The 72,089-nt window shown below is 40.4% G+C and overlaps 1 long non-coding RNA gene across 1 annotated transcript; it reads right to left on the bottom strand.

Moving 5' to 3' along the window:
- Positions 1-24,957: 24,957 nt before the first annotated feature.
- Positions 24,958-53,594, bottom strand: LOC140646868 (uncharacterized). The gene is made up of 3 exons (XR_012040590.1): positions 53,341-53,594; positions 27,871-28,011; positions 24,958-25,559 (listed from the first exon to the last, which is right to left on the bottom strand). It is a non-coding gene; the product is annotated as an uncharacterized lncRNA (long non-coding RNA).
- Between the last annotated feature and the right edge of the window lie 18,495 nt (positions 53,595-72,089).

Genomic DNA, 72,089 nt, shown 5'->3' with positions numbered 1-72,089 from the left:
GAAGCTTAAGTAATTTAACATGAACCAATGGAAGACAAAAGAATTACTTCACTCATAGCAAGGTCACGAGGTTCCGCTTGCTGCTCTTCCACCCACATTTCCTTTCTTTCTTCTTGTAAAAAAAATTAAGCCAGAGAGATGCAATTTTAATCCATTTATTTACTGACAATACAACAGAAAGCTCGTTCCTTTTTTTGGAAAGAAAGCATTAATGGGACGTTTACAGGAAATCACAATGAGCTTGGAATCTTTTGCGGAATCAAATCAGAGTTCATACAACAAATATCACGCGTATTTTGTTGTTTCTAAACATCAATTGGCCGTATAAAAAGTGTAATAGAAAAATTAAAAATTTGTGATTACAATGACACAGAGCGCGTGCCAACAGCTCTGTGGATGGCTTTTTATCTCATTCCCTTAGTGAAAACAGTTAACTAGGCACTGGTGAGATATTCTGTAACTGCGCAACAAAAAGCTGGCACAACTGCCAAGTGTGGCATGCCAGATGTGTGAATACATTCTGGAGAGCAGTATCAGCAGCTCCAACAGAAAGCCATAGCCATTAATCTAGAGACCTCTGGGAGTTCAGGATCGTGCTGTAAAACCTAGACCCTGCCAAGACTGCATCAGATAAAGCCATCAATGCATTGTAAAAAAGACACAAAACCTATTTCATGGGCTGCACTGATCAAGCAATTACAATCATTGACTACATTAAGCAAAGAAACAGCGGGGTGCCCTATAAAATTGACTGCCAACTTGAATAATCAATAGACTCCATGTAGAGTAAATTAAATAACTGAAAAACTATTTGGAAAAGCTGAAGTTAAAAAGCCAGTCTGTAATCCCTCATCCATGGAAAAACAATCCTGCATCCAAAAGATTCTTTAGCTTGCTTTCATTCTTGTCACTGGGAACTACAGTAACAGTAAACTAAGATGTTCTTTAACTATCTCATTCACTAGTTAATAACTGTTCATTTAACCCGGGCATTCATAATCAATGCATGCATTAGTATCATACCTCCCAGTCTGCCAGGCTTCAAACACGGGCCTAAATTGCAGGGCTAATACTCAGAACAAGGGAACCCAGAGAAATTGTATGTACGCTGGGAGACTTAAAATGATACAGAGTGCTTTCCCTAATACAAGGCATATTCAATTTGGCCTGACTCTCCTGATTATTTCCAACATAAACTATTTATAAAAATAGCCATAATTTTGCAATTGATAGTAGAATGGCTTGGAAATGTTACAACAGAGTATTTTTTTCAACAAAAGATGCTGATTCATCAGAAACAAAGGTTATGGAAACAGAATGCCGTTGACTAAACAGCTTTTTTAGTCCAACGCAGGAGGGCGGTTGACAGAGAGCTTCCCCCTCTCTCCCCCCTGCAAACGCGTGCAGGTGGAGATAACGTGCTCCCCCCCAGAGCTGCCCATCAAGGCGGTGGCTGGAGCCTGTGCTGGTCTTACAGCACTCCTCCAGAAGAGAAATCCGAACCCAAGTGCTGAGCAAGGACTACCACCCTGCCACCGATTTTGTCTCTTCTGGACCTCAGGTGCTTTTCCGAGAAATATTAGTAGCTTTTAGGTTTTGAATGTAAAGAAGCCTAACAGTTTCTAGTTTGTTTTTTCACAACTTTTTAAAATTTGGAGGGGTTTTAGGGTATGCCTAAATGGCTGTAGAGGAGTGGACTGTACTGGTGCTGTGGAGCAATCGATGTATATCAGCAGTCCACCTGCAAATTGCTACAGCTGGGTAGGAGCTGTCTTTTACTGATTGCATTGCAGTATGTCAATGGGGCTCATCCAGACACTGTTTTGGATGGGGGCCATCAGCTGTAGGACCATGAGTGTTTCTTTCAAGGCTGATACTTTCATTGTAACATTAGGACAGCGAAGAGCATATTGCAAAAGCATATCCAAGTTATTGTGTCCTAACAGGTACTGTTCACATTATTAGGGCTTCCAGGGCACATATGCCATAGTTCTTTGTTTGCAGTAAGATGAGCCAGCTATTGGCACTGGAAGATTATCAGTGTCTAAGAGTGCTCATTACTTTGTGCCTCATTACCAAGTGGAATACCAACCTGAGCAAAAGCAGAATGTCAGATTTTAACTCCTGTCCCAACTGGCTTAAGTACCATTTCACATGGCCACAGGTTTGTGCATATTACCTGAACTTGCTTCAACACTTGACAGGAAATGCGCTGTGGCAAAGACATAACCCAGAAGAACAGTTCAACAGTATTAAATTGCTCCATATTTCAAGAAGGAAGGGACACCTGTAGAAACCTCAGTTAATGGCAAATATTCTGATTTTATATTCAAGAGAAAATGTTTTGGTTTTTTTTAATTCCTGTAGTAACAACAATAAGAAGTCCCCCTTTTGAAAAAAGGCACTTTTTGATGCCTATGCAGATTTTCTCAGTTTTCATTCTCTTGTTTTGAAAGAAAAGTCCCTTTTTGCAGTGAAAATATATTCTTTCTTGGAAAAAAAAAGCCTTCTGTTTTCATTCTACCACACTAGGAAATATCAAAGGCAAAGCTGCAACATATTTTGCTTTTCAGAGAATCTGGAGAAATGTGATTTAGCAGTTTTTCCAGTGGTGCAAATATTTTTTACTCACCTCACACTAACATGTTTTTTTTTGTGTGTGGATAAATTAACACGTAAGCAAGGGTGTTAGGCTCTGTACCTACAGTAATAGCATGAATTGGGTTCTTCACTCACAAATGTTTTCTTATTTTTTTAGCTGAAGCATAATGTAGAATTTTGGATTCATTCAGTCTGGTCTGCAGATTAAAGGAAAACAGATGAAGAATTGAAATTAACTCCTCACTATACACAGCTTTTCCATTGTGTTGAATATATTCAGTACAAATTCAGAATAAATATTGGAGCAGTCATCATTACTAAAAAGGTTTTTATAAATTAAAGCATCTGGGAAATCTGTAGGACATTAATTCGTCGGTATTTTGGGGAGTTTTGTACAAGCATTTTTCTTTCTTGGTACACAATAAATAAGTTGTCAATAAACAGTCTGAAATAACAGTACTCTCTTTCTCACCTGTTCAAAAAAATGGGGACAAAACCTCTGAAAATGTGCATTACAAGCAAACTCACAGTAACTGCATGTCGAAGAAAGAGAAATATGATGAACTAAAAATGATTATGTGTCACAATAAAATTTTCCAATTTGTCTGCTGATTAGATGGTAATGCTGCCCATAAAAGCGAGGGTGGGAGGGGGGAAGCACTGCAGAGAACCTGATAAAACATCCTACTGAAACCTATTGTATTTATTACTTATTAGATTCTGAACTCAAATAGATCTTGATTGTTGAGAGCTTGGGTATTTAAAAGCCTTAAGATCATCAATTACATTACTCATAATTTCCACATCTGCCTGTTCCCTAGCAATTCAGAAAGAGAGAGATGGCTGTTATAAGAGTCTTTCTGCAACTTGATTACTATGAGTCTCTGTTACAATGTGCACTTGAAATGCCTTTAAGGGTTTGAACTTAACTGTAATTTGCAGCTTTATGGAACTCCTACATGGATCGCTTTTTGGTGATAGTGAAAATCAAATGAGTGGAGATGGTCCAAATTACCTGGAAGAAAAGCAGGTCCTTATCCACTCAAAGGAATCCCTACAAGCCTGCCAAAAGCACAATAAACCCACTCTTCTTTCCTGCGTCATCTGGAAAGTGAATATGTATTTCAAATTAAGCAGAAACCCTGATTAGCTCTGTTATTATGAAGCTAAACAGCAAGAAGACTGTTTGCAGAAGGCATTTGCAGGCTGCAGGGAATGTTTCTTCCCTATTGTGCCACTCTTTTCAAAATGAATACTTTTTTAACAAAACCCTTTCTTTTTTCAAAGCACTGACATCCTGATCCTGTTTCCCATTAAAGCCAATGGAGAGCTACCCATTATCTCTTACGGGAGTTGGATCACACTAATGGAGTGTACTTATTCACAAGCATCCATACCCATGCCGCTTGAAGACAGTACAAGGTGTTCTTACACTGAGATCAACCTGACTCTAGTAACAGAAATATGCTCTTCAGGAACTATACGGGCTGCTCCTTTGGTATTACTTGAGTGCTACCTTTATTTGAACTCAGTCTTGTAAAGGGTGGGATTTCAAAGGAAATGGAGACACTTAACAAGTTGCAGCATAGGATGGAGGCCTGTATGAAAAGCCCCACTGAAATCAATGGGAGTATCTATAAGGCAATATTAAATGCAAGTATCAGAACTCAGAATTATGTGGGTATCATGTACTGTGCTGTAGAAAGAGGCTGGCATGTGCAAAACGGATGAATCAAATAAAGCATTGTCATAGAAATAATGTGGAGGTACTCTTAGAGATTGCAGAGAAATAAATACATAAATAAAAGCATTTCCAGAAATTACTCTTGCAAAGGACAAGTGTAGAATATGCAGCTTCCTTAGATGCCAGTGTTTCAGCATAACTTCTTCTGGGTGGGCTGTTTCTCCTTAGGTTGAAATATCTCAGTATTTCTCACAGAGAGAAAAATGTTCTCGCTGCCGCTTCACTGAATGTCACTTTTGTGAAGTCCATAGAACTTTAGTAAATATAATTTGCTTGTCATTTACTTCAATTGATTATAGAAATTGCATCCATTACTAACACCTGATGTGATGTTCAGGAGAGAGGGAAGTCTTGTTTTAAAGTTTCCCTCCCTGTATCTGTCCTTCATTAAAAAGACCCTTGAGAAGTTCCATACAAAAGGCTAAATGTCAGAGTTAAGCCTCCAAACATCAGGACTCAGGCAACTTGGAAGCTGAAATGGGTTTCCCAAGGAAGAAAGGATGAAAGAAAGCTCAGGGGAAGGAAGGGTGAAGGAAAGCACAGGTACAATAAAGGAAGTTATAAAGTCACGAAGACAGTGTATAAAGGTGATGGAAGGGGCCACGAGGAGGAAGATGACAAGGAAATGCACGCATTGCTAAACCAATAGAAGATGTGTCCAGGAGGAATAGCAGTTCTTAAGAAACTTTATCACCGTCCTTTGATAAATGCAAGAAAAATGCTGGGGCAAAAAGAAGGATAACTATCAGCTTCTATTTTGAATAACCATTTGAAAACCTACTTTGTAAAATCCTGCAAACCAGTATGTTGATGACATGAAGACAAGCTCTGACTTACGACTGTTTCATCCAAGGCACCTGCAGGAAAGAAAAACACGGAGATGTCGATTCCCTCTAGGTCGTAGGACAGATTCTGCTTTCACCTCATTGCACTAGACACATTTATGATTTACACTGGTGAATATGAAAGGAGAGGGAAGCTTTCTTCCTGGAGAAATGTGACTGCTCAAACAGAATGCAGCACTGCTCATCCTGCCCTACAGCAGAGGAAGGTTTTGTGGTGCTTGCTTCCTCTGAAAGACTTCCTTGGAAATCCAAAGAACCCTTTCCTCAGAATATGTTTTGGTTTTAATAACTTGGGGCTTAATTATATTTCCTTATACTTGTACAGGAAGACTGAGCCCCCCAATTTTCATATGGTAGGAAAAGCCAGCATTTTGTATCTTTCAATGTCATCATTGTTATTGCTTTTTTGGTCATCTACATGAGTGTGGTGAGTATAACAAGATTTCTACGTCTCAATGATTTCACCTTGATCTGTATATGTAAATGGATAAAACAGTTACCATTAAAAATACCAGTACAACAATTGAGATTTTCTCAGGCAAAGCATAGCTAATGGCAAATGCTTTCTACTGAATACACCACTGCTACATCACTTTTATGGACTTTTCCAAGGGCTATTTATATTCTGCCTCTTCATTTGCACAGCTCTTGCTACAGACTTAGATATCAATTTTCTGGGAAGCTTAAAAGCATGGAAACATGGGTTTCCCTTCTAACAATAGAAATTTTGGGAAGATGGAAAATAGCAACACTGAATTGTTCACTGAAACTAAGTAATATTTTCTCATGTAACTTAGCACATAAAACACATTATTAAATGCACTTACTAAGTAAGTATGAAATTAATAACAGTATATAGACAAAAATACTTTGGATTAGAGATGAGGCTGTACTACACATTAATGGGGTTAACCATGTGTTTTATTTACATTACAAAATGGGGGAAATCTTAAAATTTTGAAAATGGAAAGAATTAATATTTTTCTCCTACAAACAAAAACTGAAATATATGTAAGCAGACACTTAGAATGGGACTTATCTTACTTCATCTCAGTCACCTAAATGCTAAGACACAAATTTAGGTTAATCATCCAGAGTCTCTTTGTACTTTAGAGACAGAAAGAGATACCATCAGAAGCTCATCACCTTATGCCCAAAACTCATCTCAGATGAATGGAATGAATCACCCTCTGGAGGTGCTTATTCTTTCCATCAACCACTACAAATGCCCTGGACCACACACCTAATTTTGAAATGCCTGAAGTTAGGTGCAGTTCTTGCTGCACAGACGGGACTCGCACTCCTCATTCTACAGAAAAAAACTTTGAAATAAGCATGATCATCCCTATATGTAGTCAAGATAATACAGTTCAGTGTAATCAACACAGGATTAAGGACTAACAATAAATATGGCCCATAATGCACAGATCCACACAGAATTAGACATTTGAATAGCCCACTATGTTGTGGGAGAACATTTTGAAGAATTAAAATACAGTAATAATTATATCATTTCAAACTTTAAGTTTTATCTTCTCACTCTAAGAGAAGACACCACATTAAAATTTTCTTTTATTTTTTGGATGTTCCTATTGGTGTATTAAAACTTAGGTTTTCTTCTAGTGTGATTTTTGTTGTGCTCCTAAAATGTATGGAAGGTTGTTTTCCTGATCTTTTTCATGAACTCATCTCTTCCCAGATTCTTTATTACTTATACCAAATTTTAATAGTTCTGTCTATTCTTGTGTGCTTTATATAATTTTTTTGTTGTGATTCCTCAACAAGCAGGACAAAAACTTCCCAGTCACTCAGTTTACATATCATAAAGCCTTTTGGACTGCAGACAATATGTAGACACATACAGGCCATAAGACTTCCTTAAATTAACTCTGATTTGAATGAAAATATATCTTTTGCACTAGTATAACATTTTTCTTACAGATCCACAAATCACTTTTGCAACAGCATTGCGTAGTGACACCCAGACTCTGATTTCATACCATGATCTCTTCTTCTCCTTATGGTCTTTCTCAGAGAAACAGCTTCCTATGGCAGAGTTCACTGTCATGGAAATATTGGCCACTTGCTTTGTTCTTATGGTGTTACATTTGATTGCTCTTACATGCTTATGTTATGCTGAAGTCAAATACAATGCTATGTCAAGAGTGTTCTTGACTCCTCTTTTCCCAGTCATTTGGCAACCTAACAGTTCCAGTAGTAAAAAGTTTAAATTTGTTTCCAGGTCATAAATAAAAATGTTAAGTACATTAGGGGCAAGAAATGGTTCCCATGAAACTTGCCAAACATTGATTGAATTTTGAGATGGCATTTTCAAATATATGGCAACAAATCAAAGATATTCAAATATATTACAGTTACATATGAAGATGCTATATTCGACTGTGAATCTCTCATATTCACAGATTGTTATCCTGGACTAGACCTGATTTCTCTTAATATCTCTCAACACAGACCTTTTCTGTTAGAAGGATACTGCCTGCACTGCAGATCAACAGAGAAAGTCAAGATTGGTGGCCTTTGCAAATGTTTTCTAAGAGTAGTGATAACACTCTGCAGAGTGGTGATGAAAAAATTTAGGACATATCTCCAAAGGTATGTGCAGCAACCAAAATAGTTCTGCACAGGCCAAGTCTTCCTGGATAGGTACAGTTGCTGTACCCAGTTGCACCAGTTGCATGATGCTATAGCCTGGGTTATCTGATCTGTTTCTCAGCTGGTGTGGCTGTATGACTTCTGCACTTGAATTGACTTGTCCAATGAGCTTCAAAAATACCAACATCAGGACTGTCCTCTCCTGCACTTATCACCAAGCCCTAAAAGAGAAATCAGACAAACCGTGAAACTTTTCACAAAAAAAAGTAAACTATGAAGCCTATACCAGTGATCTTCATGGTTTTAAAGCCAACTGAAATGGAAGAGAGGTATAAATATCGAAGATTTACTGTAGGGAATACTGGCTTCTCTTGGACTGTCGGTATGCAGAAGTAGTACCAGCAGTGCTGAAATTAAAATGCTAAGCACGGTGCTCCCTCATTTGAAGCTGAAACAATGTCAGAGAGATCTGAAAAACAGGAAGTCTAATTAGTGTGATAGCCCTGAAAAAGTTCTTGAGAAAGTGACTGATACCGGTCTGGACAATAAAATAAAATCACAGCTACACAAGGAAATATAAAAGATTTCAATCAGACATGTATGTTACTGTATGCTGAAGATGCATGCCTTGAAAATTCAAAATATAGTGTCTGATATAAACATGCATGGCAGACAAACTTTTGCTAATTTTATGGATATAGGCAAATTGATTGCTCAATTAAAAATAACCAACAGGCACATAACCTAGAAGAAAATAACCTATATGAAAGTGTGTGATACAATGTACAAGGAACTGTCCAAATGCATATTATGGGGAGATACAAAGCTGCTCTTTGGAGCTAGGCTGCTGAATAAATGGATGTCAGCATGGGCTGTTACGTAATCAGTATGTTATATTTTCTATCTGCCATACTGACCAAATAAATTAATCTGTCTGATGAATCTGGTCTAAATTGATTCAGTGACTAAAAGAAACAGAGTCAGTTAGGGGCCCTGGGAGCAGTTGGTAGGACAGACTTTGGACCAATTCACATTCATGTCCAGGTAAATGCCTGAAGATGGATTAATGCAATACTGACAGCAGTCAGTGGGATAGACAGAGCCTAGAAGAAAGAAACAAATAACATGAGGAAAAACACCCTGGTTTTTTTCATTCACCCTCTTCAGCCTCATTTTCAACCAGCTGCATGATAGAGTCATTATCACACTCCATCTATGATCAAAGGGTGGGTTTTAAACCTATGATTGCTTGAGAAACTTTGTTCACAATCCATAGCTTCTGTAAAGATATCAGCTTCTTGCCCTCCAAATCTCTTGAGTGACAGTCCTGAGAGATGCTGAGTAAACTCCATTGAACTGAAGCACAGTGGAGGCCATGCCAAGCCCCTCCGCACCTGGACCACAGCTTCTATCGTTCAGGAATGTGCTATATCCATATATGTTTACAGTTGTTTAAACATCATTGATCCTAAAAGGGAAGAGCATTTTGCAGAGGAAAAGATGCCCCAACATCTGAAGCTTTGTCAAAACTTGGGAAAAAAAGTATTAATATATTCACCTCTATGCAGAGCTTGGTATTCAACTAAAATCATATTTCTGAGTAAATAACCCAGGCCTGTTATGCTAAGACATTCAAAGCAAAGACAAGGCACAGTACCATTCCAGTAACTATGAAAATGCTACTGATAGCTACTATTTTATAGCTTTTCCCACTGTCATAGAAATGAATATAACCAGTGGAAAGTAAGTTAATTTGCAGAAAGCCTTATGTATTATTTTGCTGAGTAAAAGAAACACCAGATCTGTTTCTTGTTTAGGAAAGTCAGCTATGCTACACGAGCATACGCCGCTCTGTCACCAGCCTCGTGGGTCACGGTTCTAATAGGACTAAGCTACAGACCTCATAAAATCAAGTGTAAACAACTTCTTTCAGTACCATCTAAATCTTATGTTGAGATCAAGTAGCCAGATTAAGTGTTCGCTAAGGTCTTGTGGTCAAAATATTAATTGAAATTTCAAGGATATCTTTTTTAAAAAAGGAAGAGAATTAAACCAAGGACTAGATACTTACACAGCAACACTCAAAAGCGTATCAATGTAAAGAAACATTAAAGAAGAATTTTTAATTGATAGGCACATAATCACAGTTCTCTGAAAGAAATCAGTGCACCCAGCATGAAACATATGAGTTTTACAAACATCATTTCAATTTTTTTTATTACCTATGAGCGTTAGGATATACTTCCTTGACTCTATAATAATTGCTTGCAGTTAATTACAAATGAAACAGAAGTGCTGGTAATATTAGACTTGCACCCTGCATAAAGCTAGAAATTACTGCTATTACTCTTATTTGCTGAGAATATTGGGTCATAGATGCTAATTAGCAGTTCACAGCCCCCTACAGGAAAAAACTCATTATTATGAAAATCTGTCTTGGTAGCCAAAGCTACCACTCATGTCACTGTGAACGTTTTTGTCAGAGCAATTATAAGGTATGACAAAACTTAAGATTTACTTTTGTATGAAGAAAATTCTGAAGGTTAAAAATACAACATGCTAATCTAAAAATTAATTGCCATATCAAGAAAGAGATCCTGAACTATTTTGTCTTAGTAAAACCTGACTGTATATTGGGTAGAATGACAGCAAATTTTTATTAAGTGTGCACACAAACACCATTTCTTTCAAAAATATATAAAATGCAAGAAAAGCCTCTCCACAGCCAAGTAAAAAAACAAAGTAAAAGGAGGCATAAGCAGCTAACGGAAATGAAAGTTGCAAGGTCATACACCTAGAGCAAGGAACATGATTTATTATTCATCAGTAATTTTGGGGGAACATTTCATTTTCCTGTAAACAAGGACCTGATTCAGGAAAAAAAAAAGTAAAGCCTTGTTTACCCAAGTTTTCTGTAGAGTTTATTTGACAAATATGAAGCAGAAAACAGTGCTTTTGTGTGATTTATTAAACCTCTCTCTCCATAGCACATGCAACCAACTTTTTATGCTTGAGGGAAAGGAGACAGTGAATAAAAGAATGGCTAATTGTAATGCCAGGCTGAATTCTGCTTGTTTACTGAGAAAGAAAAATGTAAATGCCATGTCAGGATGAACCAGTGGTTTAGGAGTGGTTCTAAGTCACATAAGGGTGCAGGGGCACTCATCGCTCCTGATTTCATCCATGTGAAGCCAGGCAGTTAGTCTAAAATGCTTGTCTGGATGCCCCATGTTGGCCAAAATGGGGGAGATATACCAGCCCAGAGTGACTTCTTACCAGCCTGTCTCAAATGGCTACAGAGTGACCCTAAAACACGAGTGCAGGCTACAAGTCGAGCTTTCCACAGCTTCAGGTGGGAGAAAAAGGATGTAAACTGTAAACAACCTAAAGATACAAATCCATCCAAAGTCAGATATATTCTGCTTATTGTTACACTGAGTACAGCAAAATGATGAAGGAAAAGCAGGAATTTGAATGACACATAAATGCTGTTCTAAGATGGGGGGGAGGCCCATATGAATTGTGCTGTGTTTTAAGGAAAAATGGTTTCTGAAAATCATACTTTACCTTCTCTACATTAGGCTGAACTTTGCTTTTGGTAAAGCTAACTGGATTTCCATCCGTATAAAGGAGAATGGGACTTGACTACTAATGCAACCACACTGTTCACCTGCTAATGAAAATGAGTTTTCCTTTCATCAGAGGGGTTTACATTAGTTAAAATTAAACAGAACAAAGCATTATTTGAACACCTATAATAACACCCAGAAAAAAAAAAATCCTATCTTAAAACTGGGAAATGAAACTAGTCATGCAATATGCTGTTAGAGAATTTGTTATCCATATGCTGGCACCTTGCTAATCCCCTGAAACTCTGGTATGAAACCTGGAACTGTGAATAAACAACCCAATTCCAGCTTACCCATACATTGCAGGCCTTGTTTCAAAAATGGGAGATCTGTGTGAGCAAACAGAGAAGGGGCTTGGTGCATTTAGGAATGCATAAAAGAGTATACAAGGACTTCATTATAAAGAGGTATATATGTTTTTGCAGAGATTTAAGAAAATATAACTACCTTATGGCAGGTCTCTTGCCCTGGCCACCCAAAGCTGCTCTGCTCCACAGGGTACCCTGTTCTACCAGCGTACTTTAGCTACCACCTTCTGGACACGCACTTGATGCTATTGCTTAGATAATGCAGCATGGCAATGAATTAACAAGATGAATTGCAAGGTGTAGTTTAGCAGGCCTCTGGGAAACAATTAAACTCTGGAGACAAGTGGATTTTTTACATTGCTATACCATAGAGGACCAATCTTGTAAATCTTTACTCATACAATTAGCCTTCATTCAGTTGAGTGGGAATTTTGCAAAATTAGGTCCTAAATTATTACTAGCAGTGTTTTTTTCTGACAGCCAAGGTCAAATGTGACTCCAATCCAGGCAATGCAAAACCAAGGTATAGTTATAACCAGCAGTCACAACACTGAGTGCATGATAGTGTGTTGATCATGGCACCTCAAAATGAGAAAGTAGTGGTGGAAATGGGTACATCTGGGCTAACACTGAAGTGGAGATCATCCACTACTGACCCCACCACTTCTGCATCTTTATCATATCCTGTGTGTATTCAGCTGCCTTATGCAAAGACAGGCTTTTTCAGGAATCATTTGGGCAGGCTCAAGGTTGGGGCTGGGCCGTTGCTAACAGTGGAAAGTTTGGCGGAGATCATCAGTGGCCCACCTTAGCTGTCCATGTAGACATAGACTGTGCGCTCTGAAGCACAGCTTTACATGTCCCCTCCTCTTGCACCGGAGGAGGAGTATGAGTGTAACACCTGACTGTGTTTACAGCACACCATTCTTTATGCTTTGCATCCAGATAATGCCCTTGGTTGGCCAGCTGAAGTGGGTGAAGTTAAGAAAGTGTCTGTTTTCTCCTGCGAGCTACCAGTGTCACAGCTTGATTCCAGAAACATGAACATTTATTCTACATTAAAATAGGAAAAATTACACTACTTAATATTGTATCATGACAAAGTATAATCTAACAGTGCATGATGTGACACTGTAACACAAATAGAAGCCAAATATTGTCCCTTTATAAATATAACCCCAAAATTCTATAATAAAATCAATACTGATATGTATTGTTATTACTACAATAACAAACAAATAAGAATTGCTTTCAGATCTCTGGGCTAGGCCTCCTGTATATTATTCAAAGCATATCTCTGCTGAATCCTTGAAGACATTCAGCTAAGAAACAGTTCTACTCATTGTAAAGTAGAGCTATTAACACACTTCTTGCTTTCACCTGTAAATCTCTTTATAAAGATATGTACATGTCATTATCACCATTTTATACATCCCATAGCTAAAATCAAATTACATTAGTATGCATGAGAACATTTCTCTGCTAGTGCATGCAATATGGTTCTAATACATTGGAGACTAGAGCTCTGCTGATTTACCTCCCCCAAATTTCTTACAGATTCGTCAATATTAGAGTTCTTAACCCAAGTTAATTGATTTTCGTGTAACTTATGTTAGCTAATAAATCTGTGAAGTCTAGTGTAGGCACTTCACGAATGCTAGTTGCTCCATGAATTCATGTCATATTTCTGTGTAATTGTCTCAGAGCTTCCCTTTGTTCTGGGATACACAGAATGGGTCATAGTCAAGGCTCTATGGATTTTTGGAGCTAAAGAACTTTAAAAGTCACTTGGAGAGAAGGAAATAAGGGCTTTGTTTTCATTGTTTCTGTGTATTTGTGTGCATGATTACAACAGATACATATGAAAGCCTTGAAAATTTTCCTAAGCCAAAACACATCCTTAACAAACCAAGGAAGGGGGGGGGGGTTGCCTGTTTTAAAGGGGTTTAATGTTAAAAATCCAGGTCTTGTCTACCCTGGAGGACAGCATGTCAGCTGCAGAACTAGTCAGATAGTTACATCCCAAGAGAATGAAGAAATCTGAGCAACTCTGAAAACAGATGTTTTTAGCTATATTCTCTAGATTCTTTACTTTTCTTAACACCCATTTAACTCCAGTAACAAATGAACACTGATGAGAAATGATGTCTTTGTTAAAGATTCAATACCCCTTGAAAGCTCCAAATAAGCATCTGAAATTCCCCAAGAAAGTTCTTCCACAAACAAAAGGTTAATTACATTTTACTGGGTATCTCCGGGTGAAGGCTATTTTTCTGCCGTGCAATTACAATAAGAGTAAATTGAAGGTTTTCAAGATTTCAGGGGTTTGATTGATGCGTTCATTAATTCACCTTTTCAAACTGAGGAAGAATCAAGTTTTAAATATTTTATTAATCATTTGCATTTTTCTCGAGGTCATTTTTCTATTGTTACTTTGTCTGATTGACTGGTACCTGATGAGATTGAGATACCAAAGTTCTTTTTTGTCCTGATTTTCTAAACAAAAGAAGTTTGTGTATTCACACAGTTGGAATGAATTTATTCTTGCTTGTAACTATTGAACTATTTGGCCATTCTCAACCAAACTGGACAGAGTTGTAAGTGTTTCAAACAAGTTATGTTCCAACAGCTTCCAGGAAATTAGGTGGCCAGGTAGGAAAGGGACACCCTATTTATATCCCACTGCAGGAGAGGCTGCAGGAAGAGCTTTCTCTTTTTCACACAGAGAATTCACACCGAGTTCACACAGAAAACACAGACAAGGCATTGCCAAAAGTGGCTCCTGATTAGACACCAGAGACCGCACTGAGGGATGCACACCTGTAGGAAACTGAGCTCTGCTAGCTCTGACACACATCAACCTGTTTCTTCTGGGAAAAAAACCTCGTTACATGGGCAATGACATTGCAGTTCATATGCTCATCAGCTGGCAGAGCTCAGACTTATTTAAAAGTTACTTCCCCTCAGATAACAACAACCATGCAACACCACACCCACCTTAGACTTCCCACCCAGCAACTCTGGCCTGGATAAAAGAATATTAGCTGGTGCTTGTCCAGTATGTGAAGTTCCCACATGGGAACCCATGCATACAGGTGGAATTCTCACTTAGACACGGAATAATGCCTTACTATCTCATCTGCCACAGCTGGAGGTTTAGTTTGAGGTCAGGGTCTCACATGGGCACTCACCATAGCCTGATGACAGTCTTCAGGTTAACATAGCGTTATGGTGATCTCACAGTTCCCCCTCCAGTCTCAACTTCTGACTGTTACAAAGCAAACAGAAAGAATTCATTTACTCTCCAGGCAAGGTCCAGCTTTGATATATTCATGCAAGAATTTGCTTCTGATGCCTGTGTCTACAGAGAGAAATGTGTCTGCCTCATTCAACCACTGAAAAGCCAGTCAAACCACAGGTCCTCACTTTCCAAACATCTAGCAATTGTCTATATGTCTAGAGGATGAAGGATGCTTGTGTGCAGGTAGCTGCAAGGGGCAGCCTAGAAGGAGAGGTGACTGCCCAGGAATGGTGCAGGTGATCAGTTTGAGCAAAGGAACAGAAATAAGGGATGATAGTGTTCAGGACTATTACAGCAGTACCAATATCTTCAGGAATCAGAGCCCTGATGTTCTGGGAATGGTACAAACTTACAGGAAGAAAAATCTCCACCCTCATTCATCTTCATTTAAATGCAAAAGACAATATTTAGGTAACAGTCACGACACCCTCCTGTTCTGCACCAATTTATTGACTCCCTTAGTTGGGTGGCCCAGCAATGCCTGGCATTTGTCTGGAGCATCTTCAATGCTGGACCTGGAAACCCTCATCTGAGGAGATCCCAGAGGGGACTCTTCTCCGATCACTCAGGATACATTTTCTCCCATTTTCTAAGCAAGTGGCTTGGAGGAGGTCCCATGCTCATGCCAGTCCCTGAACAGCTTACTAAGTCTCAGGAGGAGAAGATGCCGGTAAAAATCATGCCAGAGGCTCTGATTGAGGGAAATGCTTAAATGTGTGCTTTCAGTAATACAGGGAAAACTAATGTACAGTGACATCCTGTCCTGCGTGGCAAGAACGTAGTCCAGCTGTGGAGGATCTCTGTGAGGGAAGAGATGTGTTTCCTAAAGAGATCTTCTTTTTATTGACCAAAAGCTGAGAATTCAGGGGAAGAGGAAAGGGAAAAGGGGGAGAGGAGCTACTGGCTCTCCCTTTGAAGATGTTAATAAGATCGTGTTTTGATGTTGCACTTTGAAATAAGAGGACTCCCTTTTTCATTCTAAAAATGTGCCATAAAAATGACACCACTATTTATTGCAAAGCATTAACAAATGTCTATTTATGTCTATTATTTAACTAGTGAAAATATTAGCTATCTACCACTCTCTCAGTGGTGTTTTGCTGAAATTGAAATCTATGACTGTCCTTTACCAGCTTAAGCCCACACGCTTCACTTTCCTAAGGATCATGGAAAAAAAGAAAGGCACCAGTGTAAAATACTTTATCAGATGCTGACCTTCTGGCGGGAAGTCAGAACCATCTTGTGGGAAAATGAATAACTCCTAGCTCTCAGTCTCGTTTTTCCTGATGTTGTACATAGCCTTGTCCTACCTCCATGTTCTTGCTAAGCTTTTATTTCATGCAGGACTTGCAGAGGATATCAGGCGTCCATTACATTTATTCCCTTACGTTTTTACAGATACATATATAAACATACATACATAAACCCCCAAATCTAATAATTAGTTCTCCTTATGGCAACATGAGCACTTGTTCCAACTCAGTCTGCTGAAATCATTAAAAAAGTCTCTCTGCCAAGTGAAGCCATGTTTAGTCAAAAACTTTTCCCAATATATCTAAAACAAAACATACACAAAAAGTACTTAAGCCTGAACAAAGTCTCCAACCGCTAAAAGACAAGAACCATCCAGAAGAAAACAAGTCTTGGATTGTATTTTATCACAATGTATCATTTTTCTCCTCAGTGTATGAAAGTCTCATCAGAGACTCAAATCAGATTTATAGGTTTCCCACAACTGTATAAGCAAGTAAGTAGCACTAAAGCAGACTCTGTCTAGCTCAGGACAGCAATTACATTGCAACTGTAGAGGAATAGGAACTTAGCACAAAGTCATTATCAGACATATATTACAAATTCAATATGTGTTGCACATAAAATATGTATGATTTCTCCTTACTGTATATCATGGACCAAAATATAATGTGTTTCTGAGGCAAGAACGAGTTTAAAATGAAATATTTTATTGAAAAAACACACAATTTTCCTGATACAGGTAAGTGGAATTTAAAACTGAAAATGTTTCACAACCATCCATTAAAGCATACTTTGAAATATTCTTAGAATCCAGATTTCCTGCCAGGGAAATGAAGTAGAGTTAAATACCCTAAGCAGGAAGCTTGCCTGATAGACACTATTTACCACTAGAAATTTTTATGACATGAAAAGATGATACTTTGCAAGGTAAACACTCACAACCTCAAGTCTGGAAGAGTGCAGTCAGCATGCAAAAAGCTGCCAGTATGCTATTTTTTTTGCATGAAAGAAAGCGTCTGTTAGGGAGAGGATGATGGGAGTGAAAAGTGCACAGTCTTGGAAAAGTTTGATCAATATTTTGTGATTGTGGGGGGGGTTTTGTTTTTACTAAAATGAAATTTTTTGGAGGGCTGATGTGTTTTTGTTGTGCTTCTACTCTGGCAGGAACCACAAGGGTATGGGAGGGCGGAGGGCAGTTATTCCAGCTGTGTATAGGATTAGTGCATGCCTACCTCATGCTATGCCTTCGGGCAGTGCCAGGGCAGGAATCACACTGGAAGCTGGGCTGGACAGTGGGCTGCAGGGAGCAGACAGAGCTGTCAGTGAGCACAGGGTAATGCCTCAGCTGCTGCATTTTATCCTGAGGGCTGCACTGGCACTCAGTGTAAACAGCTTCGAGTGCTGCAAAGGGAGATCTGTGCCTCTCATAAGGTTGGAACACAAAATCTAAGCCAGTCCCTCTTACAGAGAAGTTGCCATAGGAAAAAATCTTACCCCAAAGGCAGGCACAAATACGGTCTGAAAGATACTTCCTATGAGAGGGCTCTACAGTACTTCTCTGTAGTGCAGGAAAAGTATGCAGAAAAAAAGAACCAGGAACTAGTCAAAGTAGAAATAGGAATAATTGAAGTGGCCACAGGTGAACTGCAGAAACTAGGAATACAAAAATACTTTTTCTTACTTTTCAGTAAGAAAAGTAAGCCCCTTGCAGTCTTAGAGCTGTGCTCTCCCAGCCCACAGGGCAGGTGCATTCCTGGGGTCACCTGTGAGTCTGGGACCCCCCAGTGCTCTTTTAGACATGTAAGCACCAAGCCGCCTGCCCGTCCCTTCTTGGAGCGAACTCCTCCCTGATGGAGCCATAACTCCGGAGCACATTTGCCCTCTATGGGTTTGGGAAAGCCTTCAAGTATCATATTTTGTGAAATGCGTCACTCTGCTTTATCAAGACTTGTGCCTGCCTACATAAGGAATAATGCTGCCTAAGTGCGGAGTAAGTTAATTATGCACAGAATAATTAATAGTAATTTACTCAGTACATCTATATACTTACTTGCAGAAATAGGAATTACACTTGAAGTGCTCCCGTTGGTTTGAGAGAGAGCCTGCTGTAACCAGTGCTCTTCCCTTCCCAGGCTGTCAATCCAGGGAAGCTTTGATCAGAGGAATTTTGTCAAATTGAAAAAACATGGTCACTGGGCAGTATTTGCCTTCATTGATTTGTAGGTGAAGATTTATGAGTCAATTGTGTTTTAATAATAAACACATAGGTTTACGTTACTTGACAGAAGTCAGGCCGGCTGTGCATTGCAGAGAGCCCAGCAGTGTTTTCTTGGCAGCATGCTGAGAAAAAGTCTTCCCCGGTAGAACGAGGAAAAGCTACAGTCGTTTCTCTTACCATCGCCAGTTTAAAAGTTAACAGTTCATGGCTCTGAACACTTGTTAACCCACTCTCCAAACCGTATTCAGGAAACCTTGACAGATTGCTGTTGTTGAGGGCCTTTGCAGGAATTATCAAACCCGTCAGTATGGCCATTATTAACATAACAATATGAAGAGGAGAACAGAGAAGAATCTGAGTTATAGCACTGATGTGAGGCTGGGCAAGAGCATGTTCCCACTTGTATAGCTCTCACAAGGAGCAGCAATCCTATCATGTTGTCATGAAGATTGGGATATGTAGGTGAAAAAAGCCAAGATACAAATTTGAGTAAATATTTTCCATAAGAACAGATTCCCCCCACTCCCTTCTTTGGAAATACATATAAGGGCAGAAGTGAATGTACTCCCATTTACAGTGTTGGCTGAGTGATTTTCTCTGCAGATCCACCTTAAATCCTTTCTTTTTTTTTTTTTTTTTATTCCCTTAAAGCTGCACATCCCAGCTGGCATGTCCCAATCCTATAAATGTCTCAATATAATACACCATCATTGTCTGATGTATGGGCTTCCATTTGGTGCACCATGTCCAAAGAATATTTCTTCATGCTCGAATGACTCATCTATGAGGAGATTAATCTCTCTGGGGAAGAAATCGGTGTCTCTCCTACAGAACCAAGTTGCTATGCACATATTAGCTGCCGATCTCACTTGTGTTTTTAATATTCAGGGTACAGCTTCTATCTGCCACAAAAATCCTTTCATCTTTCCCCAACTTGGTGTCATTCTCCAGCCCCACTTGCAAAGCAGAAGAGAACATTTAAAATTAATCTGTAAAATAGTACAGTGATATAACACACTCAATGATACCACCCATTTTTAACTGGTAAGCCTGTTTGCCGTTCTTTCTAGGTGCCAGGTAGTCTTACCCTTTTCTTTAGCCTGCAGCTCTTAGCAAGAGGATACAAACAGCTGGCTTCGCTAAGTGAAGAGGGCATTTGTTTTGATTTAGATCACCTCCCCAGATTCTCAAAGAGACGAGGGTTAAGCCTATACCATTTTGATTGCTGGGAAGGCAATATTTAACAGGCAGCTTCTGTCTTGAAGTGAAATGAAAGCGCAACATGCACGTATCACTTGATGTACATTATCACTTTCTTGTTGGCTAGGAAATAAAACTTATGTTCCAAATGTTTTCATCAACATGAAAACTTCTTGTGAGCTTTCATATTCCTCCTGTTTGTTTCAAACTCCACTTTCACATCCAGTGAGCAATGGTAGAAAACAATAAGGACAGTAGCATTATAAGTAAATTTGCAGATACATTAATTCACACTGTAAACTGCAATTTAAAAGATCAGGCAGAGCGTTTCCCCAAAAAGGAGACCTTATCTAAGTAATTGCGTTTAAAGTCACAGATTTAGTTTTATGCAGCTTTGTCTTTTATTGAAACCTATCAAAAACCTGAGGCTGTCGCAGCCAGTGCCAGTAAGTAATCTAGAGCTATTAATTAGTACACCCATGTTTTTTCCACAACAAACATTTTAATTTGTCCTTTAAACAGTGTTCATGATATTAGCCCTTTGCTCCTGTTTTATTTTTGTCTGTGTGATATACATTACACATGAGAGAGTCCTACGTCCATATGTCCACAAATTGCAGTGGACATATGGCAGCATACAGAAAAGCGGTCTTTTACATTTTGCATACAGAAGCCTTTGCAACTATTATCATGGAGGCATTACAGCATCCCTTTATGTCATGTTGCTATTTAGTCAAGTTTGTGTCATGTATTTGAACCTTCTCAGCTGGCTTGATTTATTTTAATTGTAGGCATCGGGTTAGTCTATTTGTAACAAGCACGGTGCGGAAATTGCCCTAGTAATAATTCCTGCAACAAATGTCATTTATTTAGTTGATTATGAAGAAATGTTGGTTATACTTGCAGAAGAGAACAATAAAATGTTTTAATTTTAGGCATGTATTGAATACTATTTGTCATTAGTTCTCTCTCTAGTGAAAGGATATATGGGCAAAGAACTGCCAAAGACAATGGAAAAAACAGCCCACAGGAAGGATTTATGTTTCATTTTGAATTCCAGAAAGTGGTCTTATCTCATGAAAAATCTATCAAAAAAATTATCACGTAAATCAGTTAAAAAAGCAGGTTGATTTGAAATAGCCAAGCTTTTCAATACAAACCGCTGGCTTTTTGTGCAAACAAGGCGTATTTTAAGAGGGGATATATGAAGATGCTCACTTTCAGGCATTCGGATTAAAAAAATCTCACGGAGAGTGAGTGAACTGTTCCTTCCCAGCCAGCTCAAAGCAGCCAGCACTGTTTTCAATATCACTAATACACGCTGATGGGCCAAGCTCAGAAGTGATACTTGGATGGGTGTGGGAGTTACTGGATGTACATCCACATGGGCAGTGCTGCTAGGGAACTTCCTACACAACCCCTATCGTCTCATTCTCAACATTTTCCATGCTTTTTTAATAAGCAATTTTGTTCTGAAAATATTCTGAGGAAAAGCCAGCCATAAAGAAGAGAGCCAGGAGAAGAGGTTATAACTGCATTGGACACATTTTGTACCGCGATATGCTCTAAGAGCAGGATTCAGCTCAATTCACTCCAGCTGTCTAAAGGCACAGGCCATCTACTCCAGTCCACTTAGTGGGCTCTCTTTCAGGCACCTTCAGAGGTCTCATCCATTTTAAGGAATGAATTACTGCTGGAGGTGTCTATATCTCTCCCATGCCTAGGGAAAGAGTGTAAATAGGAGCCAGATTATGTACCTACAAGGCTAACACCGTCATTTTATTTGTCTGATATTAGGCAAGAGGAACTGCACTCTCAGGTTAAAGTTTCTCCCCAGGAAACATACTGCAGAAGACAATGAAGCCTCTCATTTGCAGTAAAGCTTTACATGAGTCCTTTTATCTGATGTTTTAAGGACCATAGGCCATACTGCCTTTTCCATCCCACTCAAATAGGTGCTCATCTATGGGACATGCCACGGGCACAGCTGGGAACAGGCTCCGTGCTGTTCCACCACGTACCGACTGCCAGCGGTTCCCAGAGCTGGCGCCAGCTGACAGCGCTCGGGGTTCATCGTACCCCGCATTGGCTCTCCCACTCTCTGCCTGACATAATTTATGCAGTACAAAATTGAGCATGGAGAGGGAAAGGGAACAGATCCATTGGGCACAAAATAAGCAAAGTCAGGCAGAAAATCTGCTCCTGTCAGTCTAATCCTGCTTCTTCTGACATCATGGCAGAGCTCTTACAGATGTTGGCAAGAGTGGACCCTTCTCTTGTTATTATAATGATTACTGTCAGGTGCAAAAAGAAATCTGCAGTCTTATAAATAACAGGAAAGCAATATCGGGGCTCATTCAGCACCAATCATTTCTCTGTAAGTACTTATTTGGACATACGCAGCTGGGGGAGAAAAAGCCAAAGGGCAAACTGCTAGTTCAGTTGTCCTGAGCAAAGCTCAGTCGTTTTGCTGTTTCTGGTGCAGAGCAAAAGGAGTAACATCACTGCACACCTCCCATTACTCCTGTGCCAAGCTGGCATAGGGGGAAAGATCTGAGAGGCTTAATAGTGCTAGAGCCCTGTGCAGACAGACAGACTGACGACAGCTGTGCGCCTCCCACATTGCGGCTACCTACTTGTAGAAGGTATAACCAATCTGGTTTCCTAAGGCTAAGCAATAAAGGTTCTGAATATCAAGGTTAAGTAATAAATACAAAGTAAAGGGAAAGTATTCCCTCAATTCTTGAATAAAACATTCCAAGAAAGTGCAGCACTAATGGATCTGAAAAAATAAGCACAATGTAGCAATGTAGCAGTCTCCTCAAGTGCAAGGAACGTCAGGCACACTGACTGGTTTAAATTTTATGCAGTTTCACCCCACACATTTCAGATGAGAGCGGTAACATACCCTTTGGTTCTCTGTTTCCTTGCATGCAGCAGGTACAAGGGGCTGCTCTTTTCCTTGTATCCATTAAACACCTTCCAAGCAGACGACAAGGACAGTTGCCAGCTAAACTAAGCGTGGATTAAAACTACTTTTCATGTGCCCAGTTACAATAGTTACCTGGCAACAAGTACTCCTTTTCTTTCTCTCCCCAAACCAGTAGTGTAGGCAAAAATGTGAGTACTAAATTAATTTCCAAATTAAGTGTAAAACTCCTGCTAGTATGAACTTCTTGCCTGGGATGGCGAGTGCGGCTCCCCTGACTCCAGCCAGTTCCACAAGGACTGTACTGTCCCCAAAGGGTGTTCATTGCTTCTCCCAGGCTAGAGGTCTATGGTATGGGAGTAAAGAGCATGACAGCTAGAAGGCAGAGGGATAAGTGATCAGGAACAAACCTGAGGTCCTGTTAGCTTAGAGAACTAGTTCAACACTTGTAGTCCTCACCAGACTGATCCCAGCATGTAACTGTCTTTTGTCTCTCTTCTTCCTAATAGATTGGACTTTATCTTGGTGGAATGAGAACTTACAGGCCCATTATACAAGAAAAGCACACAGCTCCACTCATGCTATCCAAACGATGGGCAGGCTCCCCAGTGAGGCCGTAGCTCTGTTGGGTCTGACGTGACAACACACCTAGCTGGGGATCTGTCCCAGAGCACCTCCTTGGTTTCACTGGTCAATCCTCATGCTTTAATTGAGAGAGATTTGAGGTTTGTTTATTTTTTTAAAGCTGGTATGATTTTAGCTGCCTGCTTCTAAAATCTGAGAAAAACCGCAGTGCAAAACAACCACTGCCTCCCCATGCTTGCTTACAACAGCAAAAAGGACTCTAAGGCTGAGGTCTGACTAAGTCTGATGTACCTACTCTAAAAAAATAACTAAAAATGAGAAAATCCTTCCTGTAGCAGACTGAGCACAGCCTAGATGCCAGAAGGATCCTTAATGCTTTGGGAGTATGGGACAAAACAGGCTGTCTTATCTGCTGTCACATCATAAAAGTGAATTTGTACACGGTTGTAGGTACAGACATACAAATACAAACAGCAACAACCCTGAGGTCCAAGCTTATTCCTTTTTTCCCACAAGCCCACAGCTCCCATTTCAAGTCCCAAATGCCTTGGATCAGGAGCCTGATTTTGTCGCACCTGTACAGATGAGGAGCGAGGCAGCCAAGGGGGACGCAGCCGGAAGGAGGGTTAAAGGCTTGCCCATCACAGGGTGCGTGCTCAGCAGAAGGCAAACCCCTATTCCCCACTGACAGGGGTTTAGATGATCCTTCACGAACTCCAGCTTGGTCCAGTGAATGCTTTCCTTACCCAGGTCTGTACATGTACCCTGCCCCTTTTTGAATCAATTCATTATTGAAATTACCGAAGCTTTCAGTTTGCATTCCCTTTTCTCCCCACTGCACATCAGCAGAACACTCCTTACCTTGGTCCCCTACAGGAATTCCAGTTCCTGCAGAGTTTTGTATGTCATCTTCTCGTCTTCTGCTGCCCCCTCTTGCTTTTCCACCCACCCTCCTCAGCGAGTTTCCCTTCCCTGCTGCTACCCTCAGCTGGCGGGCAGGCACTGATGGGGCGCGTGGACAACCCCACTGCACACAGCAAGCGAGAGCAGGCTGGCCATAGGCCTCCGCAAGCCGGTTCTCATCCCTACCCCGACCCCCAGACACTGCTCAACACCCTGAAGCCCAAACACCTCCAGCATGGCAAGGCAAGCAGGGCAGTGTTTCCCCTGCTCCACAGAGGGTGCGTGGGGGAAAGGCATCCTGCTTCTCTCCCGCAGTATAATCAGAGGGCAGCGACCCCACAGCTGCAAACTATAACCTTTTAGAAAGTGTTTAATGCAGTCTTTATGGCAGCCATTATTTTTACAGTGCTTTCACTTTGAGAAAGAAAACAGAGCAAATGTTTACAACCGCTTAACTAAATAAGCTCAACAGGTGAGGTGCGGTGCTCACCTGGGCCAGCCTGGCCCACCTGGCAGTCCACAACCCTCAATGGCTGGAAATCAAGGGGGGGGTGGAAACGGACCTTCACTCGGAAAGGAAAAAGTTTCTTCCCCTGCTTCAGTTTTTGTTTGTTTCTTTAAGTAACAGACTGTTTCAGAAAAATAAACACACAGAAGGGCTCAGGGCAAAGATACATTTTGTATACAGCTTTAATGAAAACATGTTTTTCTTGTTAACACCTTGTTATATCCTAAAATCACAATACAGAAAAAACTGTGAATAAGGCTGTGTGCATAGACATCTCAGATTTTTAATGAAATTCACAAACCAACATAGCTTCCCCCACATGCTCGCCGCTACTACGGCATCAGCAGCTCTCGGTGTGCGTGAACCTGGCTGAGCGCTACCTGTGTGCTCTCCCTGCACGCAGCGCGCTGCAAGGACTGCTCAAGTACGGCTCTGTAGCACTAAACTCTTCTCACTGGGCTGAAAAGTGCACAGAAATGAGCTATAACTGTCAAAGCCACAGGCCGAGAGTATTATTTTTCATTAGAGATCACTTTTGCAGTCTAACAGACAGTCTGCTTTCGTACAAGCCAAAAGCATCAGTCCATAGACTGGCTAAAATATTAGAGGCATTACTCTGCACAGCCTCTCAGAGTTTGGGGTGGATTTTTGCTTCACTGCATAATGATTAATACACTGGCAAACAAACACTATCAGAAGCTTTTATCTGAGCAGCTTCATAAGGCCCTTCAGGACTCGACATAGCATGTTCCATCCAGGAGATAATATTTCCATTTCAAAAGACTTCAGCAGCTTCTTTCCAACAAAATTTCGTAATTTAATTCCCTGCTGAACGACGTCGGCTGAAGCCGCTGGGTTGCAGAAGTTAGACGGGATTCAGAAGACAACTGCCGCCACAGAGCTGGAGAGGAAATGCAGTTTCTGGAGGGAAAAAAAAAAAAAAAGTGTCACTTTTCTCTGATAATGACCCCAAAGTGACTCTGTTCCCTGGTAATGATCCAGAGCCCCACGTTTCTGCGATCTGCTGGGCCACCATGAAAGAGCAGCACATTGCTGTAATGAGTGACGGCAGTCAGAGAAAGGATCTTGGGACAATGCTGACTCTGGAAAGCAGGCGCTGGTTGTTTGGTGGGTAATGAAACCCTACTTGTAATGAGGAGACAAGAAAAGATGGTACTGTAAATTGCCAGTGTTTGAACTCTGAAACTCAGTGGGAGGGAAAAGAGAAGCAGTTTTTGTGAAATACCTTGTTCTCGGGAGTTTCAGAGAAAAATCCATGCTTTGGGGCACCTGAATGCTCACTCAGATCAACTCTTAAAGAAGAAGCTTGAATTCCCTCATCTATTTAGTGGCAAGAGGGGGCCTTAAAGCAGGATTTAGACCCACTTTATACCACATTATTAATATCAAGAAGCCATAAAAGACCTTTAGTGTTATTGCAAATCGGACTTTGAATCCCAACAGAGTACAAAAACTGAAGTTGAACTAGAATATCAAACCCAGACTTTGGCAAAGTTCAGAAACGAATCTCCCTTTAAAACTATTACTCAGTTTAGAAAATAGATCAGTCATCTGATATGTGAGCTGCAATTCCCATTAGCTTTGGGGAAATTCTTCTATTGATCTGGACTCCTAGCACAACTTAACTTCTGCATAATAATTACTGCCCTTGGAACATCATTACTTTACTATTTGTAAGGACAAAAGAAAACTACTGCAGATTTTATAGGAATAAAGTGTTTTGTTTCTCAAAAGGATACAGGTCTATCAAACCTGAGAGAGAATAGCCTCTGATGCAGATGGATAGGTACTATGTACCCACTCACTCCCTCTACTTCTTCAGTGCAGATACAGTAGCATTATTTTTAGCATAGCAGGTGTAGAAAAGGGTGGTTTTGAAAGAAAGAAAACAAGAAAACAAAAATAATGAATTATTTATGCAAGTTAAATCAAAATATGCTCCATATAAATGTTTAATCAGGTTTTCACCAACTTCTCTCCATATGCTCTGCTTTGCTCAACAGCAGATTTCTAATGGAATCACTAAATATATTTTAATAGCTCTGTACATAGTATTATGCAATTCAACTTCTGCCTATAGAGTTTTTTCATTCAAAGCTGCTACAGTAAGATAAACAATAAAGTCGCTTAGAGTTAATATTTAAAGAAAAGAATTAGTAAAAACTATTGAGGCATTTTCCTTCTACAGCCTATTTGTCACAGGCAAGTGTCACAGGAGGTGACAGTCATGCAATATATACGAGTACAATCATTGTGCCAATGCACATTGGGGCAGATGAAGGTCTGTGTCACATTTGAGAAATACAAGTCACATTGGTCTGACAACTTGCAGGGACAGCCAAAAGAGAGGTCACTCTGGCTCTTACATTAGGACTCCAGAAGGCACCAAAAGCCTCCACTGCTCTTTTTCCATCTTTCAAAAGCATTCAAATGAAATCAAAGCCAGTTTGTGGCTTATTACACCTGGTTCACTCAGTTAGCAGCTTTTACCCCACACAGCCATCTTTTTAAGAGTGCCTGAGAACTAAAAGCCAGTATCCTGGGTGGGCTGTCAATCGCCACTAGCAATAGCAGCTCCCCAACCAAAGCAAAACACCTACAGAACTCTTCTTCCTTTTCCAGCACACCAAAAGGCTGACACGCAAGCACTCACTCCCCCTTTCCAGAACATAAGCAATTCAATACCCTCAGCTTTCCCTCAGCACTAGCCACTCTGTTTCTTGTCTTCCTTTTTATAAAAAGCAGCTGGTCCCTGCAGATTAACAGAGCCCAGCTGCATCTGGTCTCCAGCCACTTAACCCCTTCTGAGCTGGTTCCTCATCCCTGCAAAAGAAAACAGGATTGTCAGCTTTCCAGGAGCCTCCTGAGGCTTGCAATAGGAGCATCCCTACCAGCAAAGACAGTATAGGTTTTAAACTGGGGAGAAAAGCTTGCCACGGTCTGAAAAGATTTTTATTTCGTGTAGTAAGCCTAACTCTTTATAGAGCTTAGAGACAAGGATGTGAGAGAATTAAGCAGACTTGGAAACAATAATGTCATACACAAATGCAGTAAGGATTTATGGACTTTATTTTATAACTTGTTGAGTTTGATGTGGAATGATCTCTGCTCTGTGACTACCTTAATTATTTTGTAAAACACTCTACTGTTATACTGTCGTTCTTTAAGCATGCTGTGTAGCGGTTAAAATGTATTTAGACAGATTGCGCACCTGTATGAAATTCTTCCAGGCTTTCCAGAGGCGACCAGAGTCCATATTCACAAGGGTTTATTCTTGGGGCTCGTGAAATCCTCAGAAACTTGAGGTCAATATTATATAGGTATTTGTGACGGCTGCAGCATTTAGTACCTGCTGGAGAAAATCACAAACATTAAACACTAGTAGTTTTGTCGAAAATATCTATGTATGAATTTAGCTATGCTTGCAGTAAGAATATCTTTAAAAATTCTACATTGGATATTTTTTTCACCAATATAAAGTTCTGAACAATCATTTGAAATTAGGAGTAAAGGTGTTTGACTAAAATGTATTTGCAGAGAGGGCTTCCCTCTTTAGAAATAAAGTGGTTTTTTGATATCTCTAAATGCAGAACAACCATCGATAGCTTAGGAATATGAAAAAAGGATAATGGAATTGAAAGAATAAAGGCCCATGAACTTAGGAATTTACTGGGATTATAGATCCAGTAACCTGTTGTCTCCCAGTCCTTCAGGTTGGTTTCAATTGATGGAGTTATTTCTCCAACACTGCAGCTTTCAGCTCCTGCTCCCACCAAAGAATTTCCTCTTTGGAAGGCTGTTGTACCCTTTCCTGGCAATTCTGGTGTGAGACAGCAATCTGCTTAATATCAGTTTTATTGTCTTCCACGTGAGCCATCTAAAGGACACTCAGGACTCGCGTAACTGCAACTAGAGCTGTTCTCCAGCTCCCTGAATAGGCACCCAGACAAGCTTGGATGCCGCCACTCATCTTTCCAGACATTATGTAGTTCGGCTTTCACTGTGATGGAAACACTTGCTGCGTCTGCGTCTCCTCTCTCCAGCCCTGGGAGGAACTGAGGCTGTCCAAAAGAAAGAAGCAGCCGCTCACAGCTTAGCCCAGCCATTAAGACTTTCTGAAAACTCAAAAGGTGTAGAGCAATAACCCATCACTCTACCCCACCTCAAGCGCATCTGGTGGGCTTTCCTGTCTTTGGCCACATTTTAGCAGCTCCTTTTATGGGACCCCAGCGGGTTGGCTTGTATCCTCTGGACCAGAAGGTTTCTCCTAACCTCATCTGAGCCAATATTTTTTCCACATGAGAGTCATGAAGTTCATTGCTTCATGATGTGCTTCTGACCCTGGGAAGCCCCAGAGCACCAAGAGGTGGAGACAGCTGTTAGTCTAGCAGAAACTGCCAGGTTTGCGAAGACCTTGCGATGGACCCAGAACATCAGTAGAAGTAAAGGGCCCTGGGGGAAGAGCAGACCTTACCTCAAGTCAGACCGAAAGGAGAGCAAAGGGGGAAGCAGGGAGGAAGAAGAGTTAAAGTGAGAAGAGAACAGCTAAAAAGTCTAACTCTGAGCCAAGGAGATCAGCCGGAGAGCTGCTTGTTTGTGCAGGGTGATAGCTGAGCTGAATTAAGGCTGGACTGAAGCAAATGTGAGGCAGGAGAGTATGGAAGGATCTAGTCAGGTTGGGAGGGAAAGGGGTTGAATACAGACATGTATGAAGTGAGAAGGTAGTACAGAACATGAAGTTTAGAAACTAAGACGAATATTCTTAGAAATGGAGTATTAATTGTTATTTTGAGTCCTCTCCTTCCTGTGGTGCTTATAACTGCACTAGCAGATTAATATACAGTCTTGCCCTGAGTGCAGAGTGTGTATGCTTTGCATAAAACAGGCTGGGGTTTTGTTAGGGAGAGGGGGAGAATCGAGTATGAAAGGCCTCAGAAATTCCCATCTGAATGATCTACTTTTGTTTCTGAGCAGAAAACAAATATAATCCAGAGTCACTGCAGTGTCCATCCACGATGCCCTGCAAATCAATGGATGCAAATGAGGAGCTGGTTAAAACCAGGGTGTTTTTAGTGGCCGAGACCCCGTCACTCACTGCAAAACCTAAAACGAAACTGCCCACCACTTCCTACACCCGCTAAGCAATCCCCTCCTGGTCTCCCTTCATTTTTCATCCTGTAATATTCAGATCAAAGCATTCTTGCCATACCGTCCCTTTTCAGAGTATAATGTAAAAAGGTTAATAGTGGAAGGTCACCGGGCTCTGTCTCTCACCACCTTGTCTGCTGCCATGCCTGGTAAGAGCACACGTTGCAGCTGGCGCGGGGCCGGGGCGCAGCCTCCCGCTCGCCCGGCGAGCAGATGCGCCGGGCTCGGTGCCGCCATCGGGGTGCACCTGTTGGCTTGCCACCATCTGCTAGCCAAAATGGTAAAAAGCCACACCCAGCGCCGGCCGGCTGGGGAGAGCTTAATCTCTTCCCCACAGGCTTCAAAACGGCGGCCACGGCACAGGCCACACAAAGGGGCGTCCGCACAAAGGCGCAAACCGGCTCGGCTCGGCCTCGGGGGGCACCTAATCTCCAGCCATGGCGGGGGGCTGCGGCTTGTGCTGACAAGAAAGGGCTCTTTAAATAAATCTAGAGAGCTATTACCTGACAAGAAAGCGTCGTATAAACTGCCCTTTTTTTTTTAAGAAAGAAAGGTATTAGGTTAACATGGATACTAATATTAAGTAAATTAAGCCGCGGTGGTATTTTTGAAGACTGTTTAGCAATGTGGAAGCGTTGTAAAGACGCCAGTGCCGGTCCTCGCTAATGGGGATGCCTTGTAAGCTGCATAGCTCGAACGCTTGCTTTGGAAACTGGAGACTCAGTTCAGCACATGCCACAGCCGTTTCCTATAAAGAATTACCCAACCTGCTGGTGTGAGCCCCAGCAGCCAGTGTCAGCACTCTCCAAAAAATACACGCTATGTGAAACCTGTCATCAAAGCACATAAAAATGCCTTTATTATCAAATTTATAAGAAAGCAAGAAATACATGAAACACAGGCAGGATTTATGCAAAAAATAAAGGTTAGTTCAGAAACTTCCCATTCCAATCTCTAAGTTAACCACAAGGAAATACTGCAGAAACTGGGACGTATAATTGCATGACCTATTCAGGCTCTGTTGTAGTGTTCATTTTTGACATATTTTCCAGCATTCAGTTTAACAGTGAGGCAATAAGACGGACGCAAAGACAGCCTGCTAACACTGAATCTCGTCTTGAGCCCTTCTTATGAAGCACCCTCAGTTTCATCAGGCTGCAGTAGCAGCAGCCTCGACACCTCCCTATTAAACGTACAAAGTCATCACCTACTCTCCGGTAGGTTACCGCCCAGTTTCACGCTAATCTAGGACTTAATTCTGTAATAGCACAAACCCGCCGATCTTTCCCGCCGCTAACACATCGGCTCATGCTGTGCTGGACCAGGACCATGGGCCCAAGTCTGCACGGGTGATGCTGGAAACTGGGGGCAAGGCTGGTTTTCACCCAGTCTCTGTGCTTGCAGGCAGTATGAAAGCAGGATCCCTGTCTCTGAGACTCTGAGCACAGCTACTTCGTCACATCAGCACCCTGTACTGTTTGCTTGCTTTTTTTGTCCACCTGTGCATTTATGCCCGAGGGCTACATGGGAAGCTCTCTGAGACAGAGACTCATCTTTGTTATGGGTCACTGCGCTACAATGGGACTCCAATTATTTTTTTTTTTGTCTTCCTCATCAGGTACCTCAATAAAAATATAGCAAATAAAATAATGACAATATTTTCAGAGCTGCTCATCACCCTTAGGCTCTGAAGCTGGGAGAATTATTTTGGTATGGAATATTTTTTCAAGGAAAATACTGGAAGTTTCTTAATTTGAAATATTTTAATTTAGAATCGATAAAGCAGTGGAGAATGGAGTAATGATCTTACATCCGGAGGGATTAGGACTTTTCTATCTCTAAATTTGCAGAAGCTATCTGAAGGCAAACATTGAATAGAAATGTATTAAATTACTGTGAGCAATCAAAATTTTTTAAGAAAGTTAAATATTAAAATATATAAATAAATTACAAGTTTTCCCTTTAAAATATGCACGAGGTAATTCAGAGCAAATGTTAGAACAAGTCCGTATGCTAAATTAGTTGCAAGGTACTCGTGGCTACTTTTCCATTTACGCTAATGATGAGAAATGTAAAAGGCCAGCTTCATAATTCAGACTGTTCATTTCAAGAGATTCCAAGAACACTTATGCTAGATGTGTCTGTCTAGCTAATCAGACAGTTTCTTCTCTCCTTTTAAGACCAAAACATAATTACAGAACCTGTAGTTCCAATCTTTTCATTTCCCCCACCCTGCACTAAAATATATTTCAATGTAAGGAACGCTGGAAGATGACAGAGTTGAATTAACACCCTTAAACTAAGCATATTGCATTCTCTTAAATCAATGGTTTCACTTCTGCCCTCAAGCAATATGTGATTTGTAAATTTGAGACATGCTACCTTTAGGCAGTAGGCAATCTCTTTAAAAACACTAAAGTAGGCAACATATGGTGGCACTGTGCAATATGAAATTGTTCTAAAGATACAAGTTTCCAGCCTCAGTGGTACAAGCCCAATTTTAAATAAAACATAGTATCATATGGCTCCTGCTTAAACACTGCAGTAAAAAAACCTGGCTATATGGTCATCCTCTAAACAACAGAGGGAACAGTTTACACACGTACACTTGGAAACCCACTGTCTATAAACATGCAGTCACCCACTACCTTTCAATACATGTAAATACTGAAATATGACAGCTTGCGTATTTGCAGACCCTTGTAAGCTCATGGATTTCTCTCTTTTTATTTTTATTTTTGGTTTAATCACAGAAACACAACCATGGGTATTTTTTGTTGTCAACGCATATGTGTATCTCATAAACCACACATTCTATGTTCACATTTTTCTACTGCTGAGACCAGCTGGGTCACATTAGTCATGTCAAAGCATGTCAAGGACTATAACATGTAATTCAGTCCAATGTTACGGTGAAGGTGAATCTGTTCCATTACCCACGCAGAGAGGGGATAGTGGTATTTTAGCTTGAGGACATGACTTTTTACTTAAGTTTGCTCTTATTGTCGAAGGCACTTATAAATTCCCAAAGCATAACATAACTTTTTATCCATTGGTCACAAGGATAGGAAAGAGATTAGAGGAGGAAAATATGTTTTAATATTAGTCATCAATGATCTGATCTGGTAGCTTAACAATTGATTTGAGAAAGCATAGGACTGGACTTGGAAAAGAGAAATTATTACTGTGCTGGTATGTACACAGCTAGAGCCCAATTTCTATTCCTGGTTTTGGTGTTACAAAAACTGTACAATTAATTTGGTCTGTAATTTAACGTTGCATATTTTGTACTTCACTGTTCTTGTCTGGAAAATGGAGAACTCTTCCTCATGAATAATTTTCTTGTAAAACATGGGTAAAGAAGGTTACATGAAGGATTTGTATGCTTCTGTCTTTGCTCTGTAGCCGTTGTGTATTCTCCTTCCCACAGGTGGACCTCAATAGGAGGAGCCTGAATGTTCTGCCCACTGACAGCTCTAATCAGTCATTAATTATAAAGGCATCTTGCCTTGATCAGGTTGTCTCTTAGGCTCAGACTCCTACAGTGATTTTATATAGTGGTCGGTGGTAGCGGAGGCAGCTGGACTGCATGTTGGTAAGAAAGCGATGAAAGAGTCACTGGGAGCCTGGATTTCTTCTGTATAGGAATCTTACAAGTTGTATGCTGCGCTATCAACGGTGCCAAATTCATCAGTTGTCCTCAGCCATAGACACTGGAAAGGAAAGTAGTGCTATGCTCCTTTGGGAAGCATGGAATTGGATTAACCAAGACCGCTTAGTGGATGCATCAGCTTATTCCTGTGGCAAACATATTCTTTACAGACAGATGACCTCTAGGCTAGTCCTTTGAAACTGGATATTTAAAGGTGTTTAGACATCTAATACTCATTGACTTCAATGAATTTGGACACATCCCTTTAAAATTCTGACTCTTATTCATGTTACTATAAAAGGGTTAGGGCATGGCTTGTCCAGGGCATGTTCAGTCCCCATCCCCACTTGATCATCTTCCTCAGGGATTCAGCAATGAAAAATCATGGATAAGAACAATGAAAAGTCACAGATTACCTGGAAATGTTTTGTTAATTCTAGGAGGTTTTCTTTTTTTTCTGGTGAAAAGCTTCTGAATCCCGCCCTGTTGGGTATTTTCAGCAACCCCAAGACATCAGAACATCACTGCGTGTTGGCATGCATCTTCTGCTGCAGTGAGGGCCTCCTGGGGCAGGCCAGTGACATGGTGCCCTCATCTTGTCTAGACCGTGGTGCCACTTAGGGTAATTAGCTAGGGCAATTACATCAGTTCTGTGGTTGGCATGTGACCTGGCAGTAAAATAAATATATTATTTAAACTTCTTTTCTCGGGCATCATCTACATTCAAGTCACCTTCAGACATGCCTTGATGAGTACAGCAACCCCTTTCTTTGTAGATTCTAAGTCAAGCGCAAAAAGCAAAACTATCTTTTCTGTCATAGGCTTACATGTGGGTCTCTCCAATGTGCCTCTTCCCTATTTTGAAAATTTGCACAAGGTTTATTTGAGTTAGTGTGCTCTATAATGGCTAATCTTATTACAAGCATTCTTAACCAGGATTTTTCATCTGCTGCTTCCACCTACTTTTGCATCTCACTTGTTGTTTAAGTATATTGTGTAATTATTGTATCTGTGACTTCTAACTAAATTTTTGGAAAGACAGATGGGCTTCTCCTTTTGCACAGCTAGGTATAGCTGTGCTGAAGTGTAATGAGTTGGGAGCTTTTGCAAGAGATATTGATCTTGCTCCCACTTTTATTTTACTTGTTATGGCACTAATTGTCTCAGGGTTGTTTGCATGATAAACAGAAGAATGAGATTACACATGTGGACTACAGTCAAAGTAATGATGCCAGGTAAATATTTTGTCACTACTATTAATAATGGCAATTATGGAGTCCCCTTCACTTCAGCAGAAATAAACACATGTAAGTCCTTACAAAAGACACATTGCAACTTGAAAAATTCAAGACCCAGAGCAAGTTAGACCTCATATTGTAGATGAGTCAGGAAACAGCAACGTGATATGACTTTTCTCCATGGTTTTGTAACAACATGAAAATGCTTCTGTTCATGGGATGTATTAAAAAGTTGTATGGTTTGACAAATAGCCAAATACAAGGTAATTAAAGGAGCAGCTCTACGATCCTTACTTAAACCGGATAGTTTCTTACTTTACTTTGACTTCTGATTTTTCTTTCCAAATAATGTCTTTTTATAGCCGCTGGTAACATAACAATGCTCAATGATAAAAGAGAGTCAAGTTTCAGTTTTAGCTTACAGAGCCCTTTTTGCAAGAGTTGAAATCCAAAAGGAATTTTTGCTAACTTACAAAGCTTGGAGTGCAACTAGCTTCATTTTTCAATTAATTAGTGATTCACCCCACACAGCCAATCTAGTATTTGGGTACATATCTTTGGAAAAGTTCCCAAAAGCAGCACACAGTTACCACGGTTACACCCACAAGTGTATGAAGTCTACCTGGAAATGACCAACCACATGTTTAGCTGGTCACCTGCACACACAAATGCTGTGACCTGTGAATACAATGCATTATAATGATGTACAAAAACTATATTTGCTGTGAATAAAATTAGATGAAAGAATTGCATGCAGGGTTGCAAAAACCCTGGCAATATTGTCAGACAGAGGACACTGTGAGAGTTCTCCTCCTGCTCCTGCCCCCTTCTGCTCCCACCCATAGAAACCAGGAAGAACTAGATAGCTATTGGATTGTGTAGCAAGTTAAGTGAGGTGTTTGATTAGATTCTCAAAACTTCGGAGCAGATTGGCCTGCGCTTACATTTTCACAACAGGATCGGGTAATATTTGTGGTATTTCTTGGCAGTGGCTAAGAATTGGGTGAAATGTGACAGTTTTGATTAAATTTTATCAGAGCTCTGGGACTGTTCAAATGGGAAAATCAAAGAAAAGTGAAATATTTTTAATATTGCAATAGATACATATAAAATTTGTATGTCCTTTTATGCAGAAGTGGCTTTGACAGAAATACTTTTCAGTACAGAAAATGTTCCTATTCCTGTAGAGAACTGCCCCAAACCTCCAAGGTAAGCATGTCTCTATGTGGAGAATACACTGCAAAGAATAGGTGGTAGATTTGGTAAGTGTCTCTTTTTTGTCTCTGCCTAACACAAACAGGATCCCACATGTGAGCTTTATTTCAGACCTCTCATAAATACAAAGCAGAGGAAATGTTCTCATAAACCCCTGCAAAGAGAAGCCATCAAACTTCACCTCCGAGTTGTAAAACAGTATCATATGCTTCAGGTACTATGATGTATTCCTACTTGCAAATGTCCTTGTGCTGTCTGGATTTCATAAATCAGATCTCAGAACAATAGAAAATTGACATAGAAGGAGCCTGATAAACTGTCCAGTTCACCTCATTTCCACTGCCGCATGTTTTCAGCTGTTTTGTCAGCCCTTGTTTCAAATGGGCCAAGTGGTGAGGCTTCCATAATATCCCTTACAATTTTATTCCACTGTTTAATACATCTCATTGTCTGGGAATTTCTTCTTTTTGTACAGCTTGAAGTTCCTCTGCCTTGATTTCAGCCAATCGTTTCTCGCAATATCCCCTCTGTACCAGGCATAAATATTTAATCTTTCACTTGAGGTTTGGATCGTTTCAACAACAGTCAAAAGGAATTGAGCATTTGCATGGATAACAGAAATATCTGGAATCATTATAGCTAAGGGCAATGTGGACTTTGGAAAGGAGGTAAAACCCTTGTTTGAGAGTTTTGACCACCCTTTTGCTACCAGAAATTATAAAGGGTTCTTCCTGAGTGCAGACTGGGTCTTGTCTGACTGCTCTGATGTTCTCCAGCTCTCCCTGTTCCCAGCACCTGCTACGGGCCACCCCTGAGATGGAGTGCTTGGAGTATTCTATGATTTCGGGGTCCACAAGGACTTCAAAGCCTGCTCCTGTCTGATAATTCCCACATTCTTATGACAGAGAAATGGGAATTTCACAGCAATGGGAAACATAAATCCTGTGAGTTTTTCAGTGATCACCAGTAACTCTTAACTGTTGTGCCTGGATTCACAGGGAAGAAAAGAGGGAAAAGCTTTTAAAGGCCATTCTATCTTTATTTAATCATTTACCCTACTTAGACACATGAATATTTACTACTATTCATGTCTGTTCTTAGAGGTCTGCACCAACATCATAACTTCAATCTAGAGTCAGCTGAAGCCAGAAGCTTCACGTGTGCTTGCTCACTACTCTGAGCACTAGGAACTTGTGGTGTCTTACCACACTTGAAATTCTTCCCCACTCTCCACAGTCCCTAATAATATCCTGGACATGTACCTTCATCTATATTCATGAGAGTGCAGATGCAGCCAAATTAGTGGCAGCAAAGCACATTTTATACTGTAGAAAATACAATCTGTCTTCTTTTTGATTTTTTTATAAAAAAAAAGTTTTATTTAAAAAAAAATCAGACAGTAAGATTTAAATTCAGCACCACCCGTTGCAAGAGTCTGTTTAAAAATGCACAGCTGGCTTGATGATGAGTGACAAATCAAAAGTCAGAGTGAAACTTCCCAATCATCTGAGCCCTTGCCACCCGATTAGCAGAAGAAAAACAGGGCAGATGGAGGGAGACGCAGCAGTTCGGAGGGAACAGATGGCCACTACGAACTTGATATATGAAATTAATAACACTTTCTCAAATACAATTAGTAGCAGGAATACATTACCTGAATTTTCATAACTGTGAGCAAGCTGACATTAAATGAGGTTTTTCAGATTAACAGTCAATATAGCGTTGATATTTGGAGAGAAATAAAAAATTATATGGAAAGTAATAAGGACCTTTCTGCTTTTTGTGCTATAACTGATTATGAGTGCCCAGCTGTACAAAGCCTGCATGATTCTATAGTTTGAAACTCCCCAGATATGTGCTTTTATGATTAACTCATTTATTTCTTAAACCAAAGACAGGCGCCATGAGGTTTCACACAGATTCTGACTGTGTCATGAGAATCTGTATTACGCTGAAGGCTTCTTCCGTCCTTACAGCCAAAGGCTTATATCAATCTGGAATATAATTTTCAGAAATGAAGACTGGTTTTGGAAATCTAAACTGAGATGTCTTAATATGTCCTGACTTCCTGTGTTTCAACACCTTTTGAAAATCAGGTCCATTTAATTTGTCTTTAATTGGGCATCCAAAATAATTAGCCTGCTTTGAGAATGCTGATTCCTGCTTTTATAGATATTCTGTACAGAGGGGACAGGATTCAGAACAAGAACAAGGAAAAATATGTAATACATTTCAAAGCCCGGCTCATGGCTTGGGAAGAAACAACATTACAACACTGCGCATAAGCCCGCTCAGTGGATGGCACTGACATACTCTGCCTGGGTGGGTGGATGACAGGGATCTTGCTTGGTTCCCTACAAGCCCTGGCATAGCTAGAAGGATGATTTAGTACGTGTTTCTTTAATCACATCTACTGCCACTTTTTCATAAACCAGCGGTGGCAGAATCAGCTGAGAGGTCATTTTGTCAGCTAAGAAGAAAGTGTTACAAAGAGAATGAATAAAAACAAATACTGACACTCTCCTAAGGCAACAGAAGTAAAAATTATTGTCTTCAAGCTAAAATTGGCCTTTCCAGAGTGTGTGCATACATGTGCATACATACACCAAAGAAAGCATTTTCTTTTTCTTCATGAGCAATTTTTTATTGCAGTGCAAGAACTGTGATTGGAGAACCTTAAATTTGGGGTTGGATCCTGCTGTCATTCATATTCGTTTATCAAGCTGAAGTTCAGATGTATAAAACGGACATTTTGGAAAAGCTAAGATGGGATTGGAAGCGCAAGAGTTATGTAGAAACATTTTCCTGAGATGGTCTGAAATAAACAATGTCATTTTTGGTCTACAGCAATTAAACAGTTTGTTCTGCATAGAACTCTCTTGAAAGGCCTAAGGGAACCTTTTAAACCTTTGCTACCTGATACCTGGGATGATAAAGAAATGTAGTTGAGTTTCTTCCTTTCAATGCCACACAATAGTCACTTTTTTCTCCCTTTCCTCTCTGTTGTGTTATTTTCTTTATTGTCGTTTCCCCAGCCATAGCCGACAGATGCAAATGTAATTTGTTTATGAATCACAGCACATATTTATGTGAATATACCATATGAATATGCTTGCAGTATGATTTCAGCTGGGTGAATACTGCAAAAGATGATTTGCAAACACTGCTATGAATAAAGGGCATGATACAAAGCTCATTGCGATCCATGGGATGACTCCCGTTGGCTTCCAGAAGTCTGGCTTAAGCTCTAAGCCAAGACTTTCCATTCAAAGGAATTCTTGCTCTCCGGTTGTCTGTTGTTCATGAGTGTTTATCCAGGCAGAGCTTTGTACATGCAAATACTGGGGAGAAGTTTCTACTTGGGGTAATGCACATTCCTGCACAAATACATGAATTTTTTTCTATGACTACATATGGTCATATGGAAGTGTTATCAACACAAGAATCTATGAGTAATTGTTATTAATAACGGATACAACAATGAACTATGGAGTCATGGACACATGCATTTTATCTAGTTCTTCAAACAAAGATTTTTCTGTCCCAAACAGAGCTGTCAGTCCAAGATTAGGAGGCAGCAGAGCTGCATCTATAGCAAACAGGTAGAGCCTGGCCTCATGCTCCCTGAAGTCAACAGCACATTTCCCACTGACTTCAACAAAGGCAGGATCAAGACCGTTCTCAGCACTGTAACTTAAAAAAAATGTTGAAAATAGAAATGAACTTGGGGTTTAGGTTTAAGAGTTTTTAAGTATTTCCTGATTCCTTTAAATTTCAGTTCTGCAAGGTGTCTTTTCAATGGACGTTGAACTCATAGGACCTTACAGAATTGGGCCACTGCCAAAGGGCATAGCTGTTAATCAGTCTTGTATTCATGGACAACATCTATTGTCTTTACTCAGATAAGCACGATTTGGCCAGAAGTACCATTTCTCACACCAGACACACAACAATATGATTAGCATCAAACTCTAATGAACAGTAATGAGAAAAAGTGTTCCAACAACAGAATGAAAATGCTTTTTAGTGCAAATGTTAAAGCATCTCTTTTCAGATTCTCACTGCCAACGTTTAAGTTGCAGAATTTGGTAATGTTTATTCTCCAACTCTGGAAACTCCTTACAACTGCCTTCAGCCTTGTCTTTTTCACTTCCTTGCATGGCAGAAAATATCTGCAGATGACGATACAAACTGGCACCAAACAAAATCTTTCTATGTATTTAAACTTTTGCTGTTCGCTTGACTCAGTGACCCAGCAGTATTGTCCAGAATTGCATTAACCAGTTCCAGGCAGTGGAGACAAAAATTCCTTTCATTCGTCAACAGATAAGGAGTTTTGACAACTCTCCCTTGGGAGCAAGAGGGGAAAAAAAGGCAAGAAGAGATTACAATGTAATAATGCAAAAAGCACAGTCAAGGAGCCAAAGAAAGACTGAAGGAAACTGTAGGGCTGCCTGGGCAGACAGGGAGACTGCTATCAGAATTGAACAAGAGAAAATCCAGATCCCCCTTCCACTCCTCTACCTGTTTCTTCTCAATGTCACTATCAGTGAACACAGTGATATAAAACAGGTCCAACAAGTATTCCAGTAACTCCTCAGGACCACCAGGGCAAAACCAAAAACATTCAGGGCTTGACACTTAACCAAGGCAACATGCCAAGCTTATCACATGTGAAAAAGCCTTGTAGAGGAAAATAATCATCTTCATGTTCACAGGGCCTGGGTGTTAACTCTCCAAAGAGTCTCCTGTATTTTCCACTCTTTTGACTATTGCAGCTGAGGGGGTTATTTGCACAGAAATTCAAACATCTGAACAGATTTCTATTAACTACAGAGCATGGGAAGGAGCCAGAGATTTCTCCTTTGCATCATAGCACTGATTAGAGACAGGGCGTTTTCTTGTTACCACAGAGGCTTGCGTGATGAGATGGCCTGAAGCATGGCTGACTTTCTATGTGATCCAAAGATCACTAGAGGAGCTGAGCAGAGGACAGCAGTTCCACTTTCTCACAGCCTTCAGAGTTTCAAAATGTTTTTGTTGTTTTTTTTTTTTTTCAGTGGAATATGGTGAGGAAAAAAACTTTTCAAAAACATTATGAAAACGGCTTGTGTCAACAAATTGTAGTGACCCCAGACCAGGAATGGGGCCCCCTGCCCAGCTGACTGCCAGTATTTGCTTCATGTCTTTCTCCACCTCTTACGCCTGGAGCCTCCAGGTCCAATGCCAACACATTTGGTAACAACACCTAACTCAAAATGTTCTTTTTGGCTCCTACACAGGCTTTCCGGGAGGGCTGGTTTTCCACTAGCTGTGAACAAGGAAGACCCAAATTCAAGTTCCTGTTCTGCCAGATTCAGGGTATGAAAGATGAGACTCTACTCTCACATGTAGGACTTCCCCTTTGTTCCCCTCTCGCCACATCACCCAGAGCAGTGGCACACAGAGAGAGCTCTGTCGTAGCTCAGTGTTGCTCTGTTACGTTTACTGCTAATCATGAAGGAACAAAGCTTGTTGCTAAGCCTCTTGTAGGAGTAAATCAGGGCAAACTTTGAGTTTAGCACCCAATGTTATTTGAAGGTAACATGCAGTTCATTTGCACCTGAAGATGCATGATCCTGTGCGATGCTGAAGGCCTCGCATCCTCAGCCCTTAATCACAAGTAAGTGTTAGGCATTAATCAATGTTAATTACAAATATCATACACACAGACATGCAGCCATTCAAGAAAATATCACTAATCTTAATTGGGTGCTTCCAAACATATTAAAATTGTGGCTTCTTTTCTTCCATTGAACACTACTTTATTTCTCCTCATTAGATTCCTACCAGCTGTATCTTAAGTTCCCCTCTAATATAATTCAAAATTCCCCTTGCATTACTTTCTTTTGAGTGAGGACTTGATTCTCTGAAATACTGCATATGCGCTGAGTACTTGCTGAGTACTCAGCTCTTCACAACTCAGTGATGCTCAGTTCCACAGAGTATCGGAACTCCTGGTATTTGAGAAATCATGATAATTAGGAAGAAAACTTACAAATACTGTTCAAAGCCACAGGTTTATTGCACCCCACCTGCATTTTGACTGAGCAATTGAAAGAGGTGAAAGCAAAGATGAGCACAATGTTTGCATATTCTCAGAGAAAAACTTCATGAGACTCCTTTCTGAGGGGATATGGGAGTTGCATACATTATTTCTACCTGATGCTGGAGGGACATTGAAATATTCATTTAATCAGCATCTAACATCAGCAGATTTCAGAGCATAAACTTTAATTTCTCACTGGAATCAAATGGAATGACACTGACAACTACAAATAAAAGGGATACAGATTCACAAGCTGCCCCTGCTAAAAACATCAATTGCTTCAATCCTTTAAAGAGGATGTTTATGAGCAATGGGAATGTCAACAAGTATCTGAGGATGAGGATCCAGTAGGATTACTGCTGAAGAAACATGGCTTGGTTACTACACAGAAGATATCTGTTACATTGGTAACATGCATTTATGAAACGTTATTGATCTTTTTCTGCAGGCAAAGACAGCATTAGTTAGGAAACACTTACTTACTTTGACTCTGTTATTTTCCTTACCAATCTATTAGAGAGACTCCAAATACTGAGGGCACTGTGATGGCTTTGTAGAGATCACCTTGGTCTCTGCCCCACATCATGTAGCCTCTAAGCTAAATAGCAACAGCTGGAGACTGGAAGAGATACAGTAAAATAGCTGTATTTTTTACATATGTCTTATGCTATGGGTTTGCAATGATGTATTATGTAGGTAAATAAATACCATAGTCCTTACAGGTAAGTCAACAAACTGAATGAAACTGATGGTTCTGCAAGTGAGAAGCAAAAGGCACTAATTCCTTGGCTGATTGTTTTGTATAAAATCACGGCTTAGTAAGAGAAAGCCTTTTCTTTGTCTTTGAGGAAGAATAATCAGACTGACAGCTTCAAGCAGAACTTCCTAACTCTTTCGAGCCAGTAAAAATGTTGCTTTCTGACTGGTGTCCTTTTTGCCTAATTGCTCTTCCTAGGGTTTCTGTGGGTGGTGAGTTACCCACTCATGGAGCACACCTTTGCCTGGAGATAGTCTGAGGATCCCTCTTCTGACCTTACTCTTTCTCTTCTTCCATCTCCGAAGAATTTGCTTTCCTGTGTTCCAGTTTCCTGGCCCATCTGCTGCCCTCCCACACGTGGCAGAGGGCAACAGATGGGTGATAATCATGCGGAAAAAGGCAAATGGAGGCCATGCGGAGGGGAAATGCAGCTCTGTGGCATCGTGCCCTGGCAACACAAAGCCACCACTAGTCATCCACCGCACACACACCGCGAATCCGTCAGTGACAAGTAAGGCGTGTGGCTGCTTGGAGTAGGAACAGTTTGGGACACTGCCAGTGCTGGGTGGCTGGTTTCCACTGGTAAACATTGTCATTTATGGTACAGCATTCCTCAGGAGTAAGCGAAGCACACCTTGTCCACCTCTTCAAGAAAGGCTCATCCTCCATTTTTATATGAGGGCAGAGATTATATTTCATGGTGTCTCATTTAGTGCTCCTTTAGGACACAGACACAGAGCTAAATGATGGGGTAAGGTCAGTGAGCTCTGATGCTGGAAGAAGGCATGCACATAGCAACAACTGACATGTTTGCACAGGTTTGAATCCTATAGGTTTGACCTGGAGTGCACAGCAGCTCATCTGCTTCTGATGACAGCTTGCTAGGACATGTAAAGTCATCGGCAGGAGGTGACAGAAGAGACAGACTTGGTGGTGTCAGTCAGTCACAGGATGACTATGGACTAACATGGGCTAACAAGAAAAATACAATAAAAAAAGAGGCAAATGTGGTATGAGGACATTATCATCTTTTCAGCAGGGGACGTGTTAATGCGTATATACTGGAAAGATCTCTCTGGTAAGTTGGTGCATGGCTACCTCAAGAAGGTAAATGAGGACCATTGCTCATATGGTCCATTGGTGGCTTGCAACACAAAGGCCTTGGACTTGATAGCCTTAAGGTTTATTTCCAGTGGAACATAACTCACATCTCTAGGAAAAACCTGCAAAATCAACTGCTCTTGTTAGTGAAGAGTAACTTTCCAAAATAAATGAAAGCTAGCAAAATTACAGCTTCATCAATCAAACAAACAGTATTAAACTTTTTAAAATGTTTGAGTTGCTGACATAGCTGTACAACTTTACACTAGATCCAGAAATACTAACAGATGACCCTTAATACTGTGCACAAATTTCTTTAACAAGTGTAATTTGCCTATTATTTTTTAACTCTGAAATGGTATGTAGTATATACCATTTGTTAGCCAGCAAGTTGGAATACAATGTACAGATGGGGTAAATATGTTGTGCAGTTGTACATGCTGTATTACCATATGTTTGAAAAGCCAAGTGAACAGAGAAGTTTAGGTTTGCTCCCTTCCAGCCCTGAAACAGTCAGGGGTTAATGTAAATACTGCTATATCAGATAGGCAATATCATCTGGAAAACTGCAAATAAAAACTCTTGACTGTTAGGACAGTGCATACAACCTCCAAAACTTTTCTTGTTCTTAAACAGTATTTTTACTACCCTTGTTTATTATCCTATGGACAAGAACTTGTTCATATTTCTACCTTACACATACATATACACTGTATTTGAAGGGTTCATTTTTCCATTGTTTCTTCCCTCATGCTTTCTCATACTTACCTTTCAGTTACCAATATTTTAATACCAGGATTTGAGCAATAAAGGAGATATTTCAAGAGGATTTCAGAAATATGGCTTAAAAGTGATGCTCTCCAAGGTCTTGGATCTACAGCACATAAGTAATACTATGGTTCCCGTATAGTTTCTGTATGGAGTAAGGTGCTCGGAAGTGAAGTTATGAAATAGAAATGATATAAAATGAGCTAATGGAAGGAAAATACACAGAGGCTAATGGCAATTGATTACACGATTTGTTATGACATAATTATCAGCTAGTCTGAAAGATCTGCTTGTTCCATAAGACCATTTTATAATAACCAATACCAATAAGATTTTACCACTGCCATGCGCAGAATCAAAACAAGGATGAGCAGTACCAATCTAGAATGTTTTTGGTGGTTTGACAAGGTAAAACCAATTTTATTTTTGCTATCCAGTTTCATTGACAGTAATTTCTTGTCCAAAAAGTAAAACCTTTGCATTCAAGATTATTTTCCAAGTATAACAGTTTCAGATGTTTAGTTTGGCTGGAACTAAATTAGAAATGTTGGCCACCTGTACGAAGAAAAATAAGACATTCTTGCAGATGGAAGTTCTGAGCTACGATGTGGTGTTCTAAAAAAAAAATCTTTTTTGGGTGCAGAGAATGAAGTAGGTAAAATACAGACACAAAAAAAATTCTTTGTGGACATTTTTGAGTGCAGGGTAGATGAAACGGAATGAAAATCTATAAATGTTCTCATCTCCAGTTTCAAAATAAATAGTGAAAGAATCATATCTTGAATGCTGTAGAAATGTACAGGACACTATTGATTACCCTAAAAGGAACAGTCTTGTGCTAGCAAAGAGATGGATGAGATACTTTATATGCTCTTGAAGATGAGTGCCCTATAAAACTGGAAATTTGCAGTGTGTATATGGTAGTTCTCATATACAAAATGGTCTTTCAGCAAATGAATTATGATGTGTCCAAATGACTCATAGGGACTTTGCCACAGAGCAGTGTATTTGAGAAAATTGCTGCCACAGAGTAAATATTTGTGTTTTGTTGATTAAGAGTAACACGGCTGGCCTCTGACTTTGCAAATCTAATGGCAACCTCAGGGTTAACGAATGAAACCAATTCCCCCTTGCTCTCCCTTGTCTTGCTCTCTCCCACACGCACAAATGCACACCAAGTTTGTGCAAAAGACCCCACTATGGTGATGCTAATGGGAAACAGCCAAGCAGATCTACATACCAGCGGTACACAGGTACTAAGGAAATGCACGGAGGACTTAGGAGACTCACTCCCCCAGAAAAAGCATAGCCTAACCAGGCACAGTAAGGAACACTTTGAGAACTGCACTGCCTTATCACAATTAAAAGTTCTGTATGATAATAAAAAAATGCAAATGAGTGGAAGAGATGCTGGGGGGAAAATTAATTCCAAAGAGAAAAGCAATCAACAAATCAGAAATGTTCTCAAGCTCTGTAACCTGCACGTGAGAGGAGAGTAAGGACCTTGGTTTGGTGTGTGACCTTAACATCTCTGCTCACAGAAAGATTTTGCTGGAAATCTTGCCAGGTCAAGCTTCTTTGGGAGGTGTCTGGGTCCTCTTTTTCTCAGCCAGGCCCGAAATGTCATACTTCATGTGATGATTTTGCTTGTTTGCCTTCTCCTGATGCGTCACGCTACAGAGACCAGCCATGGCAGAAGGAAAGGAAGGATGAAAAAGCAATGGGAAAACCCCCCAGGCTTGCCCTCAGTCATCCAACAAATTTGGAGTGATCCTCCAAAGTGCATCCCCAGGGGCATCTACAATAGCTGCCGGCCTCCACAGGGCACGGGCATCCTGGGCACGGCTCTGCCCTTGCACTTACACTCCTGTGCAAACAGCCAGGTCGGGCAGGGCTCCTGCAACAGCCCTTTCCCACTGTTGTAGCTGCCAGATTTATCACCTTGGGGTGCACGTATTCTGCTACAAAGGGGACTCAATCCCATAGGGGGTCATTCCCAGGACTTTGAACACTTTAGTTGTAAACAGTGTTGGAAACTGAGGACGCCTTTAGCAGCTCCGCACTTTTAGGTAGGGTTATCATCCTACTCGGCAAGAAATTCCCTGGGGAAGGGGTGTCCCAGGGTCCAGCTCTGATTTCTCTGATCCCTTAATGCTGTCCAAGTTCATTAAAACACCTGAAGAAAATGATGTACTTCCAGAGGCAGTATAAAAAGGAGTCTAGCTGCTGAAGCCAGTGAGAAAATAGAGCAGGTGTGTGCTTACAAAAGCAAAAAGAAATCTTACAAAAGGCAAAACAAATTACAAATAAATACATGCTTAGAGGAAAAAACAGCACACCTCTTTACTGAGACACCAGGCTAGAACACAACCCTCGCAGCATGATTCAGCCTGGTGGGCATTAATCAAGGTGCTTCTTATTTCTTCTCTTTTCCTCCTCCTGCTCCACCTCCCCATACTTTTCTTTTCCCTCAGAGCAATTCTGTAATAACCATTTACTTTAAATTCCAGAAAAAAGTTTATACAGTACAGGGAAATTTGATTAGCAAATTCAATCAGTTCTATATCCAGGAAAAATAGATAATAATGATTGTACAGCCAACAGATACCAATGAATTACTGGTTAATCCATTCTAATAATGCTGATCTCTTCCCAGATAAAAGGAAAGGTTGGATAATTATATTTTTTCCATTCATACAATTACATTTTGTTTGCAAGTTTCTTGAGGTTCAGTTTGCAAAGGCTTTAGAGACAGTTCTCTGTACCTTACTTGCCCACTGTTTCTGAGATGACATTAGGCAAACTGTCCACATGATGAGATTACGTTGGCTTTTATGTAATTTTCATGCAGGAGTCCCAGGAATGCTCTGTGCATTTGATATGCCCAAACTCTAAAAACCTCATCTTTGATGGCAGAGCAGACTCAAGGTCTTTCAACACTGGCACAGCACAAACTTGAGAAGGGTTGGGGCACTCCTGTCACAGGAAGAATGGTTCAAAGGAGTTGAACTGGGATGGAGACCAGCATCAGAGAGTTGGGCTGTTTGGTCCTTTCTGCTGCTCAGATCACAGCAGGGGCAGCTGACGACTCCATGAGGAGCCAAAACTGGATGCACCCCAACTCTTCCTTCCCTGGCAGCAGCAGCAAACCTGACTGTGAACTTGGCTATGGGACAGTTAAAGATAGATTGCTCTCCTGAATAGGAATGTCCTGGACATTCTTCTGAATCCATAATGTCATGAAAGCCCACTGGCAGAGATCTAATCTGAAGGTTTAAGGTTTGAATTATGAATGAAAAATGATATATGAAAGCACATATAAAATAAAATGAAAAAACCAGTAGCACTGTCCTGTAAATAGTGCTTAGCAAACAAAATGTACAGTCTTTATTATGATATAGTGATCTCCATTTATCTGGAGATATCAATTCTACTCCTACTCATGATGGTTTACATGTTCTTAGAAATATCTATATTTAGTTCTATCTTAGAAAAGAAGTGACACTTAAAATAAAGGAAGTGAAAGAGCATAAATAGCCTAACTGGATTTACTGGAGTGGAATATTACTTTAGTAGGACCGCTACAGAGCAAAGCCTTGCCTTTCACATGAAATGTAAACTCAAGTCCTCTGAATGTAGTTTCACAACCCAGGCTCTGAATTTGTTTCAGTGATTTTGCTTCTGTGTCAAACCCATAAAGATTTTCCAGATTCATTTCAGATGTGAATGAAATCTCCTAGAAACATGGTTAATAAAACCTGATGGTACCTTTATGATTCTCTCAGCTGATGGAAAAGCCTTATTTCTATTGAATCTCAGTCCTTACTCAACCTTGAACCTAAACTCAAATTCTAGGCAAGTCAGACTCAGCACTTTTTCCTGCTTTGGTCATCGTTGCACAAAAGAGATGGAAAACTGTCCAGGAAATCTTGCTGTTGAGCAGAGAGGAAGAATACGAAAAAACATAAAAGCCTCTCAAACCCCTTGTCATTAGCAGATTTAACTCTTGGAGAAGTGTTTCTAAGGGTGTTGGTTTGGTCCATGAGAAGCACTCATCCTCACCACAGCATGGATGATTTGTACACACAACTCCCACCTCTACTAGTAGAAAAAGTCCACATCGCCTTCCTCAGACATACACAAATCAAAGCACTACACTCCACAGCTTCCCTCCCAAGAGCAGAAGACAATATTCATCTGGGTGCACAGGGAAATTTTTGTAGTCGGTTATTTAGGTGCTTCTCTGCCTTTCAGGATACAAAACTGGAGCTGATGGAGTACAGTGCACTTCAGGATTTTTTTTCCTTTTTCCTTTCAGTCTTTTAAACTTACAAAATAAAAAATAATTATCCCAGGAGAATGTTGTGTCTGTGTAATTTTTTCCACTGTATCGATAATTACTGTATTTCACATGCTCCTTTTAATTACATAATGCCTGAGATTAAAATTCAACAGCCTCTCTCAAAGAGAAAGTGCTTTAATATCTGGAGTGCTGCTCCTGTAAATTGGCATCTGAAAGATAGGCTAAAAAAGGGGCATAAATACTAACATTCCCATTCTTCCTAACCGACTGCAATGCCAATATGCTGCACCGACTCTTTACACAGACCTCCCACATTCTTGATAGGATGTTTTCTAGCAGAGTGATCCACAAATATTATCATTCAATGACAATACAGTTTCATCAAGGTACGTCTCAATCCACAGGATACAAGCCCCACACAACAGACGGAAAATTTGGCGCAGTGATGCGCACACTGCGTGTGTTACTTACTGGTTATTGCAGTGGTCATACCGAGTCCCGTATGGCGTTATATTAACGAATGGCATGCAAGCACCTTCTGTTGAAACATCTGCGACAGGGAAATTTCAGGCATTTTTCCAGATATTTTTTGTGCTCTGGACCAAATTTTCATTAGGGCTATAAAACCTGGCAGGCAGCATTGTTGTGTATGATTTTTTAATAAACTGGGACATGCCTTTGTTAGAGGAGTGAAGAAAAGGGCTCTTTAGAGACTTCTTCCTATTACAAAAAGTTCAGAAAACATGACAGCTCACCAAATAGTGTCTCCTAACTTTTTTTTTCTGTCTCCTCCAAGTGTAAGATTTCCCGCTTCTTTAGATGTATACAGAGATTTACAGGTTTTGAAATGAAACCAAAAATGTAGATATTTTTTTTTTATCTCTCAGATTAAATGATTCCAACAGTGGCATTACTTGAGACTGTGTTCAAAGAGAGAGCACGCAGCTAACATAGACTTTTAGCATCTTTTTGATGCCTGCTGCCAGGAATCTCACAAAGGATTTTCACTTACTTAACAGACAAGGCCCCTCAGAAAAAAAGAAGAAAGGAAAGCAAATGGGCATGTGCAGATCTGATCTCGTACACAATGCAAGCCTAGCACATAGCATTACTCCTTTTTGTTTCAGAAACACCCCATTGCCTGCTCTCCCTTCTTTGCTCCCCTGCAAGATGACAGCCACCAGGCACAAATCGAAGTTCCATTTTGCAATTCTCCCCACCACACTACGAACACTAATGCAGAACAAACATGCTTGGCAGTAAATATGTACATTATCATTATGTAAATAGGTATGTTATCATTATAGCAAAATGATGATGTTCTTTGCTAAGTCTATATTCCCTTTCCAAGAATATTATGCAGTTCGAAGTATAATTTCCATTATGCCACTGGGGCTAGAAAAACACTTCAGTTCAACAATAATTAGTATACTGTATATAACAAAATGTTTACCATGGATAAAGATGATGTGCAATCCTAAATCTTTTTAGACAAACAAACAAATGAGTTTTCACATGGTAGGGTTCAGCCTGAGCAACCAACAGAAGCAGTTTAATATCTGTTCCCACATCCAAGGTGAGCATCATATTATGACATTTTATACCAACAACAGCACAAGCTGCAATAATAACATTTTAAATTGTATGAGGTGAATGATCTACTGTTAGCATGAAGGAGACTTCATTTCTGAACCTTAAATGAACTAGAAATGACTGCATGTCACAGTCTGTTTGGCAACATTACACTGTTTACATAAAGTCCATTGCTCACGCGTAGGTAAGTATATCAGCACTGCAAAACTGAAATCCTTAGGTTTTAATAATTCAGAAAGTTCTTGTGGTCAAAGAACAAGGCAAGGTCAACTCCTAAATCAAGCAGCTGCAAGTATACTAAGTACATACCTACATACCTCATGCAATTACCTGCCAATTCTAGATATGTACGTCCTATAAGACAGAGGTAAAAAAAGTGCTGACTTCTTACAGCAAAAAAAGAAATGTTGGCATAAGTAAAATTGGATGAAAGTGTTAATTTTTTTGCAGCTTCTTTTGAGGTAAATAAATGTAAATACTTGTCGTTCACTTTCTCTGAAAAAGTGGATTAATTCTTTAGAAGTATGCAAATGGGTTCAAAATGTCTTCAGTTTCTTCTTTCGTTTTCCTTTGAATGCTGCTTTGAACTGAAAAATCAATTTCCAGAAAGGAAGATATGCCAATTAGAATGAAAAAAAAAAAGAAAAAAAGAAACAAAATGAATTTATAAACTATAAAATACACAATGGCCACATTCTCACTGTTCCGCTGCCCACTTCTATCACAGGTTCATGTACCACATTGGAATTGTGAAGATATTATATGAAATATGCATATGAGTCTCAGCATTCCTCATTATGCACCAGCTCCCTTCAGATAGCCTTTTCTGGGAAGCTCTCATTCAAAGAATAAAAATAAAGAAGTGAGATAGCCTTTGAGCACTCTCACAGAGTGGGCATGGCTATTCCTCCTTTCCCATGCCGATAATTAGATATTTATTTTGCATCTTCAGGCAAACATTGTGCAAACTTAGCAAACGACACGCTGTTTTTCTCTGGCATTTCTGTTCCCTTGTTACTTCAAAACTTAGGAGACACTTGTGCTCACCATGCACATGTGTAAAGCGTTTCTGCACAGCGTGCAACCACACACACGTCACCGAGTCACTGGTTTGCCTCTCTGTCATCTGAAAAGCAGGCTGCTGATGTTGGGCTGCCCCGTGTCTGAGGGCAGCACGCGCCCCTGGCCAGGCAGGACCAGCCCGTCTCCTGGCCAGCCAGCTGGACCGACAGCCCCCAGCCAGATCCTGCCCATGAAGCCAAACCAGTCAGGGGAAAGCAGGGGAGAGCTGCCTATCTCCCTTTGACATGTGTTTCAATTTTGTTTCAAACTGATCAAACCACAGGAAAGTCTAGTTTTTTACTGATCCTCTTCAAACTTTGGCCTCCGCAGCATAGTGTGTTACAAAATGAGATTGTAGCTGATACAGAAGAAATATTTCCCTTTCTTTTAAACCTGTTGCTTAAGATCATCACTGGATTCCCCTCATTCTTCTGTTGTGAGAAACACTGAACTCCCTATTCTCTGAAGCATCCAGGACTTCATGTACCTCTCTCATATCCTCAGAATGTTTATTCTTTTAAGCTGAAAAGTCAGGCTGTTTAGTCTCTTTGCATATGAAAGCCATACCATACCTATGGAAATCTGCTGCTTGTCCAGGCTACCTTTCCTAGTTCTACCACACCTTCTGCACACAGTATAAGACATAATGTACCACTGATGTATAAGATAATGCAATGACATTTTCCAGTCATTTTCCACTACCATATAAGAGCAGTGTAACAGAAAACGCAGATAGCTTCACATAGGCAGTCACAGATTGAACTATGCAAATAATTGACTAGGAGAGTTGCTGGTCAAATGCAAACGGGTAATCCAAAAGAAAAATTTCATTTCAAGTCAACTGGAAGCAAACAAAACCAAAAATAGCTTATTTCCTTTATTATTCCTGTTGACTTGATTTTTATTTCAAGTCAACAAAGCGAACAAATTCATTCTAAAAAAAGAAATATAATTTATTTTCAGATGAGATAAAAAGCTTCCTTTTATTCTAAGGACTTCGGCAATTTTTAAAGGAAAATTATGGAAAGGTTACCCCAAAGATCTTATTTTGTTGACATCTATGGCAGAACAGGTGGCTGGAGTGAATGATGAAAAGAAAGAGTAATATATTGGCGTCTCGCACACCGGGTAAACGACCTCACACTTGTGGGATAACAGTACCAGCAAACGGATATAAGCAGGAGTCAAACTAGACCAGCACTCTCTGGTTTTCCTCTCTAATCTATGCACCACTATCAATATATTTATTATTCTTATTGCTTTGATATAGCCAGCTAGGACATGTACCTGGCAGATTTCCACCGACATTTAGCATGAAGAGTCTGGGTCAGTAAAGCCAGTATTGTGCCACTCGTACAATGTTGTGCTGTTTGAGCTCAGTCCATTTCCTATGCCCATAAGATTTAAAGGTAATACTTGGGCACTAGCGAAATCATCAAACACAATGTCATCCACAAACACAACGGTATCTGGTGGCCAAGTCTTTCCAAGACAAAGAACGAACAGTGGAGGTACCATGGTGGACCCTAAGAAAACTAAATGGAGTGCAAGGAAGGGATCAATTACACAGACTGTTCTGTAAGATGGACAGTACTTGTCTTAGGTTTGCAGCTTCTCATCTCTCCCATGTGAAAAATGCAGCTGCCATAAGAGCTTGCTGCAGAAGGTTCATGTAGGTACACGCATCCTGTAGCTGCCTAATGGAACAATAGCATAATATAGCCCAAGCCAAAGCTGAACAAGATATAGACCAAACCTTTTAATGGTGGGAATGATTAATCCTTGAAAAATACATCCATGGAACAATAGGGCACTGCCATCATTTCAAAGCTTTAAACATTATGGAGTTGGTACTATTGTTTCTCCAGCTGGTGACATTTTCTCAAGCATATGCCTGGCACAGGTCTGTCTCCTCTGTTCAGTTCTCAGGTAGGTCCAGAAGTCTCTTGAAGAAAAGATTTTAGGAACTGAGAAGACTTTGCAGCTGAAGAATCAGACACATTCCAGTAGGGGGGAGGAACACGGCGGGTTTCTTTCTGCTCTTCATGGACCTTACATCAGCCTTGGCTACTTGCCCTGGGTCTAACAGGAGCTGCTGTAAAACCAACTTTCCAAAAGCTGGTGAGGCATCAAAGAGGAGGAGTGTCATGGTGGGGCTGTGCTTCCTTGAAGGTCGGATGTCTGGGTTACAATACATCATTAACTGTTTAAAAGAACAGCACCAAAAATGTTGGAGTGTAGGGAATGGGATCTCTTGATATCTGTATTTTGCATGCCACTTTCTGAAAAGAAGAAAATTTGCATTCCTCTCCCACAGAATACAGGCAGCCCTGCAGATTGATTTTGGTCCATGCCATGAGGTTAATGCTCAGCTTGATCTGCACTGACATGAAAATACCATCTGCGTAACCCTGGCTTGCCTTGCTGGGAGAAGAGAAGATACAGGACTCAGCAGCGGGTCTCAGCTACTCTGGGAAAAGTGTTCGTCTCCAGACCAAGTTCGGATCCAGCCATATCTGGCAAACGTATCATAAGTATATCACATGCATACTCCAGAGAAATCTTAGGAAGCTTAATGGAAGTTCAGCTCATATGTTGAGGCTGTTACATGAAAAGCATCAGGAAAAGCACAAACTGTTCCTATTTCAAAATTGTACAAGGAAATAAGTATATGGTATAATAACTTCACAGGACTGTCATGAGTTGCTCAAATATTCCTAAATTAACATAAATAATTCAAATTAAGAACTTTTCTTTCTCTTTGGTTAATATCTAAGTAATAGTTTTCACCCCTAAGATGTGTAACAGAAAGCTGACTTCCTTTTTGGTAAGCAGGACATAATACTGAATCTTGTCATAAGCATGCAAACAGAATGATCTGTTTTGTGCATTACACAAAGGAAGGACTAGACTGAATGTCCCTAACTTTCTGACAGCAAGAAAGCAAGTTCGAAACAATGCTCGTCCGGAATAGGAACAAACTTCCCGTATCAGGTCCTTTCCTGATATGCCAAAGGAATTTTTTTTTTTCCTTAAAAATGAGCATATACTCTGTTTATTTAAAAATAAATTGAGCGCAGTAAATTGATGCAATTTTTTAAAACATAAAAGATTTTTTAAAATATCAAATTGATAATCAGTTTGGTGGATTGCTCCACCAGGACTGCATTCACTGGAGGGGAATAAAGGTAATTGTAAAGCCACAGGGCCACATTCACCCCAGCTAAAGTCAATGTGTGACTGCTCCTCTGTGCTCCAGCGAGATCCACACTCCCTAAATTGCATGGCAACTCTCTTGAAGTTTAAGAGCAGGAGTAGAGTAATTAGAGAGCACTTGCACAAAAGCATCCCTTCAGCTTCTTGTGCACCCGCTCCATGTTGCACAGCCCGTGCTGGCTCCGTGGGCACGAGTCGAGGAGCTCTGGTCAGCGGGGGCTGGCTCTGCCTCCCTTTGCCTGTGCACATGCGGCTGCTGGGAGATTGCGAGGTGACATGGTCAGCCTGATGAAGTATACAAAAGCTTTTGGCACTGCATATCTGCAATATCATGGACAGTCAAGGAGGCGCCTGTTATAAAAATACACAGTGAAACACAACTGGAGGACTGCTCTTTCTCAAAGGCTAACGTAATGCATTCCTTCTGTTTAGGCTCATTTTCCAGCCTTTCACATTCTTTGTGAACAAGAGTTATAAAACAAGCCTGATGCAAGCCAATTATTTTTACTTTGAAGGCCATTAATCAAGATTGACTAAGAAAATGAAGACAGCTAAGCAAAATTTCATATGTGACTAGAGTGAGATTAAAATAAAACCAGATGGGGATGGACAGAGACGTTAAGCTGCTTTCTCTCCCCCTTCCCTCCCCTTTTTTTCTTTTTTTGACTCATGTAATAAATGTCTTTTACAAATTACAGCACTCTTATTTTCTTACAGTAAATCAAATTGGGTCATAATGTACAAGTGGTCTCATTGCTGAAATGTCAAAAATAGAACCCGCCTTGTTCTTCCAAAGTAATTCCTCAAATCTAAACCAGCAGTGTGGCCTGACAGTCTATAAACCATCTACCTGGATGCAGATCTCTTTTAAGGTAACTGTCTGCTGCCGATAGATGTATTTCGCAAGCGCCCAACATGAGCCATACATTGAGATCTATAGCATGCAGTCATTTGCAGGGGTCTGAATTTGCAGGTCTTACATACCTTGCATTTCTACAAATTTCAGGGAATTTATGGAACCAGGACTTTTTCTAAGATCAAACAACTTTGAGTCAATGCCAACCAGTAGACCTATAAAAATTCTGAAAAAGCTTGCGTAATATTCACAAAAGCCCATTGTCATTGGTTAGATGAAAACCACCATACACACTGTGAAGCTTATTTAGAGCTTTCAGGACACCAAGGAAAACAAGAATCAGAAGGACAGTTAAAGATACAGAATGACAGTCACATATCAGGAGGACTTTTTGATAAAGTGACTACTACAAATTATCTTAGTTAAGAAGATGAAACAGTCATGTGTATACTATTGCCCTTTTACAAAATAAACTATTGGATATGATTCAAAGTGTTCCAAATATGTTTAGACTCATAATTTAAAACAAGTCTTGCTTTGGAATCAAATTTTGAAGATGTATGTACTGGTAAGTAACCCCACTCATATCAGTCCTGACCTTTCCAGAAGCATATTTGATTAAGCACAACTATCTCACTGCCAATGAAAAAAAAAAAAAAGTGTAGTTAATCAGTATCCCATTTGGAGGACCTGAGACCTCCTAACTTTGCAGAGAAGTTAGCTGGTACAGTCCAACACAGAAGCTCCATCCCTAATTTCTACTGTACTTGAAATGTTAATTGGGTCGAGATCTGCCCCTACCCCTATGAGAACATCTTATTTTAAGGAAGGGAAGGTTATGCACATGTAGCTTGAAATTTTGTAAACTCTGTGTCCTGGTTTCAGCTGGGATAGAGTTAATTTTCTTCCTAGTAGCTGGTATAGTGCTGTGTTTTGGATTTAGTATGACAATAATGTTGATAACACAGTGATGTTTTAGTTGTTGCTAAGCAATGCTTACACCAGTCCAGGACTTTTCAGCTTCCCATGCTCTGCCAGGGGCACAAGAAGCTGGGAGGGGGCACAGCCAGGACAGCTGACCCCAACTGGCCAAAGGGCTATTCCGTACCATATGGCATCATGCTCAGTATAGAAACTGGGGGATATGGCTGGGGGGTAGTGATTGCTGCTCGGGGATGAGCTGGGCATCAGTCAGCGGGTGGTGAGAAATTGCATTGTGCATCACTTGTTTTGTATATTCTTTTATCATTATTATTATTTTTATTATTTTCTTTTCCTTTGCTGTCCTATTAAACTGTCTTTTTCTCAACCCACGGTTTTGGTTTGGTTTGTTTGGTTGTTTTTTTTCCGATTCTCTTCCCCATCCCACGGCAGGGTGTGGGGAGGGTGTGGTGCTTAGCTGCTGACTGGGGTTAAACCACAACACTCTGTGAATGAATGTTTCAGTTCCCAGATCCTTTTCTGCATCACCTGCACTAATTCATTTAAACCCATAGCTTTCTTCTACCCATTGATTATAACGCTGTAGAAATAGGCCTGGAAGGCATCTCAAGGGATCATTTAGGCGCTCCCTTCCACCAAGTCAAGATCAGCTGCTCCTAAATTATTCTTGACAGATGTTTGTCCAACCTGTTTATCAGCCCTCGTATGGTGGAGTTTGTATAGGCTTCCTAGCCAATCAGTTCTGTTACTTTCACAGAAAACATTTCCTAGTTTCTACCCTTAATCTCTTTTTCTGAAAGTTAAGCCCACTACTTCTTTTGGACGTTCACAACAGTTTATTACTTTCCTCTTTGCAGCTACCTTTTAAACATTTGAAGACTTATCATACATCCCTTCAGTTTGCCTCTCTCTAGACTAAACAACCTCACTGCCTTCAGTCTTTCTGCACAGGTCATGTTTTCCAAACCCTCGATCACTCTTGCTCCTCTCCTTTGGACTCTTTCCAACTGATTTGCATCTTTCTTGAAGTGCCCCATACTGGACCCAGTGCTCCAGCTGTGGTGAGAAAGCAGAAGGACTATTTAATGTTTCTTACATATGCCAACATTGTTTATACAACCCAGTACGATGTTTGGGTTTTTGGCAACAGCCTGACCTTCCTGACTCATGTTTGTTTTGTGTTTGCTCCGGCCCCCAGCTCCTTCGCTGAAGAACGGCTGCTTTGCCATCCACCTCGCTGCTGCAGCCCACATCTCAGCCCGGAGCACACCACCTTTCATTCCGCACTGAGTTGCACCCACTTCGCTTTAGGCCATTTCCCCAGTTTGTCAAGATAATCCTGAATTCTCGTCCTCTGAAGTCTTTGCAGTGCCTCCTGGCTTGGTATCATCTGCGGGTTTAATATTCTACCACCTATCATTTTAATTAAACTAATTAATAGCACTGGCCCCAAGAAGGAGCTTGAAGAATCCATCCTTCTGGTCAGACAGTGAAACGGTGATAACTATTTTTTCTGCACAGTTTCCCAAGCAGTTACATTCTGGCAATGTATCCTTCACTTATTTTTGTTGAATATCATGTCAGACAGTGTAAAAAACCTTACTACAGTCAAGATGTATGACACCTACTTCTTTGCTTTATCCAGAAGGCCAATTAACCTTAATTTACTTCTGTAGTGGGTTATCTGGCATGTTTTGTTCGCTTCCACTCAGTTATTTATTGCTCTGCTATCTTGTAGGTGCTCACAGAAGTCTGTTGGATGTTTGTATTTTTTCTGCAGAGGAAGTGAATCTCACTAATTCCATGAGTCCACCTTTCTTCATTTATTTTTTAAAGTGACAATGATTTATCATACAATTTTTTTCTTTTTTCCTTTTTTTAAAAAAGATAATGCTGAAGTTTATGATTTTAGGAGTTGCAGAATATTTTGAAATAACAGCTAGCCTGCTCCATATAGTCTTGAAGACCATAGTTCCCTTGTGCTATTTCTTTCTGTATTAGGATCCAGCTCTTTCCTCCTTGGGTCTCTTGTCACAGTTTATTTGTTTATCACTTTCCTCATGGTACTTGTTCCATCCCAGCCTATTTTCTCCTTCAGTTCTCTCTTGCCGTCCCTTTTCTGACTCTGATAAGTGGAAGAGTAGTTCAGCAACGTTCAAGTGCGATTTAAGCTTTTGAACCCAAGGTATTTGAGGCGCTTTAGTATAAAGGTTAATTCACCCAATTCCTGCTTTTCACATTCAAATATCTTTATCAACAGTAGATCACACAGTTGTCTCTGAGGGAAAAACTGCTTAGGAGCATAAAGAAGCTGTGCACTCTGCCTTGTCTTTTCTCAGATCAAAGAGATTTGAGTACTGCTGATAGTAGCTTTCAAGAGATGTTACTGGTGGGGAAATTCAGTAGCCGTCTTCCCGGATGCTTGTTTATCTCACTCACATTCCCTTTCCTTAATTTAGCTAAACATACACCTAGGTCAATCTTCCATTGTCTATTGCCCTTGGTAATGCCTTTACTTGCCTCATTTCCCATGCCTTACTTGGAGAGGAATAAAAATGCAGATGTATTGTTATTATAGTGTACAGAGATGAATGAAACAAAAACCAGAGACCTGTTCTGACCTCCACAAAGCCACAGTGTTCTGGAAGGACAGAGGTTTTGTGGCATTGGATTTGAGATGGTCTCCAGCCTGAAAAATTCAAGCAAGCAAAATAAAATTTTAAAGTAAGAAGGTAAACTATGGCTTAAACTTTCCCATTTGCTTGAAGGTGCTTTGAACTAATACTGTTCCTCTGAGTCTGTGACTCTGAATCCTATTATATCCATTTTATACAGGGCTTTCTGAGAAACTGAGACTTTCCTGAAACAAGAACGGTGCAAGATATCTGAACCCAGGTGCAAAGGAAGCGCACAGCCTGCTAGGGCTCTGTTTAGCTCACCTCTCAGCATGAGCAGAAGCCATGAGCTGGTTCTCCAGCTATGCCAGTTGCCCACCGCCTTCTGAATCTTTGCTCTCCCGTCTGTCCTTTCAGCTCTCTCTGATGCTGTCAGCCACAAACTACCTTTTCTCATAAGTGCCTTGATAAATAAAGCTGCAAATACCACCTCCCAGTGAAGGAAGGTGTTTATCTATTTTTGTAAATAACAGCTGTGTGGAGTTGGTGAATGTTCATTTCCCAGCATTTCAACATATTCTTATGGAAAGCTGCAAGTATTCTTTTAAAAAAACCCCTTTATTAACCTGGCCTGCTTGTTATTCTGGTCTGCTACAGGCTCTGTTTGAAGTCAGTGGAAATCCGGTAGATCATTTCTATCCCCAGTTCTGTGGAACTGGCCCACCAACAGAATAGAGCAAACATCGCTTGAACAGTGTTGTAGTACCTTACTGCTTTTGGGATATCAAAGCAGGACAAACTTTGTTCTCCAGATGAGTATCTTTAGCTCCAGCCCAGATACTTCAGGATCTGACTGTCACATACCCTTTCAAAACAGGGGAAGGATTCATCCATTTTCTTGCATTCTTCATGAAAGTTCAGCATCTCTCCCCCGTTGCTGCACCTGACATTTCAGTTATCAGAGCACTGCACAGAAGGCACATAGCCAAGCCTTGCTAAAAATGTTGGTGGTCTGAGGCTTTCCAGGTGCCCTCCAGAATTCAACCTGTTCCCTAGACAGCAACACCTGCCTGTGAACTCTGCACACTTCTCCGCTTCCCTGCTCAGGTGTTTCCTTTGTCACACGTACCAGTAATGATCTGCAGATGGGCTTTGCTGCTGGGTAGTTCGTCGCTCCAAGGAGTGCTTCAGAGAGGAAAGACTTAATCCAGATGGGATTTAACCTGCAGTGTTGCACAGGCTGTCCATTTGAAATCATCATCCACTAGCAGAGACTGTAAAACCCTTTTCCACAGTGTGTGGTGAGACACATTGCCACTTCAACACAGTGGTAAGCAGCGGAAAAAAAAAAAAATAAAAAAAAATCTGTGTTCATTAGTAGTCACTGACAATTCATGTCAGAACAGCCAGAGCCTCCTGATCCTGCTCTTTTGCATGGTTGTGGCTAAATAGATTCTCCTGCCTACTCACCAGACACATTTTATAGCCCAAGCAGTGCAGCTCACTGAGGTGTTTTGGCCAATGTTAATGAAGTGGAATTTATGGCAAAGCTTGAAAGACAGAATAACAAAGCAGGTAATTTGTTCTAAGAAGTATGGGGTTTGTCATCTGTTTCCATTCCCAGAGGTAAGCCGAGGGAGGAAAACCTAATGAGTAATACATAAAAGTCCCAAGACTTGAGTTTGGTTCAAAGTGCTGCTTTGAACTTCTTGTGCAACCTTGAGCAAGCCACTTATCTATGCCTCCGTTTCTCAGTGAGCAGCTGTAGATTAGGATCAGTCATGGTGGCAATGAGTAGTGTAGAAAATCCTGACATGGAAAAACACCTCAAGAGGAAGCTGTGAAGTTATTTCCTAGTACCTTGGAAGTGGACTGAACAAAATCTGTATTTCATTTGAAGTGCTTGCATCAGATTGTTGTAGCGGCTTTCCAAAGGCCTTCTGTTGAGTCTATGGTGCAGCTTGTTTAGGACACTCAGGAAGCCAGGGAAACTTTCAAACCACAATATGGGTTGCTGCTGGCTCCTGTATAGAGGCTAAAATATTAAGACAGATTTTCAACAGCGTCCAGGTAGGTCTACTTCCATAGAAATCTGGCTCCAAACATGTCCTGCTCTGCTTCTCACTCACCATCCAGCAGCCTGCCAGCAGATCGCCCTGCATCCTCTCTGGGAAAGTCCTGGGCTTCCTCATGAAATGGGCTCTGCTACCTGTGGTCTCACCTGCTCCAAAGGCCACATCATAGCTATGCCATAACCCATGTGTCCAGGGTTTCTTGCCAGCAGAGAAGGTAAGCTGCACCATTCTGGTTTCCTAGGGGGACACATCTAGTAGCCAGGCAGTCCTACCATCAACTTCCAGTCAGGAGTCCGGTCAGCAGTACTTTCAGCACATGTAATATGATTACACCACAGTGTTCTGGTATAATCACATTACACTTTTTTCTTTTTTTTTTTAAGTATATTTAAATTACATTTTATCTGCTGCTGTTTAAGGCTACCTGAAATTTTCAACTACCCCATCAGGCAATAACTGTGTTCCTGAGGCCCATTTTGGTGACCACCCATATAAAGCAAACATCTCTATTTGCTCCAGAATAGTAACACTAACTGAAGGATTGTTTCTAGTTCCTAAGTCTTATCTTGACCCCTTGCTTTGTGTCAAACACATATTTGCTGACTGTAGCTTCTTATTTCTTCCTGAAGATATTCCACCAGCAGTTACTGACACCCCTGTTTATGATTATGGCTATTATATTTACCAGATGTCAATGAAGAGATGCATTTGTCTCCTTAGTGTATAGATTTGTAGTGAAGAGCTTATTGCAAAGAAAAATGAAGTTTTTTTTCTCCAATCACTACCTATGTGGAATAAAATTGGAGGGAATTAATTCTGTTCTCTCCTGGATGGATGAATTCACATAAAGAAAGAGAAAAAAGGAGGTTTATCTCTTGTGGGGAGGTAACAGTTCACTTTAAGATAGGAGATAAAAAGGATTATGGAATTTTAGAAATAATTTCTTTCTTCCCCCTGGGCTGCCCTTGTTTTGCCTATGGCATAATTCCTAGAATATCTAGGCTGCATGCGGAGCTGAAGTGTAATTTTCTGTCATCACAGTCACACAAATTAATATATGCATGTGCAGTCCTAGTTAGGAAGGGTATGGTCAGATCCTTACCTGGCTACTTTAAATGCCTTTGCCATACGACCTCTCACACCAAGGAAAATCAATTAGGAATCTCTTTCATGTTGTACCAGACAATGATCCGCACTAAATTCACTACTTCCACTAATTGGGCATAATGGTGAACACTCCAGAGCATGCAGCTCACTTCCAGAGTCTTTGTGCACACACAGTTCAGTTGTCATTCAAATATCTCTGACTTGTAGCACAAACATGCAGCATTAGAAACCACTCCAAAAAATTAGCTGTCTGCTAATCTTACCGTTTTACTGAATTCTCTCTCCCTGGTATGTCCAAGCTTCCCTTTCACAATTTTGGGTTTTTTTTCTCACATGTAACTCAACTACAAAGATTATTTATTTGAAAGCCAAATACCTGCAGAACAAAGTGACAATTTTCAATTGATACAGTGCATGGCTGGTATGAGTGCAGTTTGTCCATCAGTGTAGTTGAGGCATGCTAACTTCTCTAACCAAAAGCACAAAAAAGAGTGACAGTTAGGTGTTAACATCTGATGGCCTGCTGTTCCTGAGCCTGAACATGCAGTCAAATGTTGCTTACAGCTCCATTGACTGGGAGTGACCCTCAGCACAGATCTGGAGTAAGGTGTGAACTCATGCCTCTGGTCTAGAGTACAGTATTTAAGGCATTTCACTAACACCCCATCTACACCATAAGAATATAAATTAATAATATCAGTCTGAGGAAACAACACTCCTGAATTAAGTCTACTTCATGATCATCACCACCTTAAGAGAACTTTTGCTCTCTTGGACTGTTTCTGAGTAAGAAATTAACCTCTGAGATTAAAGTGAGAAAGTGAACTGCATATGGATATATCAGAAGAACAGGGAAAAGAGCTGGACAAGCATCTGGAAAAAATCAAGTTCACCCCTGCTTAGATTCTTCCAAAACAAGATTCTTAAAGGTTTTATTGGGCACCTGAGAAATGTCTCACAGTCAGGTTTTTCACCTGGTGGAAAATGCTGGAGGTGCCAGTTGCAGAGCAGCCATCAAATCTATCACACCTACTTATTTTCTTGTTCTGTAGGCAAGTGGTGGACTGATATTTCTAGAGGCCTCTCCTATTTGCTAGAAGTTTCATCCTGTTCTCTGCCTTGTGGCCCCACATTTTCATCAGGACCTATTTCGTCTCTGCAGCACCAACAGTAGCTAAGTCCCCTATGTGAGGCCAGTTACGGACCATCCAGATACCTGAGTGGAGTAGGCATCCATGTTCTAACCCACCACCCCGTGCTTCAGCAGGACTTCACGTACTGGGGAGCTCAGTAACATACACTGACCACCTATGAATTTCTGCACAGAGATGTAGTCTCCAGAACTTAAAAATACTGTGCCTGAGAAATTACTGTGATGCTAGTTGAAGCCACTCCTTCCTTTCCATCAGATCTGCAGAGCCTGAGTGTGCTTGCCTTAGCTTAGAAAGTTGCCCCGCCGCCCCCCCCTGCAATTTCTACCTTGGGTAGGAAAATCAGGGCAAAAGTGCTCATCAGCCTTATCAGTTCACCATCAGCCTCAATCCACTTCCCTTTAGCATATGCTGTCCTGATCAAAGATATCTTCACAAATACCAGATCCTGGCTCACAGAGTTACTCTGCTCATTTTATGCTAGTTTCTGATGGGCATCTAGGTGTTTTTGGTTTATAATTCAACTGAGACACTTGAAGGCGGACATAAAGAACAGTTTTCAGACAAGCATTCTAGCTTGGCAGCCTCTATTCCCACTGAAGCAAAAGTGAGTTTTACAAATTTCACTGACAACACAGCTACACCAAGAACAAATACGTCCAAGCACCTCAATCCAGCTGTCTTGTCTTGTAGGTGAATGTTCTTCCCTTTAAAGAATATGCTTAAAGGGACTAAACATATATGTAGAGAGATTATCTCCTGTGACATCTGTGACATCTAAGATGAATGAATAGTGGGTACTTAAATTGAAATACAAGAAAGCATCGAATGAGTCAGAGCAATTAATTCGAACTCTGCTGGACCAGTTAGCCTATGACCCCTTAAACACTCAAAGAGAGGTAGACACAACATTTAAGTTAAATACTTATAATGGCAGTCTCACTACTTCCATTGATTCTAGAGGGAACCAGGATCTGTTAGTCCAGGAAAGAAATCTAAATCAATCATTGTCCTCTGGAACAGAGAGATTGATGTACACAATCCCAAAAGATCCCTTCATCAGTTTGAAAAGTATGTGGATCAAGTTCTCATCTCCTTTACACCCTTGGCAGATGCACTGGGTCCCATGAGATTTTACAGGTATAACAGAAAAGAATTTAAAACATTGAGTCATAAAGACCACATCTGCATCTCTTCCCTTCTGCCTTCTCCCTCTACCACCTTATCCTTGCATTCTGTTTTGAGATGCTTTAAATATGTACACATGAAAATTGCATGGGGATTGTTCTGTTCATCTAATTAATTTTAGCATTGCAAATTAAAAAATAAAAAATGTACAAATGTGTATTGTACCAGGAAATCACTTTTCTTTTTCTAGACATTTCCATAAAAGTTTTTTGTTTATCTGTTAGTTTTTTGTAGCTTGGATTTTTTTTTTTCTTCAGGAGAGCATGTCCTAAATACAAATTGGTACAACAAACTCAAGCAGATCCACAGGCAATCATTTAAGGGAAAATGTTTGCCTTATACATATTCAATGACAAACCAAAGTGTTCCTGTATAACAGCCACATAATATATATTTCAATAAATTATTTAAGTGTGTATTTATGTAGAGGATCTGAACAGCACTAAGAGTACTTTTCTGATGCATGGATGGATGTCCTAGTCTGGAAAAGCGAGCAATGCTGATTTTGCTAAGTAATATTCTAGAAGAGTGGGGCTGCCAGCTTCATCACTCCACATCCTCTCCCAAAGATAGGTAGCTTCAAAGCTCCTGAAGGCTTGAGGATGTCCTGTGTGATGCCAGGACACGCCCCACTGACCAGTCTGTACTTCCTCTTCCCTTTCTCTTTGTGCCAGGGTATCTAGCTGCATCTTCCTTGCCCAATTGCCGGCATTACTATGCTTTCTCATCACTCTTGGCAGTTCACAAATGTCCCCTTCCACTTGTGTTCCCCCAGTTCTCCCCACTATTGTTACTGATTATTTTTCTGAGAATTAAGCCATTCTCTCATGTCAATGCATTCCATAAGTAGGATGGTACAGATATGATATAGCTTACAGAAGAGCTATCCAAGCTGAGTGCAGGATGTTGCAGCTGACAATGCTTAAAAAATCATTAATAAGCCATGTCTCTTTCAACTACATCCCTTCCACGGTCCATTCCAGTCTCATGTTCCTCTGACCTCAGATGAAAAAGACAGGTTTCATGATTTAACTTTGCTTTTTCAACTTTTTTTTAACATCCAAATCCATGACACAGATTTCACTTTTTTCTGCCAGTCCCTTCTCCATTATTCAACATTAGTTAGAGACATAAGACTTGTTAACTTAAATGGGTGCAGAGTAGAATATTTAGATTGATGTATAGAGATGTTGCTCATAAAAGCATGCACAAGGCCTTGACAAAATCATGCAACCTGTTTTATCCAGGCAGTTTAAATATTTTCCAATTTAGCCAATGACTAGACTTATCCACTATTTTATTCATGAAAACAGTGTCAAAATGAGAAATAAGGGCATTCTGCTTCCTCCCCTAATTTGAAATATCATCTTGAATTGGAAATGCAACACTTTTTAAAAAAAACTTACATGCCTCAAACATGATTTTTTTATGCCGAGACATTTAATTCCCTCCCCCCTTTCAAACTGTGATTTTTTAGACAAGTGAGGTTTTTTCCAAATGCCCTCAACTCCCATGAAATAGTTCCAAGGCATCCTCTCCAGTTATGTCAATCAGTTTCAGGCAGACTGCAGAGAGACATGACATTTCATAACAATGACATACCAGCCTGGGAAATGATAGGTGGGAAATAAGCAGTTTTCTCAAAATAATCTCATTCATCTACACAAATTCATATTATATATAAAACGTTAGCTTTCTTCAACTTAACCTGGTTAAACGCAGAAAATATTAAAAAGTGAATTAAAAATTGAAGGGCTTGCTACCTGGGAAAAGATTCAGGTTTCACAAGTAATGAGTGGGAAGAAAAAAATGTCTGATTTCTCTGCTGCTCATGGGTATTTTGATTGAATTTAACACATCTCAAGCTGCCAAAAGCCAATGCTACTCATATGAAGCAGCACTGCTTCTCCAATTAAAAAGTGGAAGCACAGCTGCTTCCAGGCAAGTGGAAAGGAAAGTTGGCTTGAGTGGCAGCAAAAGAAGAGGAAAAAAAATAAATAGATGTGCTAATTTCTTTATATGAAGTTTTTTATTTGGTTGTTTTTTCAAGCAGTCGGCTGCTGTGGTCATGAGAAGCCATCAGGACACAGGTGGAATGACTGTTATCATGTGTTACCAAAGGAAACACGGAAACGTGAACTCCTTCCCTCTCCCCCCCCTTATTTTCTTTTTAACATTTTTACCAACTTGTAGGCTCACTCTTGTTCCCTCTCTCTTTTCCTTTCCTGCTGGGAAAAAATGTAGATATTGGACCCTTGGAGTTCACTTCTCAAGAGTGAAAAGATTAACAGAAAATTCTTTTTTAGATACCTCAGGAATAAGACATATATATATGATGTGCATTCTTCTGTGGTGTTTGATCAAATACGAATATTTTAAAAGGGTGGAATCCAGTCCAGCTGGAGTACTGGTGTTTTCTCATCCTTACTATTGAACTGATGTGCAGTCTAGATCTACTACTAGCTGATCTGTGAATATTGTGCTGCAATTTGTACACAACAAGAGTTGTGAAAAGCAATAAAAATGTCTTCTTTGCATGATAGTACACAGACATGCCTGACATCCAAAACCAACCACATGCAACTTCTATTGTTCTGACATTAATTATCGTACCAATAAAAGAACATAGAAAGTAACCAGCTATCATAGCTCTTTTCCATTGTTCTTCAGACTGCTGGCTTTATGCAACATAAATAATTAAATAAATAAATAACGCAGCTTAAAAAGGAAATCTGCAAACAATTAAAGATGGGTACAGATACAAGATTCAACCATTCTCAGATTCTAGGATATATTAGAAGTTGGAACTCACAAATTGCTCTGACCTTTCCCAAATATCCATAAACCATTACTGGGTCAAATTCTAGATCAAAGCACACCTTTGGAATCCAGATATAGGGTTGACTGTGCAGTTTAAGAGCCAAGACATCCTCAGGTTGCTGCAAGTTACCAAACCACTACACAGTAACTAAGCCAAGTTATATGTGTGCTTTCATTCTTCACCAAATGTGAAATAGTTTGAAGAGGTTTAAAATAATCCCTATAACTTTGCACTCCCTGTGGCCTATGTACATGTAAACAGAGAGTTTATCCATCTCTACTGACTTGTAGGTACTTGTGCTGTGACAACAACTCTGTTTTCCAAGCCTGATTTTTAAACTGTGTATATGGATAAGAAAATAGGCCAAAGAACAAGATGCATACCAGATAATTTCTGGTGGTGGAAGATGGACTAAATACAGTCCTACCCTACATGGGTTCAAGGTCTAAGAAAGCAGGCAATATATGTCCTTCTCCTAAATGAGCTATCAGATGGACTGAACTTTCAAAACTGCATAAATCATACAGGAACTTACAGTGCATTTTAAAAATGTGATATTAGTGTCCGAGAGTCAGGGTTTTCTAAGGCAATTTGGTATTTAACATTGTAGGTAGATGTCAAGTGGGATTTTCAGAAATGCCCAAATCCCACTGAAATCAATGGGACTGAAGTCAGTCCCACTGAAATCAATACCCAATCAATACTCAAATGTTACTTCGCGGTGACAGGCAACCTTTCCAATGGCTAAATGCAATAGAATTGAACCCTGCGCCAAGTCTCTTATGCAAATGATTATTAAATAAAATAATACAGTCTATTTAAAAAAGTTCACTCCTATCTACCTTTTAGATGTACTTGGAATATTCTGCTTGCATGAACTGGGAAGAAAGAAGGTACCTGACAGCTTAGTGCTAGGCACATGACTAAAGTAAATCATACTACTGCCATGTCAAATAGCAAAATTAATTGTTATTAAAGTTAATAACTAGACCAATTAACAGCACAGCTCTCTTATCTGGAGGAGTAAAATGGCAACTCAAGCTTTGTGGCTGCTTTACTGTAAGAAAAATCAACAACAAAAGATTTCTGTATGAGGCTTTATAAGGTCAAAAGAATGAAAATGTCATTGCTTTTGTTCTCTTTTGCTAATTAGATACATATTACCATAAAAAAATCTTCATTAAAAAAAAGGTGACCAAAAACCAACCAAAAAACCTCTAGCAGTATTTCTGGGATTGTTACTTTAATTCTGTTTCTGTCTTGAAAACCAGATGAAAAAGAAAGAACAGGCTAACCATACTAAACAAAGCTATTGATAAGTGATATATTCGCCATAAAAAGAGACTGGAATTATTTGTGAGTTTAAATGTTATTCTGAAAAAGAATGTGATGAAAAAAATAAAATCAATTGAAACTTAAAAAAACCTAACAACTTTGTGGGTTTGGCTAGTATTTTGAAATAACTAGGTTTTTCAGTTCACCTCCCTTGATATATGGCAACATTATTTTATTAGTAGTAGGTTTTACTGATATAATTATTTTTATTTGCTGAAATGCCCAAGGTTTTCTTTGGCTTGATCTAAACCAAAGTTCTGCCCCTAAATTTTCAACTCTATTATCAAATCAAAAATAAAAACATAAACATTATTTCTTATCCTTAGCTAGTAATTTATGTAGATTGGACAGAGCCAATAAAGTAATTTTTTTTTTAAATTTGGACACTATGAAAGTAATTGTTCACAGATATGAAGGCTTCACTCTTAAGGCATCCTGTAGAAATGCTGCCTTGACAATATTTTATCTGAAGCAAGCCCTTACAAGTACATTTTTCAAAAGTACCTTGGTGGAGTGATGCCCAAACTTCTGAACAGCGGGTCCTATGCCTTGAGTCGGTTTATGGACAGTCATTTTCAGTTAAAGGATTTTTACCAACTAAAAAGCTCACTTTTGCAGATATATAATCTACCTATTGGGCTGTCAACAGGCTTGCTAGAATTGCTATCCTGACAGAGCCGTCTAAATGCAAACCTGGCTTAAGACAGACTCTTAGGGAATAAAAAGATTTGCTGGTGAAGCTCTATGAGACATCCTTCCGGTGCAGATGCAATGCTTATTGACAAGTATGCCTCACCCATCCCTTGGATGAAACAAACTACGCTGGCAGAAGCATTTGATGTTTCAACTAAGAGTATGTTAGAGAATCTGTCCGTGTAAAAGTGTCATAAAAAATAAATTACACTACCAGCTCACACAACTGTATTAACAAAAGTTGTTAAGAGAGGATCTGGCCTGTGCAGAGCAGAGGATCATTTGGGGAAGGGCAGGGGAAGCTATTTGAGATAACTTCAGGTGAAACAAAGCAGACTTCAAGAGCTGTGAGCCGGTGCTAGGCAGAGCTGCGTGTTTTTTCTCTCTGAAGTGAGGAGCACTAAGGCTTCATGCAACTTCATTAGTGCTGGGATTACGATCTGACCTTGCTCGCCAATCTGAAAGCAGACTCAGACCCTCACTGTTCATCGTTACAGGCAAGGTGTTACCAGATTTAAATAGGTACCCTCAAAGGAAAAGATCAGTACATCAAAGCATTATCTCTAGTTTATTTAATGTGGAATGACCAAATGGCAGGCCTTTTTCATGTTTGAGGATAGAACTGTAAGCAATTATATCTGTACCATTGTAACTGATACAGCCAAGCCTGTATACTTACCAGGATCTCTTTCATCCTGTTTAGTTTATATAGCATTATCACCCCTAGGAGTTCACATTGCTTTCACAGTTTTCTAATGTTTTATAGACATATTTGGTCTCTAGGGATGAAAGGAGGTACAGAAAAATAATACTCAGTCCCATCTAGATATGGGTATCTGCCTTTATCTGCTGCTTTAGCACTACTGTGAATTACAGGCTATTTTTACAGCTTAAGAACATATCTGTATCAAAGCAACACAAGAGTAAAGCAGCAAAAATACTGCATAATTCCAAAGTCCTGCTAAGCCAGATCTGAGAAGGATACACTAAAACAGAGCTAAAGAGAACACAACTAAAGATCTTCTCCGTGGTGTCCGACTGTGGATTTATTGTTGTCCCATGGTTTGGGGAGTCTGCAAAAAGCTAATGTTATTCAACTTCCATTCAAGCTAGCTCTGCAACCAAACCTGAACATTTCCCTTCATTTCACTGGCCACCTGAAAAGTTACTGGCTTTCCCTAAAAACCTCTTTAGGGGCAGCTGTGGAAATGGTGCCTCTTTCCCCAAAGCTGTGCCCCACCTGCAGTGTGAAACACAGCCCCTCCCTCCAGCTGCTCTGTCCCCATTGCCCCCCTCAGGGACCATCCTCCTTGGGAGGAAGGCTAAATGCCTTGTCTGCAGGGGTGCTTCAAGTGAGGTTAGCAAACCAGGCTTGTGGTACTCAGCTCTGAGCTGCACACAGCCCCAGGGAAGGGCACTCGGAGGGGACGAGTGACTTGGATCCTGGTGAGGAACTCCTCTGGTTTCCCACATTGCTTTTAACAGCATTTCAGACATGACTGACACTGTCTAGCACCCAAACCGTACTTTCTGGGTTAACTTCTTCCTGTCATGAAATGGAAAATGTTCAAGGAAGGAAAGACAGGGGAGCAGATAAAGTGTCTTCTTTGGCTAGTGGCATGTCACCACCAAGTGACAGCCCTGTTTCAGCTTTTATCCAGCATCCCAGAGCTTTTGCCTGAAGACTTTCAGTTGAGGACTTTGTTCAATGAGAGTGAAAAGTCATTTATTCACGGGAGAAATGACAGCCAGCAGGCCGTGCTATTCAATACTTTGAGAATGCACCCCTCGCTGTCTCCACAACAGCCTGATTCTGTCCTCAGCAACACAATTTACGGAGACTTCATCTGCCAGAACAGCCATGGACTGTGGATGCCTTTGGTTTTTTATACAGATGAATGTGTAAATAGTTCTTCCACTTAGATGCATATCATTTGTCTGTTTGTTAGATTCTGCTGTGGGACAAAGCTCCTTCTTGCTCTCTGTTCAAGTCAGCCTGTCCTAAACTGAGTTTAGTGGGGCACTTTATGATTTTCTTTCTCCTTTGCCTACAATCTCAGTAGGAGCTGTGGTTTCAGGATATGAATCCAAGAAGCTGAAGGTCTATCAGGAGAAGCTGGTGCAAACAGAAGCCACCCTAAGGCTGCTCTGATTTGTGGTGTGGAGCACCCATGGCTGTGGGACCTCTCAGGGGCAAGAGGGTTGGTATCTTGCTTTCTGCCACACACTGTTCAGTCCCGGCTGAGGAGCAGAACAGAGATATGCACTTGTTCAAAACCAGCAAACAAGTATTTTGCACCCTCATTTCACAGCTGATTTCAACGCTCTCAGATACTGCAGGATAAGCTGGAAGGAAAGGCAGAGTCTATCCACTGTTTTGAATGTACGGACTTCTCTATATATGACAGTCCCAGTCAGCAGTTCTCTAAGACACAAATAAACACAGTGTTTTCTGCAGCTCATCAGTTCAGATATTATTTGAGTTTGGGCCTCTTGGGAGCTGGGT

The sequence above is a fragment of the Ciconia boyciana genome, chromosome 2, assembly GCF_034638445.1.
Source record: "Ciconia boyciana chromosome 2, ASM3463844v1, whole genome shotgun sequence".
Taxonomy (NCBI): domain Eukaryota; kingdom Metazoa; phylum Chordata; class Aves; order Ciconiiformes; family Ciconiidae; genus Ciconia; species Ciconia boyciana.
Note: the sequence above shows the minus strand (reverse complement) of the source record. Positions and strands in the feature narration are given on the sequence as shown.